General features: G+C 62.7%; 4 protein-coding genes across 8 annotated transcripts; 1 reads left to right on the top strand and 3 right to left on the bottom strand.

Moving 5' to 3' along the window:
- Window positions 1-20,259: 20,259 nt before the first annotated feature.
- Window positions 20,260-28,293, bottom strand: ZBTB42 (zinc finger and BTB domain containing 42). Of its 4 annotated transcripts, none has more exons than XM_057544581.1 (2): window positions 28,276-28,293; window positions 20,260-23,549 (listed from the first exon to the last, which is right to left on the bottom strand). In XM_057544581.1, the coding sequence occupies exon 2, from the start codon at window positions 23,462-23,464 to the stop codon at window positions 22,439-22,441; it is 1,026 nt and encodes a 341-aa protein (XP_057400564.1). In that variant the 5' UTR covers window positions 23,465-23,549; window positions 28,276-28,293; the 3' UTR covers window positions 20,260-22,438. The 4 variants fall into 4 exon arrangements, with proteins under 4 accessions (XP_057400564.1, XP_057400561.1, XP_057400563.1 ...); XM_057544578.1 differs by lacking the exon at window positions 28,276-28,293 and adding an exon at window positions 24,255-24,550 and having other exon boundaries at window positions 20,260-23,727; XM_057544580.1 differs by lacking the exon at window positions 28,276-28,293 and adding an exon at window positions 24,255-24,541.
- Window positions 27,622-30,076, bottom strand: LOC130707577 (basic proline-rich protein-like). The gene is made up of 3 exons (XM_057542715.1): window positions 28,958-30,076; window positions 28,276-28,326; window positions 27,622-27,924 (listed from the first exon to the last, which is right to left on the bottom strand). Exons 1-3 carry the CDS (start codon window positions 30,074-30,076, stop codon window positions 27,622-27,624), a joined length of 1,473 nt encoding a protein of 490 aa, XP_057398698.1.
- On the top strand, window positions 29,293-52,198 carry AKT1 (AKT serine/threonine kinase 1). Of its 2 annotated transcripts, none has more exons than XM_057543174.1 (14): window positions 29,293-29,510; window positions 32,198-32,336; window positions 44,059-44,187; window positions 46,724-46,835; window positions 46,941-47,088; window positions 47,397-47,528; window positions 47,601-47,666; window positions 48,797-48,865; window positions 49,007-49,132; window positions 49,265-49,393; window positions 49,599-49,714; window positions 50,011-50,098; window positions 50,868-50,970; window positions 51,216-52,198. In XM_057543174.1, exons 2-14 carry the CDS (start codon window positions 32,291-32,293, stop codon window positions 51,293-51,295), a joined length of 1,344 nt encoding a protein of 447 aa, XP_057399157.1. In that variant the 5' UTR covers window positions 29,293-29,510; window positions 32,198-32,290; the 3' UTR covers window positions 51,296-52,198. The 2 variants fall into 2 exon arrangements, with proteins under 2 accessions (XP_057399157.1, XP_057399156.1); XM_057543173.1 differs by having other exon boundaries at window positions 29,295-29,510; window positions 49,500-49,714.
- Window positions 52,199-57,091: 4,893 nt separating this feature from the next.
- Window positions 57,092-62,297, bottom strand: SIVA1 (SIVA1 apoptosis inducing factor). Its single transcript, XM_057544681.1, has 4 exons — window positions 62,122-62,297; window positions 59,793-59,987; window positions 58,915-59,071; window positions 57,092-57,240 (listed from the first exon to the last, which is right to left on the bottom strand). The coding sequence occupies exons 1-4, from the start codon at window positions 62,237-62,239 to the stop codon at window positions 57,183-57,185; spliced, it is 528 nt and encodes a 175-aa protein (XP_057400664.1). The 5' UTR covers window positions 62,240-62,297; the 3' UTR covers window positions 57,092-57,182.
- Window positions 62,298-66,604: the final 4,307 nt, after the last annotated feature.

Here is a 66,604-nt window from a genome sequence, read left to right as displayed (position 1 = left end):
TTTCATAGAGCTTAATCTGAAGCACCCCTCCCCCTTCCCAGGAGGTCAGTGGGTGGGGCTGAGCGTTCCAACCCTCTACCACTGGGCCTTTCTGGTGACCGGCCCCAACCTGAAGCCATCTAGGGGCCTCAACCCAAACCACCTCATTAGCATAAATCCAGGTTATCAAAAAGGGCTCCTTATGAAGAATAAAAGACACTCCTATCACTCAGAAAATTCCAAGGGTTTTAGGAGCTCTGGGCCGGGAACGGGGACAAAGACCAAATACATTTTTTATTATACCACGGGTAGAAAGGGCCGAGCAGAACATCAGAGGCTGCACTCCAGCCTCGCCAAAACTGTAATGCAAACCCACAGCATATCCCTGAGGGAAATGAAATTAATGTCACCTGAAAGTCTTGAAAAACACAGGGGTGGTGATTCTTTGAATAATGGTCCCCCCAAAGACGTCCATGTCCTAATCTCTGAAACCCTGGAACCTGAGGATATGGGACCTCACATGGTAAAAGGGACTTTGCAGCGGTGATTAACGCAAGGATCTTAAAATGGGGAGATGCTTCTGGGTTATCCAGGTGATCCATAGTAATCACAAGGGTCCTTACAAAAGGGGGGGGGGGCTCAGAGTGAAAGGGACCAGAGGTTAGGCGGTGCCTTGAGGATGGAAAAAGGGCCTTGAGCCAGAGGATGCAGGTGCCTCGAGAAGCTGGAAAAGAGAAGGGGATGGATCTTCCCCTCAGAGGCTGCAGAAGGAATACAGCCCTGCCGACGCCTTGATGTTAGACTTCTGCCCACCAGAACCGTGAGAGAATAAACGTGGGTTATTTGAAGCCCCTGAGTTTGTGGTGATTTGCTACAGCAGTGACAGGAAACTAGCACACATCCCATTCCGTGTGTTTATTTCCCCTCTGCATTTGCAGGTTGGGCGTGAAGAACCACGGGATATTGTGATAATTTTAATCAGGTGGCGACATCTGCAGCTTTTCCAGATGTTGTGTCTTCATGGAGCAAACCACTGCACCCTTTGCACCCAGCGCGCGGCTAGTGACCCGTCTGGTGTTTTGTTTTGCTTTCCCCTCAATCCCGGCTAGTCTAGAAAATCAGAAGCCGTCTGCTTTCACTTGGCAGGGGTATCAGTAAACCCTGCTGGTCTCCTCATGGCAACATCTCCCCCTGCATCTGTCACGGCATGGCTCCCGGGGAACTTGGTCACATTGACATCCCACAATTGATACATTGCCCTGTGCCCCTGCATTGACTGTATAACGCTAACTGGATCCAGTTATTAGGAAGTGGTAAGGACACCAGGTGCCTTGGTAAGACGTGTGTCAGAGGGTGGGAGGTGAGCCTCGTGGAAGTTCAGGTGGTGATATTTCCTCTGGTGACCTGGAGCGTGGTGGTCAGCCCTCCCTGCAAAGTGAAAGATGAGTCACTATAATTTGTGCCGCTCACCTCGAAAAATGGGGCGCCGTGCTTGGCCAGCCGCGCCTGGCGGCTTGCAGGATCTTAGCTCCCCGACCAGGGATGGAACCCGTGCCCCCTGCAGTGGAAGCGCGGAGCCCTAACCACTGGACCGCCAGGGAAGCCCCGTGGCGGGTCATTTTGGATTTTGGAGGCAGCATGTACCCTGTTTGGATATGTTTCCCCAACGTATTTACTGAGTGACACGTGGGCTTCCAGGTCTGGGTGGGGCTCAGAGCGGGAGAGAGAGCTCTTACCTGGGGCCAGGCATGGTCCAGGCTGTCCTGCCATCTGGGGCTTATGACTCCTTGGGGTTAGCGCTGCTGAGGGGCCCGCAGAAGGTGGAGTTCTGTGGGGAGCCTCTGGCGGCTCTAACAGGAGAATCACAGGCAAGACCCCGAGATGTCTGCAGAGAGGTCCTGCTCCCTTCAGCTCACAGCTCTCCGTGCGAGAGGCAGCTCCCGGCTGGGCTGCTGGGCCCGGGAGACCAGACGGTGGGCCCTGGGGTGACTGCCCGTGGGCCCTGGGGTGACTGCCCCCGCTGACCGTCCATCCACACAAACGTAAAACTGAACACGCCTCGCAGCACGCCCATCCCTAACTGAAGACTGTGGACGTGAGCCCAGGCCGCCCGATCCAGAAGGCAAGGGTTTGCCTGAGACGGCTGCACCTCCTGAGACGGCTGCACCTCCTGAGGCGGCTGCACCTCCTGAGACACTGAGGCCGCTGCTCAGACTCCTCCCTCCGAGTGTGTCTGTGACCTCACGCGGCGCCCAGTTGACGGGTTAACAGAAGAGAGAAGAAGGGAACGAGCTGACGTGGGGTCTGAGCGGGCAGCTGTCCCCACAGCGCCGCAGCCCCCAGGGAGGCCCCGGAGGACAGCGGTGAAGCCATTACCAGACAGGTCACGAGGACAGCCTGGGGCACGACTGCCCTGCTTCACGAGGCGTGGCTCACAGGTGGGGTGGCAGGCGGCGCGGAGGGTCGGCGAGGGGTGTTCTAAGGAGCCACTTGAAGTGGGCAGAGCCTGGCGACACCTGTGTTCTGTGGAAATGCCCCCAGAAGCATCCCCTGCCCAGGAGACGCTCGAAGATCAGGTCAACAGAATGGCCCCTTCCGCGGTGTCGGTCACCTCCTCACTCTCGCACAGCGGGCTCAGGGCAGCAGGCACGGTGGCCGCAGCCTCCACACCCGGCCGGCCCGTGCCATACCCCTGCAGCGGCCCTCACTGCCAGGTGCCCGTCCCACCAGCAGAGACAGGGTCTGAGCCACTGAGGTGGTTCCACCCCCAGGGGCTGCCCAGCTTCCTGGAAGCAGGGAGAGTGACCCGTCGGGGAGGGGTCAGGGCTGGTTGTGCCCCAGGACTGTGTGTTTCCTACCTGGACGGCTCCCGCCAGCGCTGCCATCGCGGATGTGCAGGGTGCCTCATTCGCTCTCCTGCTGAGGAGGACTGAACATCTGTGTCCCCCACACCCAGATGTTGAAACCTCACCCCCCAAGGTGATGCATTAGAGAAGTGATTAGGTCTGGAGGGTGGAGCCCCCAGGAGTGGGATTAGTGCCCTCATAAAAGAGCCCCCGCAGGGCTCCCTGGCTCCCCCCACCACTCGAGGGCACAGCAAGAAGACACAACAAGAAGTCGTGAACCGGGAGGCAGGTTCTCCCCTGCCAGCGCCTTGATGTGGGACTTCCAGCCTTGAACGGCGAGACATCAATTCCTGTTCTCCGTAAGCCACGCAGTCTATGGCATTTTGTTGCAGCAGCCCAAATGGACTAAGACACTTGCATTCTACAAACGGCACCTCTAATCAAGGGATTCATTTCAGAGGAAGGACGTGTGGCAGTGGCCTCGTGTCCACGAGCTTCTCTGGGCTCGTCCCACGCCCCTCACCCAGACGCAGGTGGCCTGGCCTCCTGGGGGCCCAGTGACGCTGAGGTGCGTCCAGCAGGACGGGGTACAGTCTCACACCAGGGACCAATGCACAGCGTGTCTGGGAACCACGGGGTAGAGGCAGCACGACCACTTACTGTGACGTCTCATAATCTAGCAGAGGATCCCTTCCTTCCATCCTGGCCACGCGGGATCCACAGGACGGGAGGTCCCCGTCCCCAGTCGTCCAGGGAATGTGGACTGTTCCTGCATGTGAAGCAGAGACTGCCCTTGGCCGCTGGGCTCCTCCTGCTGCCGGACCAACGGCTGGAGAAGGGGGCTAGTGTGCCAGCCAGGGGGTCGGTCCTCATCGCTAGGGGGACGTGGGGTGGGAGAGAGCCCCACGTCAGGGACCCAGGGACTTGGGGGCCACATGACAGCCTCCCGGGTGGTGGTAAAGGGCCGTAGAAAACTGTGGGACCCAGAGAGAACCACTGAGGACTCGGAGCTTCACGAATGAGGGTTCGGGTCCCACCATCTGGTATAAACCCCAGCCGGCTAAGTGCTGGCAGAGAGAGAGAAGCGTGTGGCACCTGGGGGAGAGGAAAGAGGCTGTGATGGGGTGAATTGTGCCCCCAATTCATAGGCTGCAGTGCTGACCCCGGCACCTCAGCGTGTTGCCTTGCTCGGGAATAGGGTCCCTGCAGATGAGATGGGTTAAGACAAGGTCCTACTGGAGCGGGCGGCCCTCATCCCACATGACTGTGTCCTTACAAAAGGGGACATCAGACAAAGACACGCACAGGGAGAAGCCACGTGAAGACTGAGGCAGAGACCAGGGTGGTGCTTCTACAAGCCAAGGAAAACCAAAGATGCCACAACCACCAGAAGCTCAGAGGGACGCACGGGACAGAGTCTCCCACGCAGCCTCAGAAGGAACCAGCCCTGCCGACAGCCTGACCTCAAACTTCTGGCCTCCGGGACCGCGAGAGAAAGAACCGTAGCTGTAAAGCCACCCAGTTTCTGGCACTTTGCTACGACAGGCCTAGCGACCCAACACGGAGCCTGTGGCCAACGGTGGCCTCACGACCAGCTTCTGACGTGTGGACAGCAGTGGACAGTGCAGCCCTCGGGCCCAGAAGCTGTGGCCCGTCCGGGGCCGCTCACTAGAGTTGCCTGCAGCCGGGGGATGTGTCCCTCACAGCCCATCCCCCTTGCTGCCCGACCAGGCGCTGGTACCTGGGCCCCAGAACTCCGGCCCAGACGGCCCGAGCTGCTCCCCCGGTTGCCAGGCCCTTCTTGGGGTCCGGCCCAGGGCGGGGGGTGCTCTGGTGTGTGCAGGCGGTGACAGGCTGGGGTGCTGACACTCTTCTTGGGGGACCTCAGGGTGCAGGTTGGGACAAGGCGAGGGTACACACAGTGGGACCTCCCATCTGTGCCTGGTGCTGCACTCAGCAAACCTTAGGGCTGAGCCTGGCGGGACGCAGGCTTTAAGGTTAAGCTGCTGTTTCTTTTGACGCCCTCTTTCCCCCCACTTCCCAAGGAGCAGGCAGTGGAGGCCAGCACTCAGCTGAGGACTCAGTTGCGCGTGTGGCCTCGCCGGCCTCGCCTGGTGACTTCGCTTCCTCCTGTTCAGTGGGGGGACTTCAGCCCGGCAAGGGGCGGGAATGGCCACACAGGGCTGGGCCTTGCTGGGGCTCTGTCCCTCCCTCCTGCCCCCCGACCGCCGCGTGCTGCCTGCTGCCCGCCTGGCCCCCTGGCTGCTGGATTCCTGCGGGTGTGGCCAGCAGGCCTGACGAGCACACGTTTCTGAGCTCTTCTTTAAGAAAAAAAATCTTTTTAATATATATATATAAAGAATATATAAAGATACAGTTATAGCTATGGGCTGAATTGTGTGTCCCCCAAATTTAAAAATTCATTGTTGGAGCCCTAACTCTGAGCACCTCTGAATGTGACTGCATTTGGAAACAGGGTCTTCACACAGGTAATCAAGTTAAAATGGGGTCACTAAGGTGGGCCCTACTCCAGTCTGACTGGTGTCCTTTATTTTTTTTTTTTTGGCCACACCACGTGCCTTGTGGGGTCTTAGTTTCCCAACCAGGGATGGAACCTGGGCCCTCAGCAGTGAAAACGCAGAGTCCTAACCACTGGATGGCCAGGGAAGTCCCAAGACTGGTGTCCTTATAGGAGGAGGAGATGAGGACACAGACACACGCAGAGGGACGACCACGTGAGGACACGGGGAGGAGACGGCCGTCTACATGCCATGGAGAGAGGCCTCAGGAGACGCCATGCCTGCTGACACCTTGAGCTCAGACTTCCAGCCTCTGGAACAGGGAGACAATGGATTTCTGTTGTTTAAACCACCTAGTCTGTGGCACTTTGTTTTGGCAGCCCAAGCGCACATATATATACATAATATATAATGTATATATCTATATGTATATATACACACACATATATATCTTTCATATATACTTATATTCATTTTTTATACAGCTTTTACAAATTTTCAAATACATGTGACTATGAGAATGCATTTCTGGGGTCCCTCCCAAAGCCGTGGAAGGGCTGGTGGGGGTGAGGCCCCTGAGGCTGGAAGCCCACTGCCCTCAGAGAACAGCAGCCCAGCTCCTCTGGCCCCTCCACAGAGGCGCCCCCCACCCTGCCCTGCACCTCTATGAATAGCACCCCGACGGCCGCCTCTGCGTCTGAACCTGCAGAGTGGGCTGTTTTCTGCGGCCCCCGGGGTGCCCTGTGGCCAGGCCCACCTCCCACCCGTTGGGTGCCCGCTGCTCTAAGGGGCCTCTCGCTCTCAGAAATACCCCGGGGAGTGGGCACCGTGTCCCGGAGTGCGGCCCGCCTTCAGGGAGGGTAAACCCAGCCCCTGCGGCTGGCTCTGCTCCGACGGGGTGGATGCCGCTGGACTCTGCCGCTGGAGCGAGATGCCCGTCTCTGTCGTGCAGGCATTTTGGACTGTGGAGCCCTCGCCTTGCTCCAGGGGTGATGGGACGCAGGGGCACTGCCTCTGCCTGAACGCTGCGCGGCTCCCCCAAGTCCCCTCCGGGCTCAGGCAGGACAGGTCAGGGGTGGGGGCGTGGCAGGAGGCTGGCTGCCCTGGCTGGCAGCTCTCAACAGAACTTGCTTTGAAAGCACAGGGAGGGGAGTCTGGGCCAGCTGCTCCAGCTGTCCTCAGGGTGCGGGGGCCTCCCCACGCACAGCAGAGCCCACCACTCATACCTGGTTACACGTCCATCCGCTGGCCCCGCTCCACTCACCCAGTCACTGCTGCTCAGACGATGGGCTGGGGTCCTTACCTGCTGTATGCGTGTCCTGGGGCTGCAGTAACAAAGCACCACAAATCGGGGGGCTTAACAGAAGTTTATTCTCTCACACTCTGGAGGCCAGAAGTCCAACATCAAGGTGTGGGCAGCGCCGTGCTCCCTCTGAAGGCTCTAGGGGAGGGTCCTCCCCGCCTCCTCCAGCTTCTGGGGCAGCTGTCAGGCTGGCCTTCCAGGGCTCGAAGCCGCAGCCCCTCCATGTCTGCCTCTGCCGTCACACGGCCTTCTCCCCTGGGGGTCTGTGTCCAAATTTCCCTCTTCTTATAAGGACACCAGCATATCGGATTGAGGTCCACCCTAATAACGTCTTTGTAACTTGACTACATCTGTAAAGACCCTATTTCCAAATAAGGTCCCATTCGCAGGTTCCGGGGATTTAGGGCTTCAGCACGGCGTTTGCGGAGACACAATCCAACCCCTAACAGCTGTGTATAAAGGAATCCACTCTAGCTTGTTTAAGCAGATATGGATTTATAATGGGCTGTGAGAGGGCTCGAGGATCTAGCTAAGCTTCCAGGAACAGTACCCAAAACCCCTGCCAGGACTGGTCTGGGTTCAGGCTCTGCTGCCCCCACCACGCCCAGAGCTGCTGTGTCGGCAGCAGCAAGAAGCTGACACCACCCCCGGCCCCAGAAATAAGCTGCCTTTGCTGGGACCAGTCCAGCAAAACGGTCGCCCCAGCAGCCCACTGGGGTCCTGGTGCAGCTGCCCTCTCCCAGGTCAAGTCAGACATCTGCCCCTAGTGGTGAGGGGAGGCTGACCAACGTAATCCTTCTGGATTCTAAGTGGGAGAGAAAGAATTCACGATGTGGGAACTACCAAATTTCAGAGAGGATATTCAAAAGATGCTGGGCGGTCGCAATGCCAGACATCCGCCACAGTCATAACTCCACGCTCTTCTCCCCTTCTCTCTTCCACTGTAGACACTGGAAAAGCTTAGTGCCCACTCCCCAAGCTGTGCTGCAGTAGCGCTGGTCATGTGACACATTTCTAGCCAGTGAGATGTCACCGCCGGAAGCGGAATTTTGTTTCCATGATAAAAGAGATAGACATCCCTTTCACTATCCTTTCCCCTCTTTGTCCAGCCTGGGACATGGATACGGTGTCTGGAGCTGTGGCAACCCTCTGTGAGCACAAGGGAAGCCTGGTATGATTGCAGAGATGCTGGTCTGACATGACCGGGCTGCTGAACTAACGCAGACTTGCCTGTCTCCAGGATTCTTGTTATGGGAGAAAAATAAATCCCTATTGGTTCAAACCACTGCACTTGTCATAATCTCTGCTACTTGAAGCTAAAGGTGCTTCTAACTGATATACTAGCCATCCATTCATCCCACAATCCATCTATGTATCTGTGAAAATTAATAATGGGAAGCCTCACTCAAATGGAATCAGGAGGCCAGAAAGAGGAGCTCACACACATGTACCACTCAATACATGTACCACATCAACACAGATTGGGACAGGGAGAGCGGTACCTTCATCCTCAGCAGGAAGTGACACTGCTTTACCACCAGCAGAGGAAGGAAGATTTTCTACTTGCCTGGCAACAGCTCAGCCAATGAGAGACAGTCACAATTTGGCCAATGAAAACCCACTATACTCTGATCTCCCAATTTCCTCCAACAGACTTTTTTTTTTTCTAATAGCCCTTCCCAACGTCCCCTTCTCTAGAAAAGAATGTCCTCTCCTTTGCCTTGCCAGACTTTCGTGTGGTTTGCCATAGTTGCAAGTCCTGAATTTCAATTCTTTACTGCTCCAGAATAAACTTGTTTTGCTGGTAAAGATAACTGGCTACTTTATTGGTTTTGATTAACATAGCCAACCATCCATCCATCCACCTAGAGTTAACAATGGTTTTAAGGAATGAGGGACATCTGCTTAAATTTACTTGAGAGACTTGGAGGAGACAGGAGGCATAGAAACCAACCGGAAGTTAGAAGTGGGCGTGGAGTAGGAGTTCATGCCAGGGAAGGCCTCTGTAGCAAGTTTTTTTACTGTTAGAAGTAAGATTAGGGAGATGGAAAGTTTTGAAAAATTCCTAGATTTGTACAAAACCAAGCTTTCCAATGGGGATACCACTTGCACTATAGCCCTCTAAAGTAGTGTAGGTTTTTCTCCTAGACCTCACTTATCTCAGGCTTTGGAGATGGGTCAGAATTCCCCTCCATCCCATTGAGGCCTCTAACATTCTTCTGCCCCTTGGAGAGAAATCCACGCTCCACCGCAGCTTCCTGCAAGCTGGTTCCATCACCTATCCCCCCTGGTGAGCTCTCGGTGAGCCCAGCTGGGGACAAAACCAAGATGTCTCCCCAAAGCCGGGCCCAGTCAGGCCGTGGAAGGATTCCCATTTACAGACTTGGACTTGGAAGTAAGAAATGCAGACGGCCTTGCTGAGGGTCAGGACAGAGCTGCCCTGTCCCTGTGCCCCAGGGTTGAGCAAGGACCAGCAGGACCATAGGGTCGCTACTCATCTGTAGGGTTGGAGCTGCACACGGGAAGCAGGACGGCTCAACAGGGGGTGCGAGTCCTGAACAAAGCCCTAGACTCAGCAGACCCCATCCGTGGGTAGGCTTTCAGTCTCTCCTCCAGTCACCCAGGACAGGCATTGGCCTGTCCCCTTCTGTCCTGCTGTCCCATGGGGTGGCCGCAGCGTGCGTAGGGATGACCCATCTACCATGCCCCCTTATTCACGCCTCCAACATGAAGCGACCGTGCCGGACACGGATGGACAGGCCGGACAAGGCCGGCCACCGCCCGGTCAGTCGGTCAGCGAACGACTGAGCCTTCACTCCTGCAGTCGCCCACACTTAGCTTGCAGGACGTGTCGGGCACGGCGGGAGCCCGGCGGACGGTGGCGCTCAGACCACACACCGCGGCACACTGCACCGTGGATGGGCCATGAACAACACGTGACCCACCGCCCACCGCCGCCGGCCGGAACCCGCCGCCCAGCGGCTCGCGTTTCCGGGGGAACTTCCCGGTGCAACCCGCGCGCTGTCCCACGTGACGCGCGAGCGCGCAGTGGGAGGGAGCGAGCATGCGCGGCCTGCGCCGGTCACTTCCGGGCGGGCTGCGGGTGGGGGCGCCGGGTCGCTGCCTCCCGGGGCCCGCCAGGCCCCCTGCCCGCCCCGTCCGCCCCAGCTGCGCCCTGCTGTTTTCATTTGGACGTGTCAGGGCGGCTTCTCCAGACGCGCGCCTTTCGTCGCCACCCGTCTGGCTGCAGGGTCAACTCGGGGAGGGGGGCGTGGCGAGTTGTCCCCTCTCGAACCTCCGCAGGTGGCATCAGAGGACAGGCAGGTCGTTCGTAATAGAGAGTGAGGAGGCAGCGGGTAACGTGGGACCTGGGGGGCGAGAAGGAGCGGGACCCGCGGGCCCTCGAACCCCAGGCCCCAGCCCCCGGACCCCGGATCCCAGACCCTGGACCCCAGACCCCGGGTCCCGAATCCCAGTCCTCGGACCCTGGATCCCAGACCGCGGACCCCAGCCCCCTCCCCGGCCACCCCGTGAGCTGCTGCTAGGACAGCCATCCCCGCCAGAAAAAACCCCAGCCCGGCAGGAAAGCACCCAGCACGGTTGGGACCTGGGCCTGGGCTGTGACGCCAGGCCTCAGAGAGGAAGGGCTCCGGACGATGCTGGGAAATGAGGTCAGAGGGAGGGCAGGGGCTGGGTCACTCGGGGAGGAAGGAGATAGAATGTCTTTGCCAGTGCGATGAAGAACCAGCGGGGGATTCTAAGCCACGGGGGGGGATTGTGTGGAGGATGTTAGCGCTTGGCGAAGGGTGCTGGCCGTGGAGGAGAGAGACTGGACCTTTGTTCTGCAGACAGGCTTCAGAACTCGCTGTGGGCCGGGGCGAGTGAGGCATAGGAGGGACCCGGGGGTGACATCCAGGCTCTCAGCTTGAACAGCAGGCTCGCTGATGCCCTCATTTATCGAGTGGGGGCAGCCGGGTGAAGAGTGGGTTTGTGGGGGGAAGTCCAGGTTTCACTTTGTGTTCCCGGAAGGCACACAGGAGTTGTGTGGGTGTTGCATATGTGACTGGGCTCACAGGGGAGCTTGTGACAGGCAGCATCAGTTTAGGAGGCCCCAGCAAGACATGGCATCCCGCAGGATGGGAAAGGATGAGATTCCCTAGGAAGGGGGCACTAACGGTGGCGGGGCTGGGGTGTTGCCTGGGAGGGCTGCTGAGGAGAGCCAGCACGTGCAGAGACGGGATCGGGGTGGAGAGCAGCCAGGGAGGTAGAAAGAAAACTGGGAGATGCTGGAGGAGGGTTTGAGGGGGATGGTCAGCTGAGGCACATGCTGCTGAGAACTTGGTGCAGAGCACAGTGACAGCAGGGCCTCTGACTTGGTGACCTGGAGTTTCGGTGGCGTGTTGGGAGAGAAGCTGTTCGGAGAGGATTACAGAATAAATAGCAGCTCTTCCCCTTGAACTAGATGAGCTGACTGGAGAGTTCAGTGGGAAATGAACAGGCCAAAATAGCCCCCTCCCCCCAAAAAACAGAAAAAAAGAGAAATTGGAGCCGCTCGCCGCGCCAGATATCAGAACACGTGACGAGGCCCATTCAGTCCAGCCCTGGAGCTCGGCTGCGGGGACTGTGGGAGAGCAGCGGGAGGGGGCAGACCTGGACGCACGTGGGGATTTGTGGAGGGGCCGCTCTCCAGTCAGCGAAGGGGAAGGTGGACACTGTAGTAAAGTGTCGCTCATGTGAAGATTGAGAAAGTTAGATCCTCAGCTTGAGCATGGACCAATTAAAACGAAAATATTGATCAAAGATATAAATGTAAAAGAAGTGAAACCGTAAAAATGCCAGAAAGAACTGGGTGAATTCCTTAGCCTCGGAGTAGAAATGCCTGTGGGAAAGTGGGCAGAGGGTGTGAGCACAGGAAAGCAGGGAACCTCACATGTAACAAGAGAAATGCAAATAAAATGAGTCCGAGAGGCTGTTTTTCACCTGTCAGATATTTTTAAATCCCAAAGTTTGATACCACACTGGGCTGTCACGGTGGTAGGGAAGCAGATGCAGGGGGTGACGGTAGGTGCGACCTTCACGGAGGCAGTTTGGCCCCTGATGGGATCATAGGTGCTTTTACCCACTGGGAATGTACACCGAATACCCCCTGTGAGGAAGGATGCACGATAAAGGTTATTAGCCGAAGCACTGCTTGTAACAGCAAAAGCTTGGAAACCACCCAGGTGTCCATCTCTAGGAGACCAAATAATACAATAGTACAACCGCACCAGGGAACACCGTGCAGCCATTGACAAATAAAAGGGTCAAGGAAATTTTTATGTGTTGATGTGGGAAGGTCTCTATGGTCTTTTTTTTTTTTTTTTTTCAATTTTATTTATTTATTTATGGCTGCGTTGGGTCTTCGTTTCTGTGCGAGGGCTTTCTCCAGCTGCGGAGAGCGGGGGCCACTCTTCATCGCGGTGCGCGGGCCTCTCACTATCGCGGCCTCTCTTGTTGCGGAGCACAGGCTCCAGACGCGCAGGCTCAGTAGTTGTGGCTCACGGGCCTAGTCGCTCCGTGGCATGTGGGATCCTCCCAGACCAGGGCTCGAACCCGTGTCCCCTGCATCGGCAGGCAGATTATCAACCACTGCGCCACCAGGGAAGCCCGGTCTTTTTTTAAGTGAGAAAAGAAAAAAAAAAGCAACGTGCAGAACAGCATACATAGTATGCCACTTTTGGGGGGTGATAATGGGGGGAAAGAGTATTTGCCTGTATTTACAAAAAGGAACAATGGAGAATACGCAAGAAGTGAATAATGGTGGTAACACGAAGATGGGGGTGTACAGAGCGGGCAGGGAACATATAAGTCAGAGGGGGCATTCAATGTGTGTCTTTTAATGACAAAGAATAAAGATTAAAGCATAATACTTAGGGAAAAGAAGAAATAGAAGGTACACAGAACTAACCAGTCATGTGAAAAATCTCGCTGGGAACAGCAGAAAAGTGGAAGGAGATGGGGGATAAAGGAAGACGTTTACATTTTAATGAACATTCGATCTGGGAACTAATGATTGGTAACATGATTCAAAATTTAAAAAGGTCCCCCACTTCCCACACCAGCCTCCAATTTCCCTCCCCATAAGTGACCAAAATATCCAACTTAGCTATTTCTGTAGTGCTTTTCCAGAGAGATTTTATACCTACGTGAATTACGTTCGTGTGCTTAGACTGTGCCCTGTTTTCACACGGGCGGCTGGCACACCACCACGCCCTGCGCTTCCTGGCTTCACTTCACAGCGTGCAGATCACCCTGCCCCACACAGGGCACCTCCGCTTCCACGGCTGTAGAGTATCCCGTTCAACGTGTGGACTGTGGTGTCACGTAGCTGGTGCCCTGCCCCTGGACATTTAAGCCTTTTCCAGTGTTCTGCTACATCGAACAACGCTCTGGTAAATACTCGTATACATAAGTCGTTGGGCACATATGTGAGCCTATCTGTACGATAGCTTCCTAGACCTTCTGGGTCCGAGCATTCATTGCCATTGTGACGTGGACAGCAGTTGTCAAGTCGCCCTCCACATCGGACACGTGCCAGCCTGCACCCTGCCCGTCATGCCCACAGCCTCCCCAAGGAAGGGCGGTACCAGGCTGTTATCTTCGGCAGGCCGATGCAAAATGTATCTGTGTATTTTTTTTTTACTCTGAACATGTATTACAGGGGACTTCCCTGGTGGCGCAGTGGTTAAGAATCCGCCTGCCAATGCAGGGGACACAGGCTGGATCCCTGGTCCAGGAAGATCCCACATGCCGCGGAGCGACTAAGCCCGTGCGCCACAACTACTGAGCCCGTGCTCTAGAGCCCGCGAGCCACAACTACTGAGCCCACATGCCACAACTACTGAAGCCTGCACACTTAGGGCCTGTGCTCTGCAACAAGAGAAGCCACCGCAATGAGAAGCCTGTGCACCGCAACGAAGAGTAGCCCCCGCTCACTGCAACTAAAGAAAGCCCGTGCGCAACAACGAAGACCCAATGCAGCCAAAAATAAATAAAATTTTAAAAAAATAAACGTATTACGGAAAGTTTCAAATACACAAGTGTCTTTTAAGTACAATAAGCTCCCTGTACCCGTCACCAGTTTCAGCGACCACCCTCTTTCCGCCATTCTAGTTGTGTCTAGACCTTCACCTGCTCTTGTCCTCCTGCAACTATTTTAGTCTTGACAGTACGTGTGTTGAAATGCACAAAGCTTAACTGTAACTCTTGACAAACGCTACCCCTGCACAGCACACCCCCAATAAGCTCTAGAAGTGTCCGTCACCCCAGAAGGTCGCTTACATCCTGCCCAGTCATTCCTCCCCCTCTGCCCAGACCCCCTTGGACAGCCGTTCCTGCCCTCAAGCTTCCTGCTGTCAGTGTGCATGGCCAGCCGCCTTCTCCCCTCTGAATGGTGACGTTCGCCCACATTGTGCCTTACTCGCTGGTCCCCTTCGGGTCCGTTCTACGACGTGGTGTGAGTGTGCTGCCATCGCATTCACGGACGTTTGGGCTGTTGCTAGTTGCCAGGTAAATAGGGAAAAGCCGCTGTGAACATTGCAGTCGGGTGCCTTTGTGCTCACGGGTGCCAGTTCTGGGCTGTGCCCTGGAGCGGAGCTGCTGCGTCCAGACATAGGTGTATGTTGACCCTGGTGAGAAACGCGATCCCTTTTGCACGCAGTGTGGGAGCGTTCCAGTGGCTCCAAGTCCCCACGCATGCTTGGTGGTGTCGGTCGTTGAGTTTCAGGATGGGCGTGTGGTGACGGCTTGCTGTGGTTTTATTTCACACTCCTCCACGTGCTTCTCAGCCATATATGTGTGTAACTTCCCTTGGGACGTGTCTCTAGACCCTGCGGCCACAAATGCACACGTCTGGCTGGTTGCAGCTTCTGTGTTTCAAGGATGGGCTCCTGTCCAGCTTCTGCCTGCTTCCCTCGCTCTCCAGTGCCTTCAAAGTGTTATTTAAAACATATATTTTTGTCCAGCATTTCTCACTGTCGTCTGTGGGGGTGGGCGGCAGTCCAGCCATGCTCCGCGGGCATCGCAGACTCCGTGAGATTCATTTGCATGTCTCTCTGTTATGATACCGTTATGAAGGAGGTCAGGCAGATCCGTCGGGCCTGCCTTTTCCGTGGACTCCACAGCAAGGGGAATGTTTACAGCCGTCCAGGTTCTGGTTTTGCCCAGGAGTTTGACAGAAAAAGAGGGCCAGTGACTCAAGATCTGGGCAGGCGGAGCGAGTAAAGAGGGGGGGCAGGGCAGGAGACGTGGTGAGAAGATGGCAAGGTCAGTGGGTTCACAACCACGAGGCCGAAGAATTATTACTGGGAAGCTTGATCAGGTCAGCGGGGAGCGAGGGAGTCTGAACTTCAGATCCCAGAGCAGATGCCGTTGCTGGTGGTGACAGAGCCAGGAGCGGGACTGAGGGGGGATGGAACAGGCCTGGGAGCCCAGGGCAGGGCGGGCACTGCGTTTCCTGCACAGGGTTGAATCTCGGAGGCCTTGGCAACTGGAGGGGGAGATGGCAGAGGGGAGACAGGCGGAGAGCCCACAGGGGTGAGGAAGGGAGGGGCTTTACCTGGACGGCAGGAGCCTCCAGAGGGCTGGGGTCTCCTGAAGGGCGATGGGGACACATGTGCTTCCCTTCCTGGCCCGGCTGGTGGGGGCTGATGGGAGCAAAGGCTCGTCCGTGCCCCCTGAAGGAAAGCAGAGTCTGTGCGGGACGGTCAGGTGGGACCAGACGTGGGGCCGCCCTGGGGAGGAGGCATCTGCCCTGCGATGGAACGAGGGTGACAGTGGCCCCTGTAGGGGGTGTGGGCTCCTGAGGAGGGCGATGTCCCCACAGCTGCGGCTCTGAGTGCCAGGCGGCACACAGCCCATGGGTCGGAGGGCAAAAACGGAAATATCAACAAACGTCACTGACAAAAACACTGCAGTGGCTTCTCTGGATGTGGGCAGAGCCAGGCTGGGATCTGGGCCTCCCGGCTCCCGGGCCAGGGTCCTCCGGCCTCCATGCCCTTCTGAAACACCAAAGGTGCGGGTTGGACTCTGTCCCCCAAATTCACATGTTGAAGCCCTGACCCCCAGGACCTCAGAACGTAACTGCATTTGGAGATGGGGTCTTTACAAAGGTAATCAAGTTAAACGGGGGTCACTAGGGTGGGCCCCAATCCAGTCTGACTGACGACCTTATAAGAGGAGGAGATAAGGTCAGAGACACGCATGGAGGGACGACGTGAGGACACGGGAGAAGACGGCGTCTACACGCCGCAGTGACAGCCCTCGGGAGAAGCCAGCCCTGCACCTCCTGGATCTGGGATTCCAGCCTCCAGGGTGTCAGACAGTGATGTCTGTTGTCTAAGCCCCTGCCTGTGGTGCTGTGTGATGGCAGCCCTAACAAACTAGTACCACCAGTGAAGAAACCAATGACAAGCTGTGATATTATGATTTATAATAAGAAATACAGGGAATTCCCTGGCTGTCCAGTGGTTAGGACTCTGCACTTTCACTGCCGAGGGCCCGGGTTCAATCCCTGGTTGGGGAACTAAGATCCCCCAAGCCACGCAGCGAGCACAGCCAGAAAAAAAAAAAAAAAGAAATACATATTTGGTCTTAGTCCCTGTTTCTGGCACAGAGCTCCTAAAACCCTCGGCATTTCCTAAGTGAAGAGAGTGGTCAAGGTGTCTTCTGTTGTGTGAATGAGGTGACCTTGGAAACACCTGAGGGTGCAGACTGGTTGCCAGGAGAACCAATCACGTGATGACAGGGCTGGAACTCTCAGTCCCCACCCACCCCACCCCCCATCCCTGACCTCTGGGGTGGGGAGAGGGGCTGGAGGTGGAACCAACGATCAATGGCCAGGGACTTCCCTGGTGGCGCAGTGGGTAAGACTCCACGCTCCCAATGCAGGGGGCTCGGATTAGATCCCCGGTCAGGGAACTAGATCCCAAATGCATGCCACAACTAAGGAGCCTGCGAGCCGCAACTAAGACCTGGTGCAACCAAATAAATAAATATAAAAAAAAAATCAATGGCCAATGTTTTAATCAATCACGCCCATGCATGAAGCCTCCATGATACCCCAAAAGGACGAGGTTCGGAGGGCTTCCTGGCTGGTGAGCCCGTGGAGAATCGGGGAGAGGGGCTCATTCAGAGGGAGCCTGGAAGCTCACGCCTTTCCCCACACCTCGCCCCGGCGTCTCTTGCATCTGGCTCTTCCTGAGCTATATCCTTTTATAATAAACTGGTGATCTAGTAAGTAAACTGTTTTCCTGAGTTCTGGAGCCGCCCTAGCAAATTAATCAAACCCAACGAGAGGTCGTGGGAACCTCTGATCTGTAGCCCAAGGGTTAGAAGCACAGGTGACAACCTGGCGTCTCAACTGGGTGGGCGGTCTTGTAGGACTGAACCCTTAACTGTGGGATCCGAGCTTTACCTGGATAGATAGTGTCGGAATAGAGTTGAATTGTAGGACACCCAGCTGGTGTTAGAGAATTGCTTGCTGGAGGGGTGGGAACGCCCCCCGCAACACACACACACACACACACACACACACACACACACACATACGCACGCACGCACGCAGGCACACAGAATGGAATTGGGTCCAGAGCCTAACTTTCAAGGCCTCAGCTGTCTGCTGAAGGAGGCAAGGGAACAGGTTTCTCTTTACACAGATTTCTGTTCAAATTGGAGAAAACAAACCCATCTGGGTCCAACCCAGGGAGGCGAGGCCCTGCCCCTGGATTTCGCGGGATCCCTCAGGTCACTGACTTCTCTGCGGGGCTACCCGCTAGCCTGGCTGGAGCCGGGGTCAGGGGGCCTGGACACTGTCAGCCCAGCCGGTTTCCTCTCTGAACGGCCCCCGCCCGGCCCCCGCCCTCCTGCCAGCTGTCCTGGACTCCTCGGTCCACGGCCACCCCACCCCCGGAGCCCTCCGGGGGCCGGGCAGGGACAGCTGCGGGGGTGCATGTGGGGTGGCCCAGGAGGCCTGGGGCCCAACGGCGTCGCTCCTCCAACTGCCCTCCCATCACACCCGACCCAGTGCGGCCAGCACTCCGGGGACTGGCTTGCCTGCTCCGCGGGGCACTGTGGCCAAGCCCTCCGCCCTCTGCCCTGGCTGGGCAGCGTCAGCAGCAGCGCTGCCCGTGTGCCCGCTGGACGGTGCCCCAGGCTCCCCTCAGCAGCTGTCTGCCATGCCACGGTGCCTGTTCTACAAGTGAGGACACGGAGGCGGGGGAGAGGAAGGGACCCGGGGACAGGGACCGAGGAGGGCTTCTCTCCGTGCTGGTGTTGGGAGGCCAGGTGGCCTGCGTCGGGTGGGGAAGGCACAGACATCTTCCTTTCTGAGCCGGTGGTGGGGTGGGGAGGGGAGGGGGAGGGGTGGGGGAGGGGAGGGGGAGGGGGAGGGGAGGGGGAGGGGAGGGGGAGGGGGAGGGGACTGAGAAGGTCCTGGAACTTGAGGGCACAGGAAGCGGGGCGCAGATGCTGCACCACCTCTGGGAGGACCTCACCGTCTCCGCCACTTCTCGGCTTGTTGATACCGAGCACCGGGCCCTCAGCTTGGAAACTGGCCTAGATGAGGGGTCAGTTTCTGCAGGGACCCGCCACAAAGGCAGTGGTGGACGTGACCGTGGACGTGGGGGAGGAGGGGGAGGGGAGGTATAGTGACCATGACAATGACAATGGCCGTGAGAAAGGAACCATGCGGCTGAGGTGGGAAGAGGAGTGCCGGGACCAGCAGAAGCTGGGAAGCAGGGCTGGAGCCGTGTCCGAAGCCTGTGCGCCTGTCCTCGGGTGTCTGAGGATGAACCTCCCTCAGCAGCGGGGATGAACCCAGGGAGGGGCGAGACCCGGTGTGGGGGGAGTGGGCAGCTGGCTGAGCCCCCGGAAGCTGCGGAGGGAGGCCTGAGGCTGGCCAGAGCTGCCCTGGCCTCTCCCTGCCTCAAAGCCGGTGGCTTCCCTGGAGCGCCCCGGCCGTCACAGCCCTGCGCCCGCTGGCACACGACCCCTCACTCTGACGCCCCTGCAGCGGCGGCCCTCGGCCTGGCGCACCCATCTCCGCGTCCACCTGGAGGGTCCTGAGCGCTCACCCTGCCAGGGGGCCTTGGGGAGCCCTCTTGCCCGACCCTCTGCACTCTCCGTGGGCTCCTCCGTACTGCCCCGAGCGCCAGCTGCCAGGGGGCTGCGTCCAGCACCGCCGGCGTTCCTGAAGGTTGTGCAAAGAGGGCCTGGCTTTGGGACTGCGGGCCAGCCGGGCCCCTCCACGATCTGCCCAGGGGCCAGGCTGGATGCCCTCCCCGCACCCCAGGAGCGGGGGCGACAGCTTCGGGGGTGGGCGTGTCAGTGCGCAGAGTGCGAACTCGGCTGGGCAGAGCCGCCGGCGGGAGGGGTCCCGGAAGCCCCTCCCTAGTCAGCTCTGCCCCCAGGCACCTTTTGACTGCCCTCTTCCCCTGCCCGGCTGGCCTGGCAACAGCCTTCTCCGGGGCTCTGAGAAGGCCCGGGCTGAGTCATGGGCCCAACTGGGAACATGACAGGGCCTCCCTGCAGGACAGTGGCTTAGGTCCAGGAGGAAGGCTCCGGGAGCCAGGCTGGGCAAGGGAGGGAAGGTGCCAGGCACAGCCCCCCAGAAGCAAGGCCTTGCGCTTGCGGTCAGGACTGGCGAGGCCTCGAAGGTTGGCCCAAGAACCAGCAGCCCTTCTGGCACCAGTTCAGCTCGGGGCAACTTCGGGGGACCTCCAGGCAAGCAAGGCCCCCCCGCCCTGCCCATGGGGTCTGTCTCAGCTCTTCCTGGAGGGTGTTTGGCCAGGACTAGGCTTGGGACACACATAAGGCCATCTGCCCATCTGTCCTGGGCCTGGTGAGGAAGGCACAGCTCCCAGGAGGCTCAGGGCAGCACCAGCTTCACGCCCCTCTGTGAAGCAGCGGGGTGGGGGGGACCCTGGAACACCCATACGCACCCGCCCATCAGCCCGGGCACCAGCTGGGCTGGCTCAGGGATCCTGGAACCACCAAGGGGCCAGGCCCGCCCAGCCGCCCAGCCAGCCTGACCCCCCCGGCCCTCTAGACATCAAGCTGGGCTCCACGGGGTGGGGATGGGGGCAGCAGGCACACAGCCCCCTCCCAGTCCTGCCCACCTCTGTGAGGGCCCATCCCGCCCAGAGGGAGGTAGGGGTACAAATGAGGTGTGGAGGGAGGGGAGAGGGCAGGGGAGCTGGGGTTGCCCCTGGATGAGGGGCACAGGAAGACCCGGAACCACAGGATTGGGAGCCTCAGATCTGAGTCCCAGGGCCTGCGGGTGCTCAGAAGGCACCCCAAGCGAGAAGCCACGAGGCCTCTCACCAGGTCCCAACCTGCGTCCTGCTCCCTGGGACTCCCCTCCCCCAATTCAGGGTTAAGGGGGCACAAATCTGGGGACAGAGTGTCTGTCACCTGTCCACGGCCCTGCCCCAGTCCCCTCCACCCACGACGCACAGCAGGTGGCATCTGGGACAGGGCTCCCAGAGTGCCCACCACCCACCTGGGCACCCCCCAAGACCAGCAGCGCCCCCAATTCCCACACGCACTCCTGTCCCCAGGAATAATCACGGCCGTCTCCACCTGGGGTGGGCTTTATTACCACTGTCATTGAGACGATGATGAGAACATGGGAAGACAGCACTGATTTCCAGACCTTCACAGCAGGCGGGCACGTGCACACAAAACCTCCCGCGGAACGCTACGCATCAACAACTGTCCTCTGGGCACCCAGAGCCGCCCCCCAGGGGCAGGACAGCAGTGACCGAGGGGCGGGAGGCTGAGCCGCCCGGGGGGACCCACACAGCAGGCTCCACCCGAAATGCATTTACACGCACCTCTGCTACACGATGCACACGATTAGCGTCTTAAATATACTTGTGTGTGTATGTATATCTATTTTATCTGAACCGCGTCAGCTATTAAATGTAAAACTGACCTCCTCTCTGTACATTAACTTCACAGTAACTGTTTGCAAAAGACAATGAATCCAGTGTTGATAACTCAGGGCAGGCTTCCTGCCCCAGGAAAATAAATTTCTTCCCCGGTGGAAACTCCTTGGGGAAAACCAGGCCTGATGCTCATCTCCCCGCTGCCTGCTGGGGTGGGCGCGCGGCTGCTGGTCCGGCTCAGGCCCCGCCTTTGCTGGACACAGATGCCCACACAGGCAGACTCACACTCACACACACACACGGAAATCCGATCATGAAGCACATCATGCCAAGCGTGAGGTCCCACCAGCCCTTCCAGAGGTGGAGGGGGGCCAGGACACTCAGAAGCAGAGGGCCCCTTCCCCCAGCTCTCTCTCTGGTCCGCAGGCCAGTTGCCCACACACCGGGAGAGCCGAGGGCTTGCAGGGAGATGGTCCCCGCCTGTCCACCTGCTGCAAAGGCCAATGGTCTTCTCACTCCAGACCAGGCAAACGAATAAATACGACATCAAGTGTTGTCAGGGGCCGAGAAGATCATTTAAACTTGAACTCTGACCTCAGCACCACTTCCAGTCACAGCAGAAAGAGCCCATGCAGTCTGGGGAAACCAGGAACCCAGGTGGCTCTGCCACCTGCGGGACTCCCAGAAGCTGGGGCAGCCCCACCCCTGCCCACCCCCTTGGGTTCCAGCAGCGAGCCCTGCTGGGTGAGCCGGCAGGCAAGGCGGGGTGCCCTCCACCAAACACGAATGTGGCGGCCTTTTGCGTCTCAGGGGCATCAGCCCAGAGGCCCCCCGCCGCCCCTCCTCGCGAGATGGCTGCTTTCACCCAGGCCCCACCGTAGGGAAGGGAAACGCTGCAAACACGGCTCCTGGTAAAGAGAGCAGCCCTCAGCCCCCCTGCTCAGTGCTCTGGAAATGACCAGCAGCTCCAGGGAGACCCTGAGCAGGCGGAGAAGTGACCTTCAAGGTCAGGCCTACCGTTGACCTGCGATACTCAAGGCGGGCAGCTGCGTTCCCAGCCCCCTCAGTCCCACCCTGGGGAGGCTCAGAGGCGCCCTGGATCCTGCGCTCAGGCAGGGGAGCGGCACGGCCCATCACCCACGGGCAGACATCTGGCAACCTCCGGAGGCTCCTTCTGTATCTAAAGAGAATCGTTTCCAAGTCCCCACTTTCTCTGCCCTCTGATACGCTGTGGTCAGGGTCGAAAGCTCTGGAGGGCCTACCTCCCACCCCAGCGCCTGTAACTCTGGAGCCTCGCAGCTTCTGGCTGGTTCTGCTCCTGCCGCCCTGGGGTCCCTGCTGGGGCCTGCACCCCCGTCACACCAGCTGTGCCCTGCTGGCTCTCACTGTGCCCGGGGCCTCCCCTGCAGGGGCTTCCACTGCCACCCGCCAGGAGTAGCCTGTCCCATTAGAGCTCCCTGGCGGAGGCTCACACTGGCAGCATCTGTGAGCGGGCATCCGTCACCGAGTGCCATGCCAGGCTCACAGGGTACCCCTGAGCCTGCTGGTGAGCTGGTCAGCAAAGCCCCGAGTGGAGGGTCAACGGGCCTCCTCGAGCTGCGGACACTCCTTGGGACTGGCTGAGGGGATGGAGAGGAGGGCGGTGTCTGGTCAGGGCACGTCCAGGAGCAGGAGTGAGTTGGCGGAGGCACAAGGCTGGAGAAGGGCTGTCCGTGGGGCTCCCAGTCGGCGCAAGTCTGAGGCTGCGTTCCCAGGGCAGCAGGGTTCTTTCCCCCGGCGGGCCCAGACTCAGGGGCTTCACCTGCTGAGCTCCGGCCCCTCACACTCCATCCGCCCCTCCTTCCACCCTCACCCCTGCAGCGAAGGTCACACCAGCAGGGACTTGACCAGGCCACAGTGGAACTTGCGGACGTGGCGGTAGAGGTCCCCCGACTGCGTGAAGCGGCGCTCGCACCAGCGGCAGGCGTGGGGTTTCTCGCGCGTGTGCACCACGGCGTGGCGGCTCAGGTTATGCGAGTACTGGAAGCTCTTGCCGCACTGCACACACGTGTAGGGCTTCTCGCCCGAGTGCGTGCGCTCATGCCTCTTCAGCGTGTAAGTGCAGGAGAAGGTCTTCCTGCAGAGCGGGCAGGTGGGCGCCGCGCCGTCGGGCGAGAGCCGGCCGCGGCCGCCGTCCCGCTCGCGGAAGTGGGCGCTGAGGTGCAGCTGCAGCACGTGGGCGCTGGGGAACAGCTTGCCGCACAGGGGGCAGAGGCAGAGGCGCCCGCCCGGCCGCAGCACATCCTCGATCGCCCCCCGCTCTGCCTCCAGCTCCAGTTCCCCACTGCCCACTTCGCTGACCCGCAGCGGCTCCAAGCCCCCGGCCAGGTGCTGCGCTGCAGGAACACAGGGCGGCTGCAGGGGGCTGTGGGGGCACCGAGGGCTTCTGCTGTCCTCTTGCTCGGACAGAGAGTCTGGCTCGTCCTTCACGATCGGCTGCGCCCCTGGCTGCATCCGGCTGCAAGGGGGTGTCTGGAGGACGCAGGGTGGGCGGATTGGCTCCCGCCTCGGGCCAGGCTTCAGCGACAGGTCCAGGGCCCGGTCTGACTCGCCAGGAGCCTGCCAGGGGGGAGGCCCCAGTGCCAGTGGAGGGCGGGGGGCCTTGACCCCAGCGGGAGGGAGCCTGGTCTTCTGGGCGGCTGGACAGAGTACAGGGGACCAGTCAGACAAGGGGCCTGGGGGCTGGCCAGGCAGCTCTGCCCCAGGGGCAGGCGTCTCCAGGGGCAGCGCGCGCTCCTTCTCCCGGAGCCTGTTCTTGCAGACCTTGACGATGTCGTACATGTGCAGGTAGCTGGCCGCGGCCAGGACGTCCTCGACGGGCAGGCTGCGCAGGTCCAGGCGGCCCTCGTACATGAAGTCCAGCAGACGGCCGAAGGCGGGCGCCGTGACGATGTCGCCGTTGAGCCGCACCGTGTCGCGGCTGCCCGCGGGCCGGTCCCTGTAGAAGAGATGGAAGTAGACGCTGCACGCGGCCAGCACGGCGCGGTGGGCCGGGAAGCGCGCGTCGCCCACCAGCACGGTGCAGTCGCACAGGAAGCCCAGCTCACGCTGCTGCCTCAGGCGGCCCAGCAGCCGCCCGCCGTGCTCCGGGAACTCCATGCCGCCGCGGTCATCACCTGGGCACAAACGGGACTCCCGTGAGCGCGCCTGGAGACGCCGCGGCCGCCGCTCGCCCCCAGTCGCCCTACCAGCCCTCAGCCCTTCCCGGGTGCGGGCAGCACGGGGAGAGGGGCGCGGGGCTCCGCGCGCAACTGCCCGCCTGGAGCCGCCCTGGGCACCTGCCCGGAGCAGGAAAAACTCGATCGAAAGTAAACAGGAGCCGCTCCGCCGCGGGGGCGGGTCCCGGGACGCGGGCGGAGGGGGCCGGAGTCGCGCGAACCTGCGCGCGTCCCCGCCTGGAGTGCCCCTCCCCGCTAGGGCGCCTCTGAACTTCACTCCGGGGCGGCCGCCTGCCGCGTCCCCCGACGCCCGAGTCGCCGCGGCGCCGCCACCCCCGGCCCGCGCCCCCGCGCCGCCTCCAGCTGCTGCCCGGCCCGCCAGATGCAGCCGCCGGCGCCGCGGGCCCCATTTATGGCAGCGCGGCCGCGGGGAGCGGGCCGGCGGGCGGGGCGGGCGGAGCCGGGCGCCCGCCCCCCGCGCTCACCTCCGCCGCCCCGAGCTCCTCTCCGGCCGCTGCCCGCGCCGCACGCCCTCCCCGGTGCCGCCCCGGCGCGCGCGGAGCTGCGGGCAGCGCGCCCCGGCGGGGAGGGCGCGGGGACGGGGAGGGCGCCGGGCGGGGCGCGCTCCAACTTGGCTGGCCGGGCAGCACCCGCCGCTCGCCCCGCCCCGGAGAGAGCGAAACTCGGGGCGGGGGCTGGAGGGGGCGGGCCGAGGCGACTTCCCGGAGCGGCGGAACCGCTGAGGTCACCCACGCGGCCCCTTCCCTGTCCGCCCCGCCCGGCCGGGCCCCGCGCGCCGCCATCTGGGGCGCTGGGGTGGGAGGGGACGTGGGGCGCGGCGCGGGGGGGGGGGAGGGGGGTCTCTCGCGATACTTGCCGTCTCGTCCTCAGGGTACCCCCCCCATGGGGTCCCAACTGCGCCCGTCTGTTAAGGGACCCCTTCCGAGGACCAGCTCCTCTCCCGGCCAGCGCTGGAGCAAGTCACCCGAAGGCACAGACGGGACACGTCCTCCTGCCACCTCGCGGGGCGCCTGCCCTGGGATGGAGGAGGGGGAGTGGGGGGTCGTAAATATGGAAAAGATGACACCCCCTTTTCGTTGAAAGCCTCGTTTTGAATTCAAGTTAATTTAGCTGGGACCCTCTTCCAAACACTCAGCCGGGTTCTCGACCTTGGAGTCTTGAACAGAGAACTCTCATCTTGTCAGCCCAGCCAGCAAAGCCTCTGCTGGGAGCCAGGCGCCGAGTGGTGTATTGGGAAAGCACTGGGGGCTGGGCACGTCCCAGAAGAAGCGATGGGGGTGAGGGAACCATCGCGGTGATGGAGAGAGAGAGGGAAGTGCACCCAGAGCCCAGAGCCAGCGGGAAAGCGGTCAGGGAGAGGAGACACCTTGGAGGGGCTGGGTTGGCGTCCCCCGGGCTTGGCGATTCAGGTGCGAGGGGACACCCAGGTCTGCTGCGTGAAGGAAAGAGCCCGAGAAAAACGGAAATGACTTTGGAGATGTTGGGGCCCCTGGGTTGGGGTGTGCTGCTGGTGGGAGCCCTTTCCCCGCCGCCCGGGGCAGAGCAGGATGCGGGCCCTGTGGACCATTGCTCAGCGTTCACAACAGTCCTGTTAGTCAGGTGCTTTGATTATGACACCTGCTTAGGTGGAGGTTCGCTAAGGTGACCAGGGCCGCACAGCAGGCAGTAAGTTGTTGAACCAGGATTCAGATCTGGCAGTGTCCTCAATTCTCACCTGCATAGCCCAGCAGCCGGGGAGGAGTAGAAAGGAGGCCTTGACCAGAAGTGGGGGTGGTGTTGGGGGAGGGGCTGGATTACAAAGGCCAGGACCCCACTAGCCAGGTACACCAGGGCAGAGGAAGCAGCAAGAGGTGTTGGGAGCCCTCCAGCCATGCTCCTGGAAGGCTGGGATCCCTGGGAGGAGGGGGTTCCTGGCTGTGAGATGGGGTGGGAGCCCCCAGGGATCCTATTCAAACCCTGGTGGGTTGGGGGCCTGAGGAGTGGCCAGAGGCCCCAGGGTCCACCGCAGTTAGGACCTAAAGTCTGAGGGAAAGAAAGCCACATTCTTATACTAAAATACTATTCTTTATCTATCTGAAATTCAAATTTGACCGGACATCTTGCATTTTTATTTCCTATATTCGGCAGTCTCAGCTTGGAACCCTGGACTCACGCTGTGCTCAGAGCCACAGAGACTGCCCTGGTTCCCATGGCCCAGGCGCTCTGGGGATCCCTTCCTGAGGAGGGCCAACCTCCTCCTCCACACCCACGCCCCCCCACCCCAGCGGGGGGAGCTGGTTTCAAGTCAGCTCAGAGTGAACCCGGGGGGGACTGCCTCCTGGGGTCTTGCCTGCATCAGAGCCCTGCCCCCTCCCAACCTCGGGCATGACCCTTAACCTCTTCAAACCTTAATATTCTCATCTGCAGAATGGGTAGATTAACTGCGGGGCCTGGCACACAGCAAGACCCCAGGCCCTTTCATGGCCAGTCCTCAGGTTCCACACGTTTCTCCCCAGAGAGCCCTTCCTGGCTCCTCCCCAGTCCTGTCTCTGCACCAGCAGCACCCCCTGGGAGTGGTCCTTCCTGATCACCCCCGCTCAGGTGCCCCCAAACCCACAATCTCCTCTGTGGCCTTAGCCTTCTCCAGAGTGCTCCCCGTGTCATGCGACCTTGCCACCCCCCCCACTCCCCGCTGTATCCTTGCTGCTAAGAAGTTGGCGTGGCACAAAGTGCGGGTACAGTTGTGTCTCTTGAGTGAAAGCAGGGCAGAGGCATCTGTGCGGGATGTCCACGGGAGCCACCAACCTAATCCCGACTGCTCCGTGGTGCCCACCTGCCCAGCCCTGGCGCACAGCTCCCCAGCCAGGCTAGGAGTGAGGCCCTGGGGCAGGCAGAGTGTCCTGGCCTGCCCTGCCTGGCTGGTGGGACAGAGGGCTCCTTGGGGCCCTGACAGAGGTTGTGGGGCATGGAGAGGGATCGAAGCAGCGGCAGGGGACGCTGCCAGCAAGAGGCTGGGGTTGTGCTGGGTAGGGATGGCTAAAGGAGGAGAAACCTCACTGGGAGGAGGGGATGGGGGAGAGACGACCCTGCATTTTTCTGGTCGGAAGGTCTTAAGTCTTCCTGGAGTTAAGTCTTCCTTAAGGCCCAGGAGGGGCCATCCCAGGCAGCCCCGAGATGGCACTCGGCAGCTAGCAGCCCCTCGGCCCCCAGATCCCCTGTTTGGCCTGGTACGGTCTCAGGTACAAGGATGACAGGAGGCTGTCGCAGTGGTGGGGGCAGAGCTTCCCTGAACGCAGCCAGCCAGGCGGCCATCTGGCCCGGGAGCTGCCTGGAGGCCCCGCCCTGCAGCTGCTGCCGAGACTAGGCAGCCGGGGCTCCGGCCCCTGAGTCCTGCCCGACGGCCGGCAGCTGCGGAAAGTGACAGGGCCGGAGGACCCTGTGCTTTAGGAGGGGGCAGGTGGCCTTCCTCCCCAGGGGCCGGTGCAGCAGTTTTTGTTGCAAACATCTGTCTAAGGGGCTCCTCCGCGGCCTGAGCCTCAGCCAGGGTGGCCGCTGGTGGGTCTGGGTCCTCTCCTTGACATTCTTTCTGGGGGGCAGGCAGGAGGTGTTCTAGAGAGGGACTCTGCTTTCCCTCCGGAGGCCAGAGGAGGGCGCTGGCCCTGCCCGAAGAGATGCCCCAGCCATAGGGCAGGCTCACGGAGGCGCTGCACGGAATGGGGTGTGGGGCTCACCGCAGGTCACGGGCCCTTGGTGGGCACACCAGGCAGGGAGGCCTCCTGGAGCTTGGCCGGTGAGGAAAGCCTGGCCGTCTTTTGGACCACCGTGATGACACCTCTGGCCAAGATGCTGTCTTCAAATGGCCAGCAGGCCCGAGGACAGCCTGGGGAGTCGCCACACTATCCACGAGAGGGCGCCCTCCCGGGCCCCCAGTGGCCCTCGAGGCCACCGGGCCTCCTCTGCCTTCTCCTCAGCATTGCCAGCGCAGGATGGGGGGTGGGTGCGGAAACCCCTCCTGGGAGAATGGTGGGTGGGTGGGATGGTCCCAGAAGGGGGTGAGCGATGGCCAGGTGCCCCAGCGGCGGGGGCCAGTCGGGCCTCTCCCCTGGCCCCTGGAGGCGGGGCCTGGGGGTGCACATTCAGAGCCCACACAGCTGGCTGGGGTGGGAGGGCGGGGTGCCAAGGGGAGAGGCCCAGAACTGGGTGTCCTCTCCCGGAGGAGCGAGTGTCCCCCTGAGCAGGGGAGGCAGGCCTTCCCTCAGGAGCGTCCTTCTCTCGGTCAGCCCCAGGGGAAGGGACGGAGCCCCAGGGGAAGGGACGGAGCCCCAGTGTCAGCTGCAGACGCTGTCCTGGGTGCTCAGCTGCTTCTACCTCTGACCCAGATGAAGAGTCTATACCCCCCAGGCTGAACTCTGACCCTGGACGAAGAACAAAAATGTCCTCCTCCCCCCAAATACATACCAACCCCAGAATGGTAGCCCACAAGTCTTCCTTTTACAAAAGGCTTACCATCAACTTGGAGGCCTCGGGGTTGGGGGGAGGGGCAGCTGTTGGAGAAACCTGCGATCAACAGGGCCCAGGGAGGGGTCAGGGTGGGGAGTTGTCTGCAGTGTCCTGCTGGCCCCTTAGCTGTCCCCCAGTGGGCTGTGAGTGCCTGGGGCCCAATCAGACATTAGGGAGGATCCTGGGCTTTCTCAGCTGTGACAGCTCTTCTCTGGAGTCTGCCCCCTCCAGCACCCCCTTGGGTGTCTGTGCCCGACTCGGGGCGGTCACTCCAGGCCAGGTGTGCTGGACGAAGCGGTGCCAGTTGGAGGCCCCTCCACTGGCCCCTGTGGCCCTCTTCTCCCTCTGTCACCACATGAAGTCCCCGTCCACTTTTGTAGCTGCCAGGTGTCAGTATTATCCTTCTGGGGAAGGGGAGCTCCCGGAAGACCCCAACCAGGGAGCAGGGCTCGCACTGCCGGTCACTCCAGGGCCAGACCCACAGTAGGCCTTCAGCACACAGACAGATGACGGATCGCCCACCTTCCAGCCAGCCTCCTGCATGACCCCCAGGGGACCTGCACTAGGCAGGGTCCTTGGATTGGGTCTTTTAGGACCATCCCGGCCCCTGGAGCCCCCAGCTCCCGAGCTTGAACTACCCACTTGGGGCACATTCTAAAAGTCACACTAACCTACACCCCAACCCCACCTCCGCCCGAAGGAGGCAGAAGCCCAGGATTCGTCCCAGACCGGCCCCTTTAACAGGGTCGGGGCAGAACTGGGCCGAGAAGTGCGGGCTCACCGGACAAACTGGGAAACCGAGGCCAGAGAGGACGTGGCCTGGGGACAGGCCCCGCGGCGGAGCGCAGCGGTCCCCGGCCCCGAGGGCCGCCCGCTGCGCGCTCCCGCTCCCGGCGCCGCGCCCTCGCTCGGCCCGCGGTGGGGGCGCCCCGAGCGGCGGAGGCGGATGTGGGCGGGCGGCCGGGCGGGGCGGGCGCGGGGCGGAGAGAGGGCGGGCCGGCGGGACCGAGCGCGGCGGGCGGGCGGCCGGCCCAGCGCAGCAGCGCAGCCAGCGCAGCCCGGAGGAGCCAGCCGGCGGCCGCGCACGAGCTCCGGGTCCGGCGGCGCGCGAGGCCCGCCCGAGCAGCGCCCGCCGCGGCCTCCAGCCCGGCCCCGGCCGGCCGGCCCGCGGGGATGCGGAGCGGCGGGCGCCGGAGGCCGCGGCCCGGCTAGGCCCGCGCTCGCGCCGGACGCGGCGCCCGGTGAGTCCCCGCCCGCCCGCCGCCCGCCGCCCGCCGCCGGGGCCCGGATTTCCTCCCTGCGGCCCGGCCGCTTTGTTCGCGGCCGCCGGGGCCGGGGCCGGGGCCAGGGCCGCGCGCGGCTGGAATGGAGGAGCGGGAGCAGGAAGTGGCCGAGCGCGGCCTGGGCGGGGAGGGCGCGGGCCGCGCCGGCGCTGGGGGTGCGTGCCTCTGGCCCCGGCCTCCCGCATGACCTTGGGGAAGCGGCTCCGCCGGGCGAGGCCCGGGCCGGAGCGGAGGGGTGCGGCCGCGCGCGGGGGGCCGGGGCACCGTTGCGGCCGGGGGCTGCCCGGGCGCCCGGCCAGGGGGGCCCCGGCGTACAGTAGGTGCTCAGGGGGCCGAGGAAAAGGCTCGCCCCGGTCCTCGTTGAAGTTTGTGGGTGGGCCCTTGGAAGGGACCTCATTTTCCCATAGACAAAAAGTTGTCCGTGGTGGCTGGGTGCCCAGGCCCTCCCACAAAGGACTACAGCCCTTCTGGGCCCTGAGACTTGTTCCTGAGCTGGGTGGGTTCTGGAGGTGCTGGCCACCCATCCCAGAGGCCCGGGGCAGCTGGTGAACTTGGTGGGTGGGATTGGTTCCCGAGTATTGTCGTGGTAGACAGAGTTGGGGCCCTGGGCCTGTGCTCTGTGGCCAGAGGGCCCGCCACATTCACTCCTGGCCCCCTCCCACCTTGCTCAGGCCACCCCTAACTGCTGTGAGCTCTGGTCTGGGTGAAGGGTGGGGTACACTTGTGGGGCTGGGTTCCCTGCCCCCCAGCTGAGCATCCAGTTCATAAACCAGTGTTTTGGACGCAGGGGGAGGGGGCCCTTCAGAGCACAAATTATTATTATTTTTTTTAAGGTTGTGACTTAAGTAATAATAGCAGTAATTCACCTTTGTGGGGAAGTCACTCACAGGACAGAAGCAGCGGGAAGCAGAGGTCCCATCCGTGCTGCCCACGCTGTGCCCAGAGGCAGCCCTGGCCCTGGCTTGGTGTGTGTGTTTCTGTGCACATGCACACCACCCTGTGTATGTGCAGATATATTTTTACACACGGGGCCATCGGCAGCTGTCTGACTCTGTCAGCACCAGGCCCTGCTCAGGCCCCAGTGGGGGTAGGGGCACATTCAGAGGTCTTTGAGTCCAGCCCTCTGCCTCCAGGCCACGCCTACTCAAGTGTCACCAGAGCCCCCTGTGCCTGCCAGGTGGGGCTCAGAGCCCTGTCCTTGGTGGTACCTCCTCCAGTCTTACTTGCCATCCCTGCCTGTGGGCTTGCTGAGTGTGTTGGGCAAGGAGCGTCTTCCCTGTCCCAGACCCAAGGCAGTGAGTGGGTCTTCCTGTCCTTCCAAATTTAGCCCAAGACAGTCAGTGCAAAGCGGCCTTCTCTGGGTGCTTAGCCCATGCCTCAGGAGGCCAGCAAGGTGGGTTGTGGGAGAGTGTCTAGGTGGCTATAGGAAGACCCATGTTGGAGGTACTCAGGGTCTCTGTCCGGCCTGGGTGTCCCCGAGAGGAGTCTTTCCTGGCCTGCCCTCCTGAGTGCCCAACTGGAAGGGTAGCAGAGGACTGCTCATGGGGAGAGTGCTCTTTCCCAGGATGCCCAGAACTGGTGATATGAGAATGGGGTTTTGAGGGATGCCTAGGAGTTCATCCAGCAGGGGAGCAATGGGGTGGGCCACACAGGATCAATGGCCAAAGTGTCTGCTCAAGAGAAGGCTGCTGGTGGGCCTCCAAAGGGCGGGTGCCAGTGCCTCTGAGTTTGCACAGTCCCCCCCCCCCCATTTGTTGCCTCCTGAAAGCTGTAATTATGGGTCTGTAACCACCCTGGACTGGGTGCTCCTTACAGACAGGACTCCTCTGAACCTCTCTTTGTCCCCAGTGCCCAGCGCTGAGCCTGGCAAAACCAGAGATGCCTGGTACATATTGGCCGAATGAATGAACCAGATTCAGACCGGCGGGGGCGCTGTGGTTTAGGAGGGGTTTGGCGTTTCTCTGGGATGGGTGTGTGTAGGGGGTTTTCATGTCACCCTGGAGGGCTCCGGGCTCTCATTTGCACCAATCGCCTGCACTCCTGGCCCTGCCTTCTTCGCGTTTGAATTTCTCTCCTTTCCCAGTCTGGGGCAGGGAAGAGGAGCTCTGGGTTCTGCCTGGGAACCCCAGCCTCTGGGCAGGAACACCATGGACAGGGAGAACTGGGCACCCTCACCAGGGGATTGGGGAGGCTGAGTGGTGTGGGCTGAAGCAGTCAGAGGGGCTGCCTGGAAGAGGTGGCCTCCGCTGGGCCGGCAGGTTAGGGAGGCTGGGATATACCAGGAGGGCCTTTTGGGGGCAGGAGTGATTTGTACAAAGGTCAGGGGAGGTGGGAATGGGTCAGTAAGGGGGGCAGTGAGCTCTGAGGGCTTGGGGGTCCAGGAGGGGTGGTGGCAGGGGCTTGAAGCCCAGGGGGAGGGGAGGCCTGGGCCCAGGGAGCAGTGTGAGTGACTTTGTACCAGGTGCCGTGGCGGGAAGGCAGAGCAGGGGCCAGCGGGGGCTCTGGATGCTAAGAGGGGACAGGTCGCGTGGGAAGGCGCACCCGGGCTGAGACCCCAGGCGCTACGGGCCTCCTGGGCTCACCTCGGGGTCCGAGGAGTGTCCCCAAGCCCAACACAGCCTCACACTTCCCTCTGCTTCTTCCAGAGGCTGTTGACAGCCCGCTGGGCTCTGGGAGGACCCTGCTAGAGGCGTGTGAGCGAGGTCGGGGCCACGCAGGCCCGCGGGAGCCTCGGCACCATGAACGACGTGGCCATCGTGAAGGAGGGCTGGCTGCACAAACGAGGTCAGTGCCCGCGGGGCCGGCCGGGGGCGAGGGTCCCAAGTGGGCCTGCGGCTCCTCAGTGGCCAGGGGCGGCCTGGGCCGTGGCTGCCAGGCGAGTGAGGCCTCCCTGGGCTCCTGGACCCTCCTGGACCAGCCCGGGTGCGCTTTGGGGCCCAATGTCCCCATGGCCTGGAGGGCATGGCCTCGCGGGACCTCCCGGGTGGGGACGTGTGCCCTGGGCCGGCGTGCAGCCCGTGGAGTGGCTGTCTGGCTGGGGCCGTGGGCGGGAAGAGCCACCCGCTTTCCTGGAAGGCAGTGAGGACACTGGGGCCGGTCCAAGGCCTGGCGCACTAGCGGCCCGGGGCGCTGCCCGAGGGCTCCTGAGGGCAGAGCAGGGCTGCCTGGCCTGGCCCGGTGCCAGCCTCAGGCCTGGCTGTAGGCGGGAGGGGGCTCCGTGCCACCCAGTGGCCCGGCTCGGGGCGGGTTTATGCTGGAGCTGCCGAGCTGGCTGGCCTGGAGCCCCCTCTGCCTCCCCTCTGCTCACTCAAGTGGCCCTGTGCCCAGGGAGGGGCTCGGTGAGGAGCTGGTGGGACGGGAGCGTGGGCCTGGGCCCCTCGCCTTCCGGCCCTGCCTGCCCCACCGCCCTCTGTTGCTTAGCGGCCGGTGGTGGGGGGCTGGACAGGCCTCCTGTCCAGGTGCCTGGGTAAGTCACTCCCTCCTGCTCCAGGGCGGGGATTGGCCAGTCACCACCTGCTCCCCCAGCTTGCTCTTCCTCCAGACCCGTTCCTCCCAAAGCTCTGGCGATCCCACGCTAGCTAGCCACTAGCCACGCCACTCTTCATGCACACCCTCTGGTGAGGGTGTCCCTGTCCCCACCGCGGGATCCCACAGGCTGTTGGGAGGGGGAACCTCAGACACAGGTGGAGCTCACAGGGAGGCACGGCAAAAGTGGGTGTCACGAGACTGGGTTTTGTGGGATGCATAGGAGCCTCCCAGCAGAGCAGTCTGGGAAGCTGCAGGAGCTGCGGTGGGCAGCACAGGAGTGATGGAGATGAGACCTCAAGGGGCTGCAGAGGGCACAAAGCAGGGGATCAAGGATGTGGTCAGCTGTGTGTTTTTAGAGCTCACTTAGGCGGCTGCAGGGAGAACAGTGCACTGGGCCTCAAGACGGAGGTGAGGTGGCCGCAGGGGCCTGTGGTCCGTGGCGAGCCCCTCCAAGGTTTCCTGCACCCACCAGCCTTCTGGATCCCCTCCCCCAATGTTTACCCCTTCCTGACCCCCAGGAGTACCACTTCTTGTGCCTGGAGCCTCCCACCCCCGCTCCCCATCAGGTCCTACTCTGTCTGCCTCACCTCATAGCCCTCTTCGGTGTCAAGGATGCCCTCTCTGACCCTGGTCCCCGCCCTCCCCTCTGTGCCTGGTGGCAGCACAAGAACACACGGGGACCGGTACCTCTTAATCCTTGGCAAATGTTTGTTAACTGACTGTTCGATTAAGGACTGACCTAGGAGATGCCTAGGCCTCAGGGCTGCCAGGGCTCCTGTCCCAGTTACTGGGGCATCCACTGGCCAGCCAGGCTCGGGTGGGAGTGCCCCTCTCATGCTGGGTGAATTTTAGAGTGCCACTCAGGGTGTGCGCGCTGGGGGCACGGGGTGTCGGGCCCAGCGGGGCATCCAGGGAGCTGGGTTTTGACCTGATTCGGCTGCCCCATCACTGTGTCCTTCTCCAAGGGCAAGTCTGTTGACTCCTTGGGCCTTGGTTTCCCCATGGGTACAGTGGGCGCGGTGGTGGGCAAGGGCCTGGTGGGGTAGGCCCTGGGGCAGTGTGCAGCCAGACTCAGGCCGGGACAGAGGGTCCTACGCGCCCACGTGCCTCTGCTCCTTTCTCCAGCCCACGTGCCAACCCAGGCAGCGTGTGGGGCGGCGATGTGGCCCAGGCCCTCTTGTAGCCCGGGAGGGGTCGTGCCAGGTCCCACCTCCACTGCCTGCCCTCGAGGCCCCCCCCGCGCTCCGCTCTCCGTTCCCAGTGACCCCGTGGGAACCTCTGTGTGTCGCGGGCTCATCCCACTGCCCCCACTGCTGTCTTGTTCTCTCCGTCCTTTTGTCCGTCTCTCGGTCCGTCTTTTACGGATCTGTTTTTGCCCACAAACGTGGGCTCTTCCTGTGTGCTGGACTTTGGGGTGACTGGGTGAAAGGAGCAGGGATCATGTGGCCGAGGGTGGGAATGGGTGGGTTTGGGTTAGGTGTTGGGGGATCGAGGAGGACCCTGATTTGGGGCTGGAGGTACGCGGCGGTGCCGTTTCCCGCGACTGGGGCGGGGGGGCTCGCGTACCTTTCCTGGGTGGGGATAGCATCCTGGCCTTGGTTGTGGGCGGGCGGACGTGCAGGCCGAGCCCCGCGTCACGGGCAGGAGGGTGGGCGGTTGGAAGATGCTGTGTGTGTGTGCTCCGCTCCCAGAGCCCCTCCCTCACCTGCAGCGTCTCGCCCACCCCCGGCCCTGCCCCCGCCTCTCAGGACTGGCTGGAAGAGGGAGCCAGGCCTCCTGCGGGGTGGCTCTGGGTAGAGTTGGGGGGTCCCTGGGCTGGGAGCGGGCGGAGGGCTCCTGCAGCACTGGCGTGAGGTGCCACCGCCTCCCTGCCCCCTCCCCCCGCCGGGGGTCTGATCCCCAGTGGGGTTGGGGGAGCTCCAACTGTCCTCCAGCTCCTCGCAGACCCCTGAGGCCCCCCACGCTGCTGCTGCTTGTTACGTAGGTTGGGGGGCTGCTGTGGGATGAGGGCCTGCATTGCCCGCCGTGCTGTGTCTGCTCTGTGTCCAGCCCAGGGCCTGCACGGGAGGGGCGAAGGGACCTCTGGAGCTGAGTGGGTGTTGAGAGTTGACCCAACGGCCCGTTGGCCAGGGTCAGGGCAGGACAGACCCCCGGCCCCCAGCTCCTTCTCCCGCCCCTCAGGGACACGGGCTCCCATCTCTGGGGAGGGCCCGGGGCTGCGGCCCTGGTGTCCTGATGCGTGTGCTCTGGGCCAGAGCAGCTGAGGGGGCAGAGGAGAGCCTGGCCTGGCGGCTGACGCCACAGCTCAAGTCCCAGCCCTGTGCTGCCCTGCAGCACCCAGGCAGGCCCTCTGGGCCTTGGTGTCCCCGGCTGTCCCCAGGAGAGTGGGGTCCAGCTGCTCAAGGCTCAGAAGGTGGTGAGGAGGAGGGCTGAGCCGGGTGGGGCCGCAGGGACCGTGCGCAGATGTCCTGCGAGACGGATGGACGTCCCGAGCTATGGGTGGGTGTCCCCAGGGGTGGGCAGACTTCCTGAGTAAAGTGGGACGTTCTGAGTGACAGGCAGGCATCCCGAGTGATGGGCAGACACCCCAAGCTACGGGTGGACAGCCCGAGTGGTGGGCAGCTGCCGCTCAGCTCCAGCCGCTGGTGCTGGGGGCCGGTGGGCTCGGTGTGGCTCAGAAAGTCACCTTTCCGAAGGTTTGGTCTGTTATGTGCGCTCTCCTGATTTTTGAAGGTTGACAGTTAAAACCTTGTCCTTCAGGATGCAGGTCAGGCTGGACTTGGCCTGCGGCCTCCAGTTTTGTCTTTAGGCTGTGTGCGGTGTGCAAGGCCACGGGCCTGAGTCCATTCAGCTGCTTTGGGACGTGTCCCCAGGGCCCCGTTGTCCCTGCCCACTTGCCCTGGTGCCCGCCGGGCTGTGCACCACCTTGGCTGCAGCCCAGCCCCGCGGAGAGCTGCTCCAGCAAAGCCCCACCCGCGGGTCCCGCTCTCGGAGCCCGTGGAGTGGGCAGGGTCTGTGGGCGTCCTCCTGGGTGTCTCCAACCCACGGACGGGCCAGCTGGGCCACGTGGACCGGGAGGAGGGAGGAGGGCAGCGAGGTGCTGGCCACGGGGTGAAGGAAGGGGCTGAGGGTCTGGGTGGGGGTGGGGCACCGGCCTCGGGCACCCCTGGGCTCACGTGGGCCAACTTCTGGCCTGGCCAGGAGGGTCCCGAAGGCCAGCCACCGCGCCGCAGCCCGGCAAGCGGGGGCTGAGGGGCGGGGTGGAGGAGAGCTGGCCTGTGGGCACGGGGTCCCCCGTCCAGGACCCTGCCTGGACGTGGCCCCAAGTGAGGTGTGCCCGGTGCGTGCACACGTGGGAGGCTAGCGCCTGTGCGTCGGCTTAACTCCCCCCACCCCAGGAGCGGCGGGCCTGGCGGCGGCGTGTGCTCACGGGGCTCCGTGGGGCTGGTCCCTGGCGCGTCTCAGGCCTGGCTGTGGCCGCCCCTCCCCCCACACCCACGCAGCCCATTTCTGGCCCAGACCCTCCCGCGGTTCCGGGCCCTTGCCACCCCGCTGCGCAGGTCCCCGGCGTCCTGGTGGGGGGCGCGCTTCTGGACTGTGGTGGCTCCTCCCCCCCCTCCTCGGTCCTGGCCAGGTCCTGCTGCCGGCTGCGGCCCTGGGCTTTACCTGCCCCCTCAGGTGGCTCTACGCTGGGGAGCCGGCAGTCAGTCCCACCTGCTGACACAGACTCCCACCCATCCCCCGTCCTGGGCTTCCCATGGGGCGGGGCCGTGGGGGTGCAGCCCGGCTCCCCTCTAGAGGGGGCGACGGCTCTGCTGAGCGGACAGCGGGGGCCGAGGCCTGCAGGGGCCTGTTGAACCCACTTCTGAGCACACCTGCCTGGGGGCCCGTCGGGGTGAATCATCTGTGTGCACGGCCCGGGCCGCTCTGCCTGGGCGAGGGGCTCACGGGACCGTCGGGGGAGGCAGGCTGCTCCCTTCGCCCCGTGCCCCAGGCTGGAGGGTGGGGCTGTCCGGGGCCCTCCTCCCCCCGCACCGCAGCGTCCCTGGCTCAGGCGAGGGATGCCCAGGTCCCCTCCAGGTCTCGCCGCAGCGGCCGTGGCTTTGGTTCCGGGGGGTCCCCTTGGTCCACTGAGGCAGGTGCGTGCAGGCCGGCCCAAGGGTGGGAGCAGGTGCTGGGGCCTCTGCTCCGAAGGACGGTGCCAGGCAGGGGGGCCCGTTCCTGGAGGGGTGCCCCTGAGCCCGTGGGCGGTGGCACGAGGCTGAGGCCGAGGCCTGCCGGCCTGTGTGGGACCAAGTTTCCTGTTTTGTGAGCCGGTTGAGTTTTCCCTTCAAAACAAACAACGAAAGAGGAAGCTCGGGCGTCCTTGCGCTGGGGGATGAGGGGTCACCGCTGCCCCGGGCCTGAGGGGCCCTGAGCGGGCCGTGCTCCTGTCCGCTTCCTGGTCCTGTGGTGGCGAGCAGGGGGCCTCTGCCGGCAGCCCAGCCGCCCCGGGGAGCTGAGTGTGCGCCCATATGTGGAGGGGAGGGGGCCCTCAGGAGGGGCCTGGGCCGGGTCGCGTCAGGCCAGTTCCTAGAAGTGCCGTGGGAGGGTGGGGGCGGGGGCGGGGGCGGGGGCGCGGCTGGCATCCCCTCTGATGGGGCGCACCAGGCCAGGCTCACTGCCAGCGCCCTCCCCGCGGGCCCTCCCGTAGCTGGAGCCGGCGGCCGCCTGCCGCCTCTGCACCCGTAGCGGTGGGTGCCCCGGGCCCCCGCCCACTCGCCCCCACGGGTAGGCCCCCAGCCCGGACCTGGCCCCCGCAGCTTGGCAGAGGGCCGCGTGCGCTCCCTCGGCCACGCCCCCCGGCCACGCCCCTGCCGCCTTTCTTCCTGCGTCACGCGCATGGCTCCTTTACCGTCCGAGATAACACTCGTGTTTCAGGAATGTTGGCATTGATGGGGGGGTTCTCTGGTGCCTCTTCTGCCACCCCTGGGGGCCTTGGGGCAGGGTCCCCAGGGCACTGGGTTTGGGCTCACAGATCCCTGAGCAGGCCCAGGACCACAGACCCCCGGCCCCCTCCCCCCCGCTGGTTCCGCCGGCCCAGAGGCGTCAGCCGGTTGTCCCTGGCAGGGCTGGGGGCCCCATGCTGGCTCTCCACCCCGGGCTGGGGGGCGGGGTACACCGCGAGCTGGAGTTTGGGGGCTGTGATGAGCTCGGTCGGGGCTGGGGCCAGGGTGGGTGTGGCCGGGAACATGAGGTGACAGGGCTGGCAGCTGGGAGGATGCAGCCTGCCACCATGTCACCATGTCCCCACCACGTCCCCAGCCAGGCCTTGCTGTCCTCACGGCTGTCGCACCACGACGTGGCTCCCAGTTAGGGAACAATAAATAAGAGCTGGGCGGCTGGGAGGTGGAAGGCCCTTTCTCTGGAGGGTCCCCCTGACCTGTCCCTCATTCCCTTGCCCCCTCCCCTGTGTAGGTGGTGCTTTTTCCTGGGGGAGGGGGGGTTGGTGCTTGGAGCCCCTCGCCCCCCGGAGGGCCCTGGCTCACAGAGGCTGGGGGTCACCTAGATGCCAGGGTCTTGCTCTGCCTCCTCTGAGTGTCTGCAGGGAGGGGGTCTGGGCAGGGCCGGTGCCCATGGGGCGCTCCTTTCCTGCAGCTGTGTCTGCAGGGAGGGCTCTGCTGCCACCCCACCTGCTCTCCCGGGAGCCCGTGCTGCCGTCTGTTCACTCCCACCCCCTCCCTCTCATTGCCTCCTCCCTGCCCGGGGGAGCCCCGGCACCTCCCTTGGTTTCGTTGGGTCCGTCCTGGGCTCTTAGCACGGGAGTGAGAGGCGTGTCCCTAGGGAAACATTCTGGAAACCTAGAACTTAAGTGCCGTGTGGCTTTGGGCAGACGCTGCCTGAGGGCCTGGGCCAGGACCGGTGGAGGCAAGAATCCCCTCTGCCAGGGCCTGTGACCCAAGGGGCCAGCAGATGGGGGGAAGCTGGTGGACTGACAGGCCTGGGGGCTGCCTGCTCCACCCCCCAGGCCCACCTGCCCTGGAAAATGTAGGCCCCAGATACCCCTGCAGGCAGAGATATGGCTATGGCTGCCCTGAACCCTGGACCCAGCCCAGCTCTTTCCAAGCAGTCCCCCTGAATCCTGCAGTAGTGAGGCCAGGTGCACATCAGGCGGAGAGCGCGGGGGAGGCGGGTGGCGGGGCGGGCTGGGGTCAGGGGTGGCCCCTTTTTCTGGCCTGTGCAGCAGGTGATGTGTGGTGCCCAAAGAGGAGGGTTTCCGGAGAAGATGGCCAAGTGGGTGGGACGTCCAGGCCCAGGTGATGTGCAGGCAGCTGCAGCGAGGGGGGCTGTCGGTCGTAGCTGGTGAGAGGCCCGAAAGCCGGCACTGTCCTGGGGCAGCAGGAAGGGGCAGGGAGACCCCAGAGCTGTCTGCTGCACCTTGACGGTGGGGGGCGGGGGCACAGCGCTGCTCCCTGACTGCGTCCCTCCCTCCCACCCCGCCTCCCACGTTCCTCTTGAGTCTGTGTGCATTGGGCTCAGGCCTTGGGCCCCTGCCTGCTTGATGGCAGAACCAACGACCTGCGAAGAGTTCTCGGTTTGTGTCAAGCAGTGAGCCCCGCCTGGGCAGCCGGACCTGGGACTCTGGCCACCATCTGCCTCTCTGTGACCTTGAGAGCCCTCTCCCTTGGGCCTCAGTTTCCCCCCGGAGCGACTGGTCATAATGATCCCACCTTCTCGGCCTGCCAGGCAGCCTGGGGACGGCCCAGCCGGGCTTGGGGGGCTGTGTCCGGGGAACACCCGTCCTCCACATGTCGCCCCCCCTGCTGGGCCGGGAGTGGCCCTCTCTCCTCTCCTCTTGTCCACACTGGCCGTTCGTGCCCCCGTGAGGACCCCGAGAGCGCTGCCCTCGGAAAGGCGTCCCCAGGAGCAAGGAGAAGGCGGCGTGGCTCGCCCGACAGACCCGGGCTCCGCCTGAGCGCGGCGTGCCCCCTCCCTGGCACCGGTTCTCGGGCTTTCACTGACTGTCCGTGGCCTGGTGTCCTGCCGGTGGGACAGGGACACGGGGACGTGGGGACACGAGATGAGCCAGGCCCGCGCCCGCCCCGCTTTGCTCGCGGCGCCGGAGGGGGTGATGGCGTGAGGCAGCTGTCCATGAGCGATGGATGTGGCGGTGGCGGGGGACCGCGTGGTGGCCGCCGTCAGCTGGCACCCGCTCCCCCGGCCTGCTGGGGCTCGCTTCGCTGTGGAGAAATAGCTCGGCGCCGCCTGGCGCCCTGCCAGCCGCCGCCTGCCGCCGCTGCGGCAAAGCGTTTATCCAGCAGTTTCCCCGGGAGCTGGGGACTCAGACCGTTCACGAGCTCAGGGCGTGGCAGCCGGCGGCCTGCGCTTGGGGGCTTGGAGGGGCAGAGGTGCCTGGCAGGGGAGGACTCGCGGGTGGCAGGCCTGGGGTGTGGGGAGCCTGCGCGCTGCGCCCCTGGGCCCCCCAGCGGCTCGGGTCCTGGCCTCCGGGTCTCCTGCCGGCGGTGCCGTGACCCACAGCGCGGCCTGGGACCCGGGCTGGGAGGTGCAGAGGCACAGGCCGTCAGCCGGCACCCAGCCTGTCCCCGATCCTGGCTGTGTGGCCCCGTCAGCGTGATTCGGGCTGTGGGAGACGAGTGACGTTGGCGAGGAATCCCCCTTCCTCGGGGCCCTGCAGCCCCTTCCTGGGAGTGAGCTGGGCTGGTGGAAGGGCCCTCCTGGTGGACGACACACGGGGATGCCGAGGGGCCGGGGCTGGGGGCTGGGGGTCCCAGGGGGGCAGGAGGAGGAGGGAAGCCCTGCCCTGGGCACAGGAGCCTGGCTGACCTGGGCGCCCCCCAACGCCCACCCCACCCAGGGCAGTTGCCTCCTCATCTGGAGCCTGGGAGGCAGGTGGGCGGGCCTGGGCATTCGGGGTTCAGGGGGTGTGCGTCCCCTTCGCTGGTGGCCGGGTGGGGCGCCAGTGTCTGGGAGGGGTGGGTGTGGTGCCGTAGGGCCCCTCCCACGCCCTGGCCCAGGGCTGGGCTTCTGAGAGAGCCCCCCACCTCGGGCGGGCTGAGGATGGACCCTCCAGGTGGGGGTGGGCACCAGACCACGCGTGCCTCCAAGTGCCCGGCCCCAGCTCCGGTCTCCCGGCCGGGGTGCTGTCCTGCCCTGCGCGGAGGGGAGCTGGGCCAGCTGTGATGTGGGGCTCCAGGGCCCCGGTCTGAAGTGTCCGCTCAGGTGGGATGGGGTGGGTGGGAGCCCTTCTGGAGTCCTGGGCTGGGCTTGGGCGGGAGTGGCAGGGACGAGGGGACCCGATTTGGGTCTGGGTCCAGGCTGGTCCCTGCTGACCCGTGGTGTGGCCGCTGCTGGGAGGCCACCCGGTGGTGGGCGGGCATCTGGCCCCAGAGACCAGGGGACCCCCCCCCCCCCCCCCCCGTTTAGGGAGCGGCATCCGAAGAGCAGACTTGGGCTTTCTCGTCTGTTCCCAGCATGGGCCGTGTGTATCTGTGCTGCCTTATCCCCCTCGCTGGCCCACAGGTGTTACAGCCGAGAGGACAGAGCACAGCCGTGGCCAGGCACAGGGTGGCCACCTCCTCCCCTCGCCCCTCCTGTGTCACCCCCGTCCCTGGGCCTGGGCCGGCCGCCCACCGGCGTCCTGTCCGTGCTGAACTCGTTCAGATGCAGGCCACGGCCCAGGTTGCAGCTGGCGGCCCCCAAGTGACCACCTGGCTGGACGTCTGCAGGCAGGAGTGTCCCAGAGGCTGAAGAAAGGGGTCTGTGGGTCTCAGAGCCTTGGCCCTGGCCTCCCCGGCCCGTCCCCCCGGCCCCGCCCAGCGTTCCTGCTCCTCCTCCGGGGGTCTGGATGCCGGCTGCTGAGGGCCAGGGGCCGGCTGTAGCCTCCACCCGTGTGTTGCCCGGCTCCTGTCGCCTGGCCCCGCTTCAGTGCCCTGGGTCTGGGGGCTGGCGGGGGGCCCAGCCGGCCTGTGGCCCATCCCCCCGGACCCCTCTCCACGGGCTCAACAGCGTTGGGTGCTTGCCCCTCCGCCTCTTTCTGGCCAGTGCCGCTCCCGCCACCCACCCCCAGTTCTGGATCCCAGAGCCTTCCCAGCCCTGGGGGTGGGCTTGTGGGGTGAAAGCTGGAGGGCAGGTGCAGGGTCACGTGGCTGGGGGCGGGTCCCCCTCCCAGGGCCTCAGCCACAGTGGGGTCCGAGGCCCAGGCTGGTGTGCGCGGGTCCTGCCGAGCGCGGACACCTCTGTGGGCACACACGTGCCGACTGCCCGCGTGGGGTGCGGCGCTGGGGGGCCGCCGTGCTGGGCACGGTGGGGGCCGGCAGCAGTTGGTGAATCAAGATGGATTTTCGGGGCTGCACGGGTGAGGCGCTCATCACTCTCCCCGCGCACTTAGCGTCCCGGGGAGCGGCAGCTGGCGGGATGGGAGGCGCTCTCCATCAGGGCCGACAGCTCCAGACTGGAGCGCAGGCGGGTGGGAGCGAGCGGCGGGTGCTGGGGTGGAGCGGGCTGGGCCGCATTCAGCCCCCGCAGCCGGCTGTGCTCCACCCTGCGCCGGGGCGGGCGAGGAAGGGGCGCCGGGGAGGCTGGGTGGGACCGGTGGCCGGGGGTGGGCGGTCCCCGGGCCCGGGAGGGGAGGCACCATCCAAGGGTGGCCTCACCACCTTCCCAGCCCACGTCCCCAGGGGTCTGGGGGGCTCGGAACTGGGTGGAGGCCCCGCTAAGTGCTGTCGGGGTGAGGGCAGGTTACCGGCCGACTGCCGTGTCCTCCCTGGGCCAGTGGTGTCTGGGCTCCCTGGGGAAGGAAGGGAGTGGCTGGAGGCCCCGACTGCCCACCCTCCCCCGGAGGCCCTGGGTCGTGCCGGGTGAGGGCTGGGCGGTGGGGCGGGGGAGACCGAGGTGCAGGGCTCTGGGCCTTTGCCCGCCCTCCAGGTGGCCGTGTGCGGGGCTCAGCTCGTAGGGAAGGTCCGGCCCCCTCCCCTCCTGCTGCCCCGTGGCCCTCTGCTGAAGCGGGCGCCTAATTAGTAAGTTCTTCGGTGTTGTTCAAACTCCTTGCTCGGCAAAATGTAAATGAAACGTTTTTTCTGGGTGTCAGTATGAAAAATGGCAGTCGCTGGAACGTCACAGAGGACATCTGCTCTGATTCTGGAGTGTGAGCGCCTGTTTATGGCTGATGCTGCAGAACTTCAGGGAAAACTTTCCTGGGGACCTGGGTGACCCATGGGTGGGATGCGGGGGCCCAGGACGGCAGGTCCCAGCCCGAGGACCACCCAGCCGCCTTCTGGGTCTGGCTTCACAACAGCGCTCAGGGCCCCTGCACAGTGAGTGTTGTCACACGGGCAGAGGGGACTCTGTCCCGAGTGCCCATCCTGGGGACGTGCTGCAGGTGGGCTCGTGTCTGCCGGGCAAGCCCCCATGAGTCGCACTCTGAGTGTGATGCTGGCCCCCTCGCCGCTGGATGCTAGGCTCCGTCCTCTCGGCGGGGGCCAGCTGTGGTGGGCAGCCCAGTCGCCACGGTCACCACAGTAGCTGCCGCGTCCACCACCCGGCGGCACCCAGGGTGGGTGAGGAGTCCTCTTGGCCCTGAAGCCCCTGGCGGGTGGCTGTAGCTGGTGCCCGTGCTCTGGCTGGAGACCCGCTGGTTTGGCACCACCTCCTCCAGGAAGGCCCTCTGGATCGGGCCGGCCTCCCGTCAGTTGTACCGCTTCCCCCAGGTCCAGGTGCTGACCTGGCCCCCTTTCCAGCACAGGTTCGGGGTTGGCACTTCATCAGAGGTGGCGCTTTCACACAGTGAAGCCTGTCTTCCCACCCACCCCCTGCCTGCCCCGGGGGAATCGGGGTCAGTGCCCGGAGTTGGGGCATCCTGGGCGCATCTGTCCCGGCACAACCAGCTGTGACTTACCCCGGGGAGCGGGGTGCGTAGGGGGCCGGGAGCGTGGTCCGGCGGCCGCAGCCCCTCAGTGCCTGTCCGCCCGCGTGTCCTCAGGTGAGTACATCAAAACCTGGCGGCCCCGGTACTTCCTCTTGAAGAATGACGGCACCTTCATCGGCTACAAGGAGCGGCCGCAGGACGTGGAGCAGCGTGAGTCGCCCCTGAACAACTTCTCCGTGGCGCGTAAGTGTGCCGGCGGCCGCCCCGGGTCGGGATGAGGGCGGTGGGTGGGGCGGAGAGAGCCCTCTGGGCCCAGCGCCCCCCCATGGGGTCCCCCTGGCCTCTGTGTCTGGGGCCAGCAGCCCTCCGGGGACCAGGCTGGGCCCGCGGCTCCGCGTCACCTCGGGGACCGGTTAGTGGTCGGCTCCGGCTGCCAGGGATCTCTGAGCCGAGCCCGAGGTTGTTCCCGGCGGACCTCTGGAGGCCGGAGGGCCTGGCCTGGGGCAGCCGGCCGACCTGGGCCCCTCCTCCAGCGGGGGCCAGACGAGCCCACCAGGGCCTCTTTCCCCAAAGCCCCCGGGCAGAGGCAGGAAGAGAGTGCGGGGGTGGGGGCCACCCAGCTTCCCGGGGCCTCCGTCGCCCCAGCACGAGTGCCCACCACAGGTGTTCAGAGGCCCCAGTCCACCGTGGCAGTGCGTTTGTTCCCACCCTCAGCTGGGGTGCCAGGCAGGTGGGTGCAGCACTGCTGGCCTGGGGCGTCTCAGGACGCTGAACAAACTGGCACTTTTTCTAAACCAAGTGCTACTGTGGCCTCGTTACGTATCTGCAGGGGGACGGCAGGTGTGACCCTACCCACGGCGGGGGGCACCCAGGCATGGGGACGGGTGGGTGGGTGGGATGCTGGGCCGGGCGGGCCTTCTAGCCTGGTCCCTGTTCCCGGTGCTCTGCCCGGGCTGGCCCGGGACACGGGCCTGGTGGGTGGGTGACCAGCACACCCCGGGGTCCGCCTGGGCTGCTGTCTGGGGTGCAGAGCTCCCGGCTCCACGCCAGCCTCCTTCATTCATGCGCCGCCCTCCGGCTGGCTCTGCCCTCCCTGCCCTGGGAGCTTGGGGTCCTCCAGCGGCCCCCCTGCCGCCAGACCGCAGGTTCTGGTCCAGGGTCTCAGGAGGGGGCGTAGCACAGATGGCCCATCCTCGGCTGACGGGGAAGGATTCCCAGCCTCCGCGCCTGCAGATATTCCGAGGTGGGGGCCGTCCTGCTACCTTGACTGTCCTGCCCACCCCCCAGTGTGCCTGGCCCCGTGCTGCAGGGCTTCCCATGGGAGGAGCAGAGGCCCTGCGCCACAAGGGAGGCTCCTTTGGGGGTGCTTTACCAGGGCCTGGTTCCTGTGAGCCCTGAACCCCCTCCCAAGCTCCTCAAGTCTCAGCAAAGCAGCAGGTAGAACAGGGGCCTGCGGGTGAGGGGAGGCCAAGGAGGCAGACCCCCGTCCCCGCAGCCTCGTGGCCACGTGGGAGCCTCACTGCAGTGTGTCTGGGCTCCCCGCAGGGCCTCCTGGGTCAGGCTGGGGGCTTCCGGGCTTGGAAAGGATGCTCGGCCAGGGGGACGCTGCCTTGCTGGGGGGCTGAGGCCCCTCGGGAGTGTTCCCCAGGCTGAATGCAGGGGAGCACGGCAGGGGGGGCTCTCAGGAGGAGCATGGGAGGTGGGCACCTCCCAGAGGGGCTCCCTGAGCAGTGGGTGGGACTGGGGCCCTGACCCGGGCATTAGACCAGCAGGGGCTCCGGGCGCAGGAGCAGAGGCGTGCGGGAGGGGCAAGCCGCTGTGCAGGGGCCTCTGCACCACGGGCTCTTCCTTGGGGATGGGTTCCAGGGTGGGGGGACGAGAAGTCAGGCCCTGGGTGGGTGTCAGGCGCCTGAGCCCTGGGGGCTCCTGGTGGTCTCCGATGGGCTGAGCGAGTGGGAGGGGGCATGTGGGGACCCAGAAGGCTGGCCGCACAGGTTTTCCTCTCTCCCCTGCCCCGTGTAGACACAGGCCGCCCTCCACATAAGGCTGGGCCCCCAGCCCCCTCCTGGCCCCGCGGCCTGGCGGACCATTCCTCGCTCCCTTGCGCTCGGCTGAGCCCGGCCGGGGCCCCTCGCGGTTGCCAGGGCCTAGACGCTGGAATGTCGGAGACCCCTGCGCTGGCCCCGCGGCCCCCTCCCGCCTCATACAGGCTGGGCTGGCATCCAGCCCCTCTCCGGGCCTGGGGCACCTCCACGGTTCCTCGGCTGCAGGTGTGCGTGCTCCAGGTGTGCATGTGCCTGTTTTCACTCCCGTGTGCACCTGGGGGCGTGGGCAGCAGTGCGGGGAGGGTGCAGCCCGAGTGGCCTCTGGGGCGGACAGGCAGCTTCTCCGCAGGGTGAGCCGCTACCCCCCTCTGTTCTGGGACTGGCGCTGCGCCGAGAGGGGGCAGGCAGAGCGCTGGGCATCGTGAGGCTGGGCCAGTGGTGGGACGTTCCTGCTCGGGGTGGGGGGGGCGAGCTGCTCTCCCAATCCCCTCACCCTCCGGCCGGTTGAGGGCCGTGTCCTGGCTGGCAGGGGGGCTCGGAGACTAAGGAAGGACCACGGAGGGCTGACCGGCCCCCAGACACCCCCTCGGGCGCCGCTGAGCTCTGAGCGGGGTCCCAGCTGGAGTGGGGGGTCCCGGCCCCCTTTTACAGGGCGGGAGACCGAGGCTTGGGGAGGGCTGGGCTGTGGCGGGTGGTCCGGGGCGCAGTGCAGACGGATGCTCGCCTGCCCCCAGAATGCCAGCTGATGAAGACGGAGCGGCCGCGGCCCAACACCTTCATCATCCGCTGCCTGCAGTGGACCACGGTCATCGAGCGCACGTTCCATGTAGAGACCCCTGAGGAGCGGTATGAGCTGGAGACGAGTCCCGGTGCCCCAAGCCCGGGGACCTCGGAGCGGGAGGCCCCAGGCCTGTGTGGGGCTGGGGCCTCACCCGACTGACTGCCCTGCAGGGAGGAGTGGACAACTGCCATCCAGACGGTGGCCGACGGGCTCAAGAGGCAGGAGGAGGAGATTATGGACTTCCGGTCAGGCTCGCCCGGCGAGAACTCAGGGGCCGAGGAGATGGAGGTGGCGCTGGCCAAGCCCAAGCACCGCGTGGTGAGGCCCGGCCCTGCCCTCGGGGCCCTGCAGTCGTGGGTCCCCGCCCCGCCCAGCTCCCGCACAGGAGTGAGGGAGGGCCGCCAGGTTCGTCCCCCCGAACCCCAGGGCTCCAAGTCGGGGCGCACAGCCCCGTGATCTGCCACGAGCCCTGGACCCCCCGGACCCCTCAGGCCCCACCTGTGCTCGGCCCCGAGGCTGGCCGCGGTGGCCCTGGCGGCCCCGGCCTCTGGCACCCCTCACCACCGTTGGGCCTCCAGCAGTCACCATGCTGCCCCCTGACCCTGGTGCCTGCCCGCTGCCCTCAGACCATGAATGAGTTTGAGTACCTGAAGCTGCTGGGCAAAGGCACCTTCGGGAAGGTGATCCTGGTGAAGGAGAAGGCCACGGGCCGCTACTATGCCATGAAGATCCTGAAGAAGGAGGTTATTGTGGCCAAGGTAGGGGCTAGGGCCGGGGCTGGGGGCTGGGGGCTGGGCGGGGCGGGCGGCTCAGTGGGCCCTGTTTTCCAGGACGAGGTGGCCCACACGCTCACGGAGAACCGCGTCCTCCAGAACTCCCGGCACCCCTTCCTGACGGTGAGTCCCCTCTGGACCCCGGGGGGATAGCTTGGGCGCCAGGTGCTGGGGTCGCGCAGTCACTCGCACCAACCCGTCCTCCGGAGGACCTGAGAATCTGGCGGGCTCAGAGCCCCGCGGATGGCGGGCGGGCCTCCAGGAGGGGCGGGTGGAGGTGCCTGGTGTGGGGTCGCCGGTGCACAGAGAGGGCAGGAGGCCCTGCCTTCCCTCTGGCCCGCTGAGACCCTGGGAGGCCACACTCCCCGTGCCCACCCTTCTGCACGGTTTTCCACTGCTTCTCCTTTGAGGCTCACTCTGGGAGGTCCCTGTCCTGGGGGAACTTGGGCCAGGAGGGGTGTATGGAAAACCCCTAGCCGTTTGGAGCAACAAGGAAGTGCCTGGAATTAGTCTGCCAGGCCCAGCCAGCTCCGCCCCCAGAAGGTCAGCAGTCAGGCGGACGGGGCTCAGGACTCAGGCCTTGGGCGACCCGGGGCCGGCCTCCGAGGTCTTGTGCCCGGGACCACCATGGGCCTGTCCCCTCCGCTCAGCACAGGTGTCCTCGCTCCAGGGGATGGCCTGATCCAAAGCAGGGGCAGAGCAGAGGAGTGGGCAGACTTGGGGCGATTTTTTTCCTGAGACGTTTTCTTACGAGAAACATCAGACTCCAAGAGCAGATGTCGTGTTTGTTCGTCCAAACGTGACTCGTTATCGTGGCTTTGCCTCATCTGCTTCATTTTGCCCTTTTCCCCTCTGTCTGGCTGGAGAATTGTGAGGAAAAGGCCAGGCTTTGTCGTGCCCTCCACCCTCCAGTGGGTCCCTGTACGGGATGCTAACGTCGCGTTCCGCAGAGATTCCCTGGTCGGTGCAGCAGGTCTGGCCGTGGGGCAGCCGAGCGCCGGGGAGGGTCTCCCGTCCGTGTTTCTGTGAGCGAGCCGGTCATCAGCGGGCCTTTCTTTTAAAGCGAGGCCGCCTGTGGTTTGAGGTGTGAGGGCAGCGGGGCCGGCCCTGCAGGGGAGCCTCTCACGGTCACTGGACCTGCGGCTGCCCGTCCTCGGGCGCGGCCGGTGGGGCAGTGGGGCATCCCCCGCCCTGAATAGGGCGAAGCTCCTGCCCAGCTGGAGGGCCGGGTTCCAGCTCTGCTTCCCTCGCAGGCCCTGAAGTACTCCTTCCAGACCCACGACCGCCTGTGCTTCGTCATGGAGTACGCCAACGGAGGCGAGGTAGGGCCCGGTCCCGGGGGCGGCCCTCTCTGAGCCTCCGGCGTCTGGGTGGCTGTCCTCCCCGCTCCCAGCCTGGTTAGGGTCTCCGCCCCGTGACCCTGGCCCAGGTCGCCGGCCCCGCTCAGGCTCCCCGTCCCGCAGCTCTTCTTCCACCTGTCCCGGGAGCGGGTGTTCCCCGAGGACCGGGCCCGGTTCTACGGCGCCGAGATCGTGTCCGCCCTGGACTACCTGCACTCGGAGAAGAACGTGGTGTACCGGGACCTCAAGGTGGGCGGGGCCGGGGATCGGGGGCGGGGCCGGGGATCGGGGGCGGGGCGGGGAGGCGGGGTGGGGAGGCGGCAGGGCAGGGCTGGGAGGCGGGACGGGGAGGCGGGCTGACGCGGAGGCCGCCGCCTGCAGCTGGAGAACCTCATGCTGGACAAGGACGGGCACATCAAGATCACCGACTTCGGGCTGTGCAAGGAGGGCATCAAGGATGGCGCCACCATGAAGACCTTCTGCGGGACGCCCGAGTACCTGGCCCCCGAGGTGCGCGCCTGCCGCGCCCCGAGTCCCCGTGTCCCCCACTCCCCACTCCCGACCCCCGAGTCCCCCCGTCTCAGGTTACCTCTGAGCCCGTGCCCTGCAACCCCAGGTGCTGGAAGACAATGACTACGGCCGGGCGGTGGACTGGTGGGGGCTGGGCGTGGTCATGTACGAGATGATGTGCGGCCGCCTGCCCTTCTACAACCAGGACCACGAGAAGCTCTTCGAGCTCATCCTCATGGAGGAGATCCGCTTCCCACGCACGCTCAGCCCTGAGGCCAAGTCCCTGCTCTCAGGGCTGCTCAAGAAGGACCCCAAGCAGCGGTGAGCCCTGCCCTGGGCTGCCCCCCAGCCACCTGTCCCCTGAAACCCCCAGGGAATGACCGTGCTGGTGGCCGTGTGTGATGTCCTCCGCCTGGGCTGCCCCGGGCAGAGGGCCTCCTCACACCTGCTCAGGAAGACCCGGCCCTGCCGGCAGCTCCTGCCCACCCGGCACGCTGCACCTGCCGCGGCTGCCGGGGCTGCTGCCTGGCGGCCGACCGCAGCCTGTGGGGGCAGGGGCCTGAACCGTGGGCCCAGCAGGTGGCGACCCCGTCACTGTGGCCTCCGTCTCCCCGCAGGCTCGGTGGGGGCTCCGAGGACGCCAAGGAGATCATGCAGCACCGCTTCTTCGCCAGCATCTTGTGGCAGGATGTGTATGAGAAGAAGGTGCGTGGGGCCTGTGCACACCCCTCCCCCCGCACACGCCCGCTCACACCCTCCTGCTCACCCACATGCCTGCTTACGCGCCCCACACACACACACGTGAGGAGGCCTCCGAGCGAGGCAGCTGCTTTCTGCACGCGTGCCTCTGCCCTTTGTCCTCTGAGGGACCTGGGAGCCCCAGGCCCTGGCCCATGCTGGTGGGGTGGCCAGCAGGTTCAGGAAGGTTGTCCCTAGGCTTGCTGGGTGCCTGTCCCCAAGCATGCTTCCACCCCGTTTCCAGCCCACCCCTTCCCTGCAGGCCACGCATGGCCGGCTGGGCCTTTGTCCCTGTGAGACAGGGCTCTCCAACCCTGCTCCGCTCCAGCCAGGGTCCTGCCGCGTCCTGGGCCTGCCCTCCAAGGGCTCTAGTCCCAGCCCCGACCCAGGACACCCCCTGCTAGTTGCTGCTAGGTCCCAGGCAGCCCTGCCCCCGGGCCAGGGGTCGGGGGAGTGGGGGTCCTTCCTCCCACCAGCCTGTCCCTCTGCAGTTGCCCTTGCATCCTGCGTCGTGGTGAGTCCTCTCTGAGGCCTGACGCTGCCGGGCCACTCTGCCATCCGGGGGCCGCAAGTGAGGCCGGTGGCCCCGCAGGTGGATCCCTGAAGGGCGAGGCCCCAGAGGGGACGTGGGCAGAGGAAGGCCTGGCCCCAGCCTTGGCTTCTGGGTGGGGAGTTGGGTCCAGGTCCAGGTCCAGGTGTGCAGGGCGAGGCCTGTAACCTAGCCCCCTTCCTGCAGCTCAACCCGCCCTTCAAGCCTCAGGTCACGTCCGAGACGGACACCAGGTATTTTGATGAGGAGTTCACAGCCCAGATGATCACCATCACGCCGCCCGACCAAGGTGAGGGGTGGGCCTCCCTGCCGACCCCTTCCTCCTCTCCAGGCAACAGAACTCCATGCTCAGCATTTCACTGGGAAGGCTCCCTCAAGGGTGGCCATCAGGGCGGGAGGGCCGCGGCCCCCCCCGCCCCGGGATCGTGGGAGGGGGGCTCGCTGAGGCTGGATGTGGAGTATGGGAGGCGAGCCCTCGGGGCCAGCCTCGCTTTCCCCGGCGCCCGGGAGCTGAGCCGCCCCTCCCGCCCGCAGATGACAGCATGGAGGGCGTGGACAGCGAACGGAGGCCTCACTTCCCCCAGTTCTCCTACTCGGCCAGCGGCACGGCCTGAGGGGCCCGCCGGCCGCGCTTGGGACGCCACCGTGGGCAGCTGCGTGCTCTGGACGAGGGCTTGGAAGGATCGGGAGGAAGCCTCGCACGGATGACCTGTATTTAATGTTTCTTATTTCTGGATGCGTTTGGGCGGAACCATGCCGTCCTCCAACACGGATGGGAAGACGCCTCGTGCTGTGGGCAGGGCTGCCCGCCTTGGGGGCGGTGTCCCCCTGGCCAGCCAGGTCGGGAGGAAGACATCCTGCGGTTTTTCTTAATTTATTCATCCAGTTCTCCAGACGTGGCCTCGGCCTTCGGAACGATTAGATTCACGTAGGAAAACGTTGAGGACTTCTGCAGCCAAGTGCAATCGGGCCCGGGTGGGCCCTGCCCGCGGCCCCTCCGTCCCTCTCGCCGGCTGTCCCTGGCTGCCCCTGTCTCAGCCCGGCCCGGGGGCCGCAGAAGCCACTTGGCCATGGTGCTGGCCCGGCCCCCTCTCGCTTGGGGTGGGGCACGCAGCAGCCCCAGCGCTGAGGCTGGAGGAGGGTGGCCCCTGCAATGGGGCTGGGCCGGGGCTCACCGGCGAGACAGAAGAGCCAGGTGACATCTGTTGCCGTGTATTATGCTGTTCACGTGCATACTGGGGTTTCTAATCTCAGGAGAGAACCCTCCCTCCGCCCCCTTCCCCATTGGGACCGTCTCACCCGATGGCTTCCCTTGGTAGCACCTGTCCTTATAGAAGCTTCACTCTCCTGCTGTCGCCCTGGCCCCACCTGATGCCCTTGGGAGGGGCCATCGCTGCACCCTCCGTGTCTCCCAGCCGGACGCTGCGCTGCACCGTGGCGTTTTTTATACTCAACTTTAGTATTTTTACTATTATGAGACTTTCCCTCCAAATTCTTCAATAAAAATTGCTTTTCAACTCTGGCTCGTTTTGCTGGGTGGCAGGTGAAGGAGCGTGTGGCCAGTCCACTCGAGGGGAGCATCCTCTCCTTCCTGCCCGGAGGCCCCAGGGATGACCTTTGAGGGACGATGTCCCCCCACCCCACTCCGGCGGGACTCACTGGAGGGGGGATGCCCTGGCCGTCCCTGTCTCCACCTGGCTTCACCCCAGCCCCACGCCCCAAGGAGGCCACCCAGACTGCCTACCAGCTCTGTCGGTGCAATGCCGCAGACCCTGACCACCAGGAAGGACCAGCCACCCTGCAGGGCCCAGAGCTGGCCAAGGCCGAGACTCGGGTCACTGCCAGGCCCTGGGTCCTGAGGAGGCCCGAGAGAGCGGCCTGCCGGGGGTCACATCGCAAGCCTGGGGCAGCCGGGAGTGGGTCCGGGGCGCCCGAGCAGCCCAGCAGGACGTGCCGTGGGCGCCACCTGGTGGGCGCGGAGAGGAGCCGGCGGCCGGCACTGGCCCGCGCGTCGGTCTCCGGGCGCCTGCCCAGAGGGGCGGGCGGGGCCTCAGCTCCTCCTCTCACCCCACAGGCATGGCCGGGACAGGCCTGGACGTTCCCAAGGACTCTGGCGCCTGGGCCCGGGGGAGGGGGCAGAAACAGCCTGCTTCTCCAGGCTCCAGGGCCGGCGACCCTGACAAGACATTCCTCGGGGCGGGGTGGCGGCCCCTTCTGCTGGAAGGGGCGCCTGCGCAGAGCATGGGGTGGGCGGGGCCAGTCCGGGCCTGCGGGTGCCTCTCTGGGCGGCGCCTGATTGCTCAGTTTGGATAGGCTCTGAACTATTTCACTTCCACAGCTTTTTTGGAAACCACAAACACACCAAATGTTACCTGCTAAATGATGCTTTGGATCCAGATTTCAGATACATAAACACGTCCTTCAAATTGGAAGCCTGTGCACTGTTGGTGGGAATGTAAAATGGCATAGCCTCTGGAAAACAGTATGGAAGTTCCTCCAAAAAAAAAAAAATAGAACTACCATGTGACCCAGCAATTCCACTCCTGGGTACACATATATACCCCAAAGAGCTGAAGGCAGGGTCTTGAAGAGGTGTGTATTTTAACACATAAAAAAAGGAAAAAAAATGTATATTGTAGACACCAGAACCTACAGCAGTATCTTTCCATTATCCTCGAACTTCGAGCAAATGGTACCCCAAAGTGGCAGATGTGGTGTGGAAAACCGGGAGGTGCCTCTACAGCTGGAGCTGGGGCATCGGGGGTGTTGGAGGGCGGCGGCCAGCTGGCCAGGTAGAGGGGCACGAGCTGCTCTTTCTCGTGGGACCTCCTTGGGTGATGCTTGGGGGATGGGGGGATGGTTGGGGGATAACTGGGGGATGGGGGTGATGGTCTTAGGGACATTCTTTGGCCTGGGACAGGTTTCAAGGTCATGGGCATGGACACGAGCACAAACTTACCCTGATGGCGTGTCCCATCCGGGTGGGTGGGGCCGAGAGGGAATGAGCCGAGGCCGGAGCCCCCAGAGCCTCTCGGCCTTCCCGGAGGTAGGGCTGCGCAGGCGCCTCCTGCAGCAGCATCGGGGCGGAGCGGTAGGGGTGCAGGGAGACGGGCACTTCGGGGAGGAAACTCCTGGGCGCTATCCCGTCCTGGCCGCAGGGCCAGAGCAGAGCCGGAGGGGCCTGGTGAACAGCGGCCTGGGGCAGCGAGGACCAGCAGGGTGGAGGTCCCACGGCCTGGCATGCACGGGGGCCAGAACACCCTCCCATGTTCCACCCAGCCCTTCCAAGCAGCAGGCCGGGCCTCGGGAGGGACACAGCAAGACAGGAACAGAAGTGCCTTTAGCACCCGTAGTGCCCACGTTTCAGCAGGCATGGCTGGGTGCTGCAGACGAGGCCCTGGGGGCTGCGGGTAGGTCAGCAGCTCCCAGCAAGGGGCCAGCCAGGCTGCGGTGTCGGGACGGCACGGGCGGGGTCTGCCCCCCAGTAAATGCCACCCCGGGAATGTCTGCTCAAAGATGGGTCATCATTCAACAGATACTCAGTCTACACTTTCCCTTTGAATTTGCTTGTGTCTTCATACTCAAGGTGAATTTCTTGCAGACAACAGAGTTGGCTGGGTCTTGTTTAGACAATCTGAGGGTCTCCACCCCTACGGGGGTGCTGAGATCACCTACAGGAGTGGGATCTAGACGTGGCTGAGCTTAAACACCGTCTTGCTGTTCCTCTGTGCGTCCCATTGGTTCTTTGTGCCTTCCTTCCTCTTTTTCTCCCTCATTTTGGATTAAATAACTATTTTTTAACAACCCATTTTATCTTTTTTAAAAAATTTTTTCTTAATTTTTTTGGCCACGTCAGGTCTTAGTTGTGGCACGTGGGCTTCTCTCTAGTTATGGCATGTGGGTTTTCTCTCTCCGGTTGTGGCACTTGGGCTCCAGGGTGCGTGGGCTCTGTAGTTTGCAGCACACGGGCTTTCTTGTTGAGGCGCGCGAGCTCAGTAGTTGTGGTGAGCAGGCTTAGTTCCTCCTCGGCATGAGGGATCTTAGTTCCCTGACCAGGGATCGAACCCGTGTCCCCTGCATTGGAAGGCGGATTCTTTACCCCTGGACGACCAGGGAACTCCCCCATTTTCTCTCTTTTATTGGCTTATTTCAATTTTACCAGCTCTCTCACTGATGTTCCTTTTCTGTTCCAGGATCCAACCCAGGATCCCATGTGGAATTTAGAACAAATCTCTCCTGAAGGAACGACTGTAGCCATGGCCTGTCGGATGTCAGTCCGTAACTCACTCAGCAGCTTGCCTTGGAGTGAAATTCAGCCCTTCACACGCACGGTCCTCAGAAGACACACCTCCACTTGCCGTCTCCGTGCTGTGGTCACAACTTTTGTTTCCACATGTTCAAAATCCCCAACATACATTATTAGTTTTGCTTTCAACAATTTTTTTTTTCTTACTTCTGAAGTTCAGGAGCCTAGATTTTCCTCATTCTTTATTATTTATTTATTTATTTATGGCTGTGTTGGGTCTTTGTTTCTGTGCGAGGGCTTCCTCTAGTTGTGGCAAGCGGGGGCCACTCTTCATCGTGGTGTGCGGGCCTCTCACTATCGCGGCCTCTCTTGTTGTGGAGCACAGGCTCCAGACGCGCAGGCTCAGTAGCTGTGGCTCACGGGCCTAGTTGCTCCGCGGCATGTGGGATCCTCCCAGACCAGGGCTCGAACCCGTGTCCCCTGCACTGGCAGGCAGATCCTCAACCACTGCGCCACCAGGGAAGCCCCTCAACAATTGTCTTTTTAACATTTTAAATATTCTTACTTGGTAAAATATATGTAAAATTTACCCCTTTAACCATTTTTAAGTGACCAGTTCGGTGGCGTGAAATGTATTCACGTGGCTGCGGCACCAGCGCCTCCGTCTCCGGAGCTTTCCATCTTCACAGACTAACACTCTGCTCCCACGCGACACTCACGGCCCCTCCCCTGGCCCCCACCCTTCCACTGTCTGTCTCTGTGAACCCCGCTGCTCTAACGACCTCATAGGAGTGGAATCACACAGGACCTGTCCTTTTGCGACTGGCTACTTCACTCGGCCTGACATCCTCAAGGTCCATCCGTGCTGCAGTCTGTGTCAGGATCTCCTTCCTTTTTAAGGCCGAATCATATTCCATCGTATGGACGGACCACGATTTGCTTATCCATTCATCCCTTGATGGACACGTGGTTTGTTTCCACATTTTTACTCTTGTGAGTGACACTGCTATGAACACAGGTGTACAGACACCTGCTCGAATCCCTGCTGGGTATCTGCCAGGTCACGTGAGCTCTACTTTTAAGTTTCTGAGGAACAGCCATACTGTTCCACAGAGGCTGCGTCACCTTATATCCCCACAGCAGTGCACAGGGCTCCCGGGTCTGCACGGCCCCGCCAGCGCTTGTTTTCTGTTAAACAGCAGCCCCCCCGATGGGTGTGAGGCAGCGTCTCCTGTGATGCTGAGCTGCGTTTCCCCAGTGATGAGCGATGCGGGGCACCTCTCCGCGTGCTCGCCGGGGTTGCGGTCCGCACGTGGGCACCGCGCCGGAGGCCGGGGCCTCGACGGGAGCCAAGCGAGAGCAGGCGACCCCACGACGAGGGCTCGTGCCGCACTCACGCGGCCGAGCGGAGAGGCCTCTGAATGCTCTCAGCTCAGGAAGGCCCCTGGGCTCACTTGCAGCCGCCCCCAAGACCTCACGCCTCCCCGTGGCCCTCCCCCGCTCCTGCTTCAGGGGTCCTAGGCTCTGCACTCGGGGGCAAACTCCACCCTGGCCCAGCCCCCTCGAAGAGTCACTTGACCCTCCAACCGTGGGTGCCCCCGCTGCCCACAGGACACCGCCCTGCTCCCCACCCCAAAGAACCACTCTTTTCCTCCAGGGTTTCTCGGAGGGGCTGGGACTGACTACCCACGGATTCCTCCCGAGGGCCTGGGCCCACGGCGCTGCAAGGACCCCCGCGTATGGGAACCGGGGCCCGAGAGCCAGGTGAGGAGGCCCCGCGCAGGGCTGCGACCCTCCCTTTCCCCTCTCGTCCACTCCCCTCCCTCAGGCCACACGGGCTGCGCCACCCAGACGGAACTGGACAGGCAGGTCACCCGGGGCCCAGCCACCCGGACAGTGGCGTATTACGGTGGCATTTCAGGGACAGCCTGGGACGCAGCCCCACCCCCGAGGGGCACTGGAACCCCACCTGGGCTCACACACTCTGGCCTTCAGTGTCCCCACCTGTCAACGGGACAATCGGCGGCACCTGGCATGGAGCTCAGGGCGCTGCCAGGTGGGAGCCGGGCAGACCACGGGCCCCAGGGGCGCTGACGAGTGAGTCCTCTTGTCTAAATATAAAGGGTTTATTCTCTTCTGTGATCAGGAGAACAAGATACAAAATAGAAAGGCTGTCCCCTCCCGCCCCTCCCCCCAGTCCCTCTGCGTGGACGGCGGCGAGGTCGTCCAGGCAGGGCCGCTGTCCTCTCCTGGCCTCAGGCCTCGAACATGGCGCAGCTGGCGCACAGCACTTTCTCGTGGAGGTCACTGCAGCTGCGACACCGCGAGGTTGGGGGAGAGGAGCTGGCATTAGGGCTGAGTTCCACGGGAGCTGCCGACCCCACCTGGTCCCTCGACTTTATCTGGAGGCAGGGCCATGGGCCCAGACAGAACCCGTTAAGACGAGGCCCCACTGCCGCAGAGGGCCGAGCCCACAGGGCCGGGTCCTTGGAGAAGGACACCCGCAGAGGGAGGCGGCTCGAGGGTCCGGGGAGAGGCCGGAGCACGGAACCCGCGGAGTGCGGGGCTCCAGGAGCAGACCCCCGCAGCCTCCCTAGAACCAGCCCCCCGACAGATATCTGCCTCTGGAGCACGAGGGTAAACGTCTGGGGTGCTCGCTGGAGCCGTCCCCACGGACTGACAGCTAAGGAGCCCCCGGGGCTCAGCCCGGCTCTCACGTCGGCCAGGTGTGCAGCAGGGTTGACTGGCCCCGGATGGCTCCCAGGGGCAGCAGCTCAGGTAGGGTAGGGTCGGGAGACACGCTGAAAGGGGACGGCAGCACGCCTGAGGCGCAGCGGCAAAGGGTCCGCGTCCAGGGCCAGGAGCTCGGCTCCAGCTCTTGGCGGTGATGCCCTCCCCCCGCCCCCCGCGGCCGTGCCTGACCCTGGGGACGGGGCAGCCAGCAGGTGCAGGCAGGACGCCCGCTTCCAGGGCGGCGCTGAAGCTCGGAGGCCTGAAGCGTGGCCTCCGCGGGGACCCGGAACGCGTCGTCTGTTTCTCACCCGGGTCAGAGAGCCCCGCCCGCCGGGGCCCGAGAAACAGGCAGGTGCGCGGCGGGCTCTGCGGACGCGTGGGGACCAGGCAGCAGAGAGCAGGGGCGGGAGGGGGCTGCCACGGGAGTCCCTGCGGACGAGGACGGCCCCGGGGAGGGAAGTGGCTGCCAGCAGGCGGGGCGCCCACCTGGCCCCTCAGCTGGCCCTTGTGCTGTGCGCAGCTCCCCCTCCAGGGAAAAGCCACTGGCCACCGGCAAGGCCCCGCCCGTCTCAGTTTACATATAAATAGGAAGAAAAGAAAAACTGAGTTGGCAAAATCAAAAGAAAGAGTGTTCCACACTCACGACTCGCCCAGCACCTGACCCCTGACCTGGCCAGCACGGGAGGCCCACGCCTGGCCTCCGTCCTTCTGCCCAGCGCGTCCCAAGCGGGGAGCAACCCACCTCTCAGCAGGCGTGTTTTTAACTTTCCACGGTTGGGGTTGGTTTTAAAGGCCACTGGGACTAAACTGGTTTGAGATCTGCAGAACCTTTCTTACGGGGCACTGCCCATCCCCACCCGTCAGCCGGGAGTGGCCGCTGGGACGAGGACAGCGCCCGAAACCTCCTGGGCAGGGAGGGGTCCACCAGCTGCGGCGGACACGCTCACCCAAGTCACAGACAAACGCCTGTTTCCTGCCCTCACCTGTCAGGCGTCCTCCGCTAATGAGCGCGCTGCATAGGAAGGCCACGTGAGGCTTCCTGACGCCAGGGCTCAAAGGACTAGAGCACGAACGGTCTAGGACAGACCACAGACAGCGCAGAGCTGACCTGCAAGGTCTGGACTTCCTCCAGAAAGGATCTCAAGGTCTTGGAAAAACTCAAGCTGAGCAAAGCATTTACTGGCATCACATCGTCCCACCGGGCAATGCGGGATGGGCCTGCCGCCCCCACTCCCCGACAGGGCCCTCACTCACTCCACGAGGGCACACAGGGCGCAGGCCACTGCCCCACAGCCGCAGCAGGTGCGCACGCAGCGCCCGCACAGGGCCCGCTCGCACTGGCCGCATGCCGCCTTCCCGTCCACGGCCCGCACGCACGACGAGCAGGCGCCCGCCGCCGCCATGGCTGGGTCTGTGGGGAAGAAACACCCGTCAGCCCAGAGGGGACCTGAGCGCTGGGGCTGGGGGCCACGCCTCCTCCCGCGCCTGACCGACCACCAGGTCCTAAGACGACAGCCTGTGCGTAAGCACAGCACCCAGACCCGTTCACCAGGGAGAGATCCCAGCTGGCTTCCGTGACTCCCACCTACAACTCCCACCACCCAAATGTCGGTACCTAAGGGTCAGCCCTTCTCCTGACCACCTGCGTCGGAAGTCGCTAGGCCTTCGTCCCCTGTGTGTCTCACAGCTGCGTCTCAAAGCGCGGTCCCTGCATCACGGGTTAACACAGGGGTCCCTTTGCCTCACCCAGACCCGGGGGCGGGAGAGTTTTTAACCAGCGACACAGGTGACACTCTGAGACGCACCCCACACTGCACAGGGACCCGAACAGGCTTTTCCCACCCAGATGGGACTCCGTGGGAGAGCTGCAGGTGGAAAGCAGGCAGGACACCAGGAGGGTCACCCAGAGGGGTCTCTGCTCCTTTCCGATCCAACAGTTAGAAGCTGTTCGTAGCTACCAGACGTGGATGTTGGTGACAGCAGAGCCTCCTAATGTCAGGAGCCTGCAGGCGCTCGCCCTATTCATATTGTCAGACTCAGGCCCGGCTCCCGCCAGCCCAGGTAGGAAAAGCCCCTGCCACACCCCGTCCTTAGCACACAGCTGGGAAGCGCCTGCCGTGGGCCTCACTCACCAGCCTCGGAGGCCTGGGCTCGACTCCTGGTCAGTCGGCCGTCGGGCCCGATCAGCATCTGCCCGCGCGCGGCCCGAGGGGCTTCCGTGGGGCCAGGCTTCGGGGACTCCGGAGTGTCGACGATGGCGCAGCCTTCCTCCCACGCGGGGTCCATGCAGGCCTGGGCCCCGCGGAAGAGGAGCTGCGTGGTCTTTTCTGCGGAGGACAACCGTTTCCCCGCTTACACCGCTGCAGCACGGAGGCACCTACGTGGCCACCTCGTCCCTTGAGCTGCGCGTGGCCGGGTCTCCTGCGTGGTTATCCAGCCACCCCAGACCATGCTGCTCCCTGGCGAGCTGGGTCCCACCCTGACCTCCTGCCTGGGCTCAGCGGCCACCTCCTCCAGGAAGGTTCTGGACCCTACAGCCCCACCTGGGTTCCCTGTCCTATCACTCTGCTCATTTTCCACACGTGTGGCCTCACCTCCTTGCCGTTCGTCTCCTCCGCAGCACCCACAGGCCGGCTTCGTCCAGCAGAGGAAGCTCTGCGCTGTGGAGTGCTAGCTAACGCACAGCCAGAGACTCAGAGCTGAGTCCACCCCCCAGGCAGCACGCACCCCTTCACCTACCACGGAGCTGCTAGCAGACGGCATGGCAGCAACCAGCTCCGGACAAGGTACCCCAGAACTTCCCAGCCCTCTGTGGGCCCTGGACATCCCCCCACCCCCTGACCCCAGAGCTGAGGTGGTTTCTCAGGGCACTGGGGGATTTCACAAGGTCAAATGCCAGGTGCCAGCCCCAGAAATGCTTTGTTTGTGGTTTTCTGCCCTGTCCCAACAGAGCCAGGGTGGAGACCTCAGAAGCTGCTGGTGCTAAGTGAAACCGACAGAAACACACAGTTGGGTAACTCAAATGGAGCGGCTGATGACAGCCCCGTCACACCCAGTTCCTCCTCCTCCAATCCTCCCCACCCCCACTTATAACAGGGTGGGACTGGGGGGAGGTCATGTGGTGAGGCTAATACTTGCTTTCAAGGGCCTGTGGTCCGTTCAAGATAAAGAGACCAGGGTTCAGGCTTGGAATTCATTACACACGAGTTCACGCTGGCCTATGTCCTGCCCTTCTTAGGGAATGCCCAGGGAGCCTAGCACTCCCTCTGTGACGGGGCCCTGCGAAGGACAAGCCCCTGCAAATGCTCCAGAACATCGTGGTCAAGAGCTAGACTGACTTAGCCCCCATTTATTTTTAATTCTTCTGTCTGCAGTGTTTACATTTTTTGAAGGTCCTGAGAGGATAACACTTGCAGTCTGGCCATAGTACTCACAGCTTCACTCATTTTTATCACCTGCAAGGCCTCGAAAGGCATTTGCGTTTGCAACCCTGCGTGTGCAAGAAAAGAAAGGGCACAGCAGCTGCTGATGGGGGCAGCGGGGCGGGGGTGAGGGGTGGGGAGCAGCAGGAGGAAGAGAAGCAGGGTCTCCCCAGGCTAGGCTCTTCCCCACATCCCTAATGCACGGCAGCACCATTCAATCACAGACACCCAGGTAACCATCTGACTGTTCTACACGCACAAACCTTGTGCCTCCAACCACTACTTAAGGTAAATTCCACTCTGTAGTTACCCCAGGGTATTAACCTCCCCGAAGTGATGATCAATAATATCAATGCGCCCGAAAACCTGCATGAGGAAGCCAGAGAAGGCTTCCTAGGTCAGTGTCCTTACATCTCTGGAACTGGACACTCCAGCCACAATGAACCGGACAGCACTCTCCGGCTTCCCGGTTTTTGCATAGGCTGTTCCCTCTGCCTGGAATTCCCTTCCTCTCCCTCTCTGCCTGCCTAACCCTGCAGGATTCGGCTTCGACTCTGTTCCTCCACGAGACCTCTGACAGCCTGCAGCTGGTCCTGCAGCGACCCGTGCCTGCCCTGATGACCTCTGGAGAGTCCTTCTCTGGCTGGCCCCCCAGTAGACCGCAAGGCAGGGTCTCCCGCAGCCGCAGCGCCTGGCAAGGAAGGCGCGCTCCACAAACGCCTCTCGGGTCAGAACAGGTGCTTCTACCGGCTTATTCCACCGGGACATCCCACTCCCCGGCCTCTCGCTGAGGCCGGTCAGACCAGGGCTGGCTCCTGAGCGAGTCCAGCATTCCCACAGGACAGAGCCCCGTCTCGGCCCCACGCGGAGGCCGCCTGTTTCGCGAAGGTGGAGGGCGGGGACAGGTCGTGGACGCGGGCGCATTCACAGCGCCCAAATCGCTGCTTCCAAACCCGGCCGGGCGGCTGGCCCCGGCCCCCGGCTCCAGGGGGCGCGGCCTGCGGAGACCGCCTGCCCGACCCCGCTTCCCCTCACTCACCGAAGATCTCCCGCGTGAGGCGCTCGGCGCACACGCCACGACTCAGCTCCCGCCGGCCCACACGCACCTTGAGCTGCAGCGGGGCCGCGTCCGCGAAGGGGCAGCCCCGCTTGGGCATGGCCGCGGCCCGCAGCGGCGCAGCTCCGCGGCCGCGCCTCGCCTGCCCATGATGTCACAGCCGCGCGCCAACCCCTGCGCGGGGCGGGGGCGGGGCTGGTGCGCGGCGCAACGCGGGATAGGCCCGGGAAGAGGGCGGGGCGGGGCTGCTGCGCGGCGCGACGCGGGATAGGCCCGGGGCGGGGGCGGGGCTCGTGCGCCGGGAGGCGGGACTCGGAGACGCGGGAAAGTCCGGGAGAGGTCAAGGGTCGGAGTGGGCGCCCCGGGGGTGGGGAAGCGGGAAGGCGGTGTGGTGCGCACGCGCCGCAGGATGGGCTGGAGGCGACATCGTGGGCGTGACTCGTGTGAGGGGCGGCTCGTGATAGGTCGGAGGCGACATGTGGGAGGGACTCGTACGAGGAGGTGCGGAAGGGAAGGGCGTTTCGGTTGTTTTTAATTTTGCTCCCCAAACAACTCTCGAAACTGGTTATACTTCTCCGTTTAAATCACCAAAAGTCCGCGGATGATTCACTTTTCTGTAATTCTTAATTTGGAGGACTGCCCCGCCCTCACAAGTGGAGAGTGCCGCATGAACGCACTGGACACACGTCACGGGCCGGGTTCCAGGCCCTGCTGCGTCATGCGGGGCAGGCCTGACGTAATGTCGGGCTCTGACAGAGCCGTGCGGCTTCGGCTCCACCTCGGCCTCTGCCGGCCGCCTGCCCACCCGACCCTCATCCTGTCCGCTGCCCCCGGGGTCGTCCAGCTCGTTCCTCTGTCGCCTGGATTTCCGCTGACAAGCCGAGGGCCTCCGTCTTACAGGCCACGCCCCACGCGACGCACCCCTCACGTGACACCACGCCACGTGATGCACATCACAGCCCAGGACACCGGCAGGGATGGGGCGGGGCCAGCCTCCGGTCCACCTGCCTCTTCCCGCCAGGCATGGCGGGTCTAGGGAGACCAGGCCGAAAGCGGGGCTTCGGCCAGCGTTTTTCCTGTTGCATGACCGCATGATCGGGTACTATTCCTGTTAAAGGTCTGCGGTCACTGTGACAAAAAGACGCTTGATTGGTTTTATCCCAGAAACAGATGAAATTCCCAGGAGTATTGTTTTTACTCTTACAGGTCTTGGGAATTTTAAAAGACTTCTTTGCGTTCAGATTTGAAACTGCCTTAGGCTCGTTTAAGACACAGTAGATAGATGCAAAACATTGTGATTAAAAGAGAATCTTGTTAGCGCTTCTATTTCAACCTAATTTTAATTTAAGAAGTATTTGTTGAGTCCCCAGTCAGTGCTGGATTAGTTTTCTAGAGGTGCAGTAACAAAGCACTCAGACTGAGGGCTTAAACAATAGACATTTATTCTCTTACAGTTCTGGAAGTTGGAAGTCCAAGATCAAGGTGTGTGCAGAGCTGGTTTCTCCTTGCCCTGCAGACAGCCGTCTTCTCCCTGTGCTCGCTCACGTGGTGGTCCCTCTGTGTGTGTCTGTGTCCTCATCTCCTCTTCTGATAAGGACGCCAGTCAGACTGGATTAAGGCCAACCCATATGGCCTCTTTAAAACTTAATTACCTCCTGGTTCCTCAAAAAGTTGAAAATAGAACTGCAATGTGATCCAGCAATGCCGCTTCTGTGTATACAAAGAATTGAAATCATTATTTTGAAGCGCTATCTGCACCATGTTCCCTGCAGCATTTTTACAATAGTCAAGACATGGAAACAACCTAAGTGTTCATCAGTGGATGAGTGGATAAAGAAAATGTGATATTTGGAATATACATATAATGAAATATTATTCGGCCATAAAAAAGAAGGCCATTCTGCCAGTTGCAATAACGTGAATGAATCTGGAGGACATTTTGCTAACTGAAATAAATCAGAGAAAGAGAAATACAGTACTGTATGATATCACTTATCTGTGGAATCCAAAATCATCAAACTTGGGACTTCCCTGGTGGTCCAGTGCGTAAGACTCTGTGCTCCCAATGCAGGGGGCCTGGGTTTCATCCCTGGTTGGGGAACTAGATCCCGCATGCACACCGCAACTAAGAAGTCCGCATGTGGCAACGAAGATCCCGCATGCCGCAACTAAGACCCAGCGCAGCCTAAATAAATAAATAAATAAATATTAACCCCCCCCAAAATCATCAAACTCATAGAAACAGAGTAGAATGGTGGTTGCCAGGGGCTGGGCTTGGGGGAAATGGGGAGCTGTTGGTCAAAGGGTACAAACTTCCAGTTATATGGTAGATAAGTTCCAGGGATCTAATGTACAGCTCGGTGACTATAGTTAGCAAGTATTGTGTACGTGAAGGTTACTAAGAGTAGATCTTAACTGTTCTCACCATACCAACAACAACAACAACAAAATGGTGATTATATGAGGTGAAGGATGTATTATGTAACCTTATTATGGCTTGCAATGTGTATGTGTATGAGATCATCACACTGTACACCTTAATGTAAAAATTAAGAAACAGAAACCTCATTTAAAATGGAGTCAGAGGGAATTCCCTGGCGGTCCAGTAGTTAGGGCTTCGCACTTTCACTGCAGAGGGCCTGGGTTCAATCCCTGGTTGGGGAACTAAGATCCTGCAAGCCACATGGTGTGGCCAAAAAAAAAAAAAAAAAAAAGAGTCAGGAGGCCAGAAGAGGGAGCAAGCATGCCCTACTGCACTACATTAATTGCAGACCCAATAGGAAAAGAGTACCTTGCATCTACAAAGAAGAAGGTTACTACCTTACTACCCAGCAGGAGGAAGAATTTCTCCTTGCCCGACAACAGCCCAGCCAATAAGAGTCTGTCACAACTCAGCCAATGAAAGACCACTTACATGTCAAACTCCCAGTTTCCACCAATGGGTTCTTTGCTCAGACTAGCCCCTTCCATCTCCCCCTTCTCAAGAGTTTTCTCTCCTTTGTTCTCCAGACTTGCCTGTGGTTCACCATAGACTACATGTCCTGAATTGCAATTTTTTGCCGTTCCCAAATAAACCCATTTTGCTGGTCTCTTTTATTGTTTTAGGTCAACAATATACAATTAAGGTGTACATTATATGCCAATTATATGTTCTATTTCAATTATATCTAAATATATGTCAGTTATACCTCAATAAAGCTTCGGAAAAAATGACCTCTTCAAAGTCCCTACCTCCAAATACAGTCCCATTCGGAGGTACTGGGAGTTGAGGAATCAACACGTGAAGTTTAGGGGAACACAATTCAGCCCATAACAGATACCGAGCTCTGTGCTAGGCCCTTAGGGGTGGTGTGGAGCAGAGCCAGCGGGGTCCCTGCCCTCTGGTGGGACAAATGTCACAAAAGGGGAAGGACGGGAGCTGTGGAAGCAGAGTAAGGAGAACTGCCTTGCCCTGGGCTGGGCGATATCCCAGGAAAACCGAACTCATGCAAAGCATTTGCGGAACGGCATAATTTGACCTTAGAAAGTTGGACATTCTGGAAGTGAGTATGTGTCAGATGAGGAAGGAACACGCTTTCTGTTTTCCCACGAGAAGTGCAGCAAACTTCCCCTCCAACAAATGCAGAGTGGGTAAGGCTGGCAGGAAACGTATTCATTAATATGTTTCATCAGAGTTGCCTCGGGGTCCTAAAATTGTGAGTAATTATCATCTGTTATGTAAGATGGTTGTATGGTTACTTTGAGTAACTTGTAGATTGGGGTATAATTTACTTACAGTGTGGTTGTGTGTATTTACGCCCAGTGGAATGCCCAGATGGTAAATGTATACACTTCTGCCAGTTATGATGACCCCGTCGCCCCTCCCCCGCCCCGGGCAGAAGTGACCATTGCTCTGCTTTCACCCCTACGGGGACGCTGCCGTCCTAGAACCTCACAGGCTGGGGCTCATTCTGCACGTGCACCTTTGTGTCTGGCTTTTTCCCTCAGTTCGCTCCGAGACCGGCCACCGTCCTGCACCCCTCAGTGGTCCATTCCTTCTGTTGCTGAGTGTATTCCGTGTGTGGATGGACCACAGTTTGTTTACCTGTCGACTGACACCTGCCAGGTTTTGGCTCTGATGAGGGCAGCTGCTCTGAACATTCTTGTCTAAGGCTTTTTCTGTACATTCGTGGTCATTTGTTGTGGGTCAGTGCCTAGGAGCTGAATGGCTTGATGGTAGGGTAGATGAATGTTAAACTTCTGAGCAAACCGGCAGCTCTCCAAAGTGTTTGGGAAAACACTTTTTTGTTGTTTTTGTTTTTTTTGCATTTTGGCCGCGCCCCGTGGCATATGGGAATCTTAGTTCCCCGACCAGGGGTCGAACCCTTGCCGCCTGCAGTGGAAGCACAGAGTCTTAACCACTGGACCGCCAGGGAAGTCCCTGGAAAAACACGTTTTATCAAACAACGTTATCAAATCACTTACT

This window comes from Balaenoptera acutorostrata, chromosome 3 (assembly GCF_949987535.1).
Source record: "Balaenoptera acutorostrata chromosome 3, mBalAcu1.1, whole genome shotgun sequence".
Classification (NCBI taxonomy): domain Eukaryota; kingdom Metazoa; phylum Chordata; class Mammalia; order Artiodactyla; family Balaenopteridae; genus Balaenoptera; species Balaenoptera acutorostrata.
Note: the sequence above shows the minus strand (reverse complement) of the source record. Positions and strands in the feature narration are given on the sequence as shown.

What these genes read in the sequence shown, in the direction of transcription:
- ZBTB42 (XM_057544578.1), bottom strand. Translation starts at nt 23,710, where the DNA reads ATGGAGTTCCCGGAGCACGGCGGGCGGCTGCTGGGCCGCCTGAGGCAG.
- LOC130707577 (XM_057542715.1), bottom strand. Translation starts at nt 30,076, where the DNA reads ATGGGTGGCCAGCACCTCCAGAACCCACCCAGCTCAGGAACAAGTCTC. An exon ending in TCTGCCTCCTTCGGGCGGAG is followed by an intron (nt 28,327 to 28,957) that starts GTGGGGTTGGGG and finishes TGTTGATCGCAG; the next exon opens with GTTTCTCCAACAGCTGCCCC. An exon ending in CCGAGGCCTCCAAGTTGATG is followed by an intron (nt 27,925 to 28,275) that starts GTAAGCCTTTTG and finishes CTCCCACCCCAG; the next exon opens with CCAGCTGTGTGGGCTCTGAA.
- AKT1 (XM_057543173.1), top strand. Translation starts at nt 32,291, where the DNA reads ATGAACGACGTGGCCATCGTGAAGGAGGGCTGGCTGCACAAACGAG. An exon ending in CCCGGCACCCCTTCCTGACG is followed by an intron (nt 47,667 to 48,796) that starts GTGAGTCCCCTC and finishes CTTCCCTCGCAG; the next exon opens with GCCCTGAAGTACTCCTTCCA. An exon ending in AAGAAGGACCCCAAGCAGCG is followed by an intron (nt 49,715 to 50,010) that starts GTGAGCCCTGCC and finishes GTCTCCCCGCAG; the next exon opens with GCTCGGTGGGGGCTCCGAGG.
- SIVA1 (XM_057544681.1), bottom strand. Translation starts at nt 62,239, where the DNA reads ATGCCCAAGCGGGGCTGCCCCTTCGCGGACGCGGCCCCGCTGCAGCTC. An exon ending in AGCCCAGGCCTCCGAGGCTG is followed by an intron (nt 59,072 to 59,792) that starts GTGAGTGAGGCC and finishes TCTTCCCCACAG; the next exon opens with ACCCAGCCATGGCGGCGGCG. An exon ending in GCCCTGTGTGCCCTCGTGGA is followed by an intron (nt 57,241 to 58,914) that starts GTGAGTGAGGGC and finishes GCGGTGTCGCAG; the next exon opens with CTGCAGTGACCTCCACGAGA.